Here is a 72089-nt window from a genome sequence, read left to right on the forward strand (position 1 = left end):
GCAGGTAAACAGGTGGGAGGAGCGCATCACAGCAAGAATGTGATGACCACATCAAGACCCCTGGAGCTGCTACATATGGACCTCTTCGGACCCGTCGCCTATCTAAGCATAGGAGGAAGTAAGTATGGTTTAGTTATTGTTGATGACTTTTCCCGCTTCACTTGGGTGTTCTTTTTGTAGGATAAGTCTGAAACCCAAGGGACCCTCAAGCACTTCCTCAGGAGAGCTCAAAATGAGTTTGAGCTCAAGGTGAAGAAGATAAGGAGCGACAACGGGTCCGAGTTCAAGAACCTTCAAGTGGAGGAGTTCCTTGAGGAGGAAGGGATCAAGCACGAGTTCTCCGCTCCCTACACACCACAACAAAATGGTGTGGTAGAGAGGAAGAACAGGACGCTAATCGATATGGCGAGGACGATGCTTGGAGAATTCAAGACCCCCGAGTGTTTTTGGTCGGAAGCCGTGAACACGGCTTGCCACGCCATCAACAGGGTCTACCTTCATCGCCTCCTCAAGAAGACTTCGTATGAGCTACTAACCGGTAACAAACCCAATGTATCTTACTTTCGTGTATTTGGGAGCAGGTGCTACATTCTAGTGAAGAAGGGTAGAAATTCTAAATTTGCTCCCAAAGCTGTAGAAGGGTTTTTGTTAGGTTATGACTCAAATACAAAGGCGTATAGAGTCTTCAACAAATCATCGGGTTTGGTTGAAGTCTCTAGCAACATTGTATTTGATGAGACTAATGGCTCTCCAAGAGAGCAAGTTGTTGATTGTGATGATGTAGATGAAGAAGATGTTCCGACGGCCGCTATACGAACCATGGCGATTGGAGAAGTGCGGCCACAGGAACAAGATGAACGAGATCAACCTTCTTCCTCAACAACGGTGCATCCCCCAACTCAAGACGATGAACAGGTTCATCAAAAGGAGGCGTGTGATCAAGGGGGAGCACAAGATGATCACGTGATGGAGGAAGAAGCGCAACCGGCACCTCCAACCCAAGTTCGAGCGGTGATTCAAAGGGATCATCCCGTCGACCAAATTTTGGGTGACATTAGCAAGGGAGTAACTACTCGATCTCGATTAGTTAATTTTTGTGAGCATTACTCCTTTGTCTCTTCTATTGAGCCTTTCAGGGTAGAGGAGGCCTTGCTAGATCCGGATTGGGTATTGGCCATGCAGGAGGAACTCAACAACTTCAAGCACAATGAAGTTTGGACACTGGTGCCTCGTCCCAAGCAAAATGTTGTGGGAACCAAGTGGGTGTTCCGCAACAAACAGGACGAGCACGGGGTGGTGACGAGGAACAAGGCTCGACTTGTGGCAAAAGGTTATGCCCAAGTCGCAGGTTTGGACTTTGAGGAGACGTTTGCTCCTGTGGCTAGGCTAGAATCAATTCGTATCTTGCTAGCATATGCCGCTCACCATTCTTTCAGGTTGTACCAAATGGATGTGAAGAGCGCTTTCCTCAATGGGCCAATCAAGGAGGAGGTGTACGTGGAGCAACCCCCTGGCTTCGAGGATGAACGGTACCCCGACCACGTGTGTAAGCTCTCTAAGGCGCTCTATGGACTTAAGCAAGCCCCAAGAGCATGGTATGAATGCCTTAGAGACTTCTTAATTGCTAATGCTTTCAAGGTTGGGAAAGCCGATCCAACTCTTTTTACTAAGACTTGCGACGGTGATCTTTTTGTGTGCCAAATTTATGTCGATGACATAATATTTGGTTCTACTAACCAAAAGTCTTGTGAAGAGTTTAGCAGGGTTATGATGCAGAAATTCGAGATGTCGATGATGGGCGAGTTGAACTACTTCCTTGGGTTTCAAGTGAAGCAACTCAAGGACGGCACCTTCATCTCCCAAACAAAGTACACGCAAGACTTGCTGAAGCGGTTTGGGATGAAGGACGCCAAGCCCGCAAAGACTCCGATGGGGACCGACGGACACACGGACCTCAACAAAGGAGGTAAGTCCGTTGATCAAAAAGCATACCGGTCAATGATAGGGTCTTTACTTTATTTATGTGCTAGTAGACCGGATATTATGCTTAGCGTATGCATGTGTGCTAGATTTCAATCCGATCCTAAGGAGTGTCACTTAGTGGCGGTGAAGCGAATTCTTAGATATTTGGTTGCTACGCCTTGCTTCGGGCTCTGGTATCCAAAGGGGTCTACCTTTGACTTGGTTGGATACTCAGATTCCGACTATGCTGGGTGTAAGGTCGATAGGAAGAGTACATCAGGGACGTGCCAATTCTTAGGAAGGTCCCTGGAGTCGTGGAACTCTAAGAAACAAACCTCCGTTGCCCTATCCACCGCTGAGGCCGAGTATGTTGCCGCAGGGCAGTGTTGCGCCCAACTACTTTGGATGAGGCAAACCCTTCGGGACTTTGGCTACAATCTGAGCAAAGTCCCACTCCTATGTGACAATGAGAGTGCTATCCGCATGGCAGAAAATCCTGTTGAACACAGCCGCACAAAGCACAACATCCGGCATCACTTTTTGAGAGACCACCAGCAAAAGGGAGATATCGAAGTGTTTCATGTTAGCACCGAGAACCAGCTAGCCGATATCTTTACCAAGCCTTTAGATGAGAAGACCTTTTGCAGGCTGCGTAGTGAGCTAAATGTCTTAGATTCGCGGAACTTGGATTGAATTGTAGCATACATGTATTTATGCTTTTGATCATGTTCCTTTTTTGCATTTTGTTGTTTAGTATGGTGCTCAAGTTGTACAAACACTCCCTGGACCTCACAAGTCCGTTGCAAAGTGATGCACAGTTTTAGGGGGAGATGTGTTACAACTTGACCCTTTGAGACTAACCATATGCTTGAGTTTGCTTGTTTTAGTCTCGAAGGAGAATTAAAAGGGAAAAGGTGGACTTGGACCATGCAAGACTTCCACTGCACTCCAATGAAAAGAGTAACTTTTCCAAGTTCATCTTTTAACTCTTCTTGCCTATTTGCTCTTAATTGAAGATTTTGGTGAGGCAATGGGGTTAAAGGGCCAAGATTGATCCCGTTTTGGTGCTTGATGCCAAAGGGGGATAAAATAAAGGCCAAAGTGATAAATGGATCAGCTACCACTTGAGAGATTTTGAAAATAGTAGAATAGAGTTTTTTGTTTTGTCAAAACTCTTTTATTTTCTCTCTTGTCAAAAGTTGGCTTCTTGTGGGGAGAAATGTTGATTATGGGAAAAAGGGGGAGTTTTTGGAATCCTGAATCAAATACTCCTGAAATGACTCTCTTTATGACTTAACATGTGTGTTTGACTTAGAGATAGAAATTTGAGTTTTGATTTGCAAAAACAAACCAAGTGGTGGCAAAGGATGATCCATATATGCCAAAATTGAATCAAAATAAATTTGAGTTTTATTTGAAGTGATATTGCACTTGTTCTAGTTGCTTTATGTTGTGTTGGCATAAATCACCAAAAAGGGGGAGATTGAAAGGGAAATGTGCCCTTGGGCCATTTCTAAGTATTTTGGTGATTGAGTGCCAACACAAGTGCTTAAATGTGAATCTATACCCATGGATGGACAAAGTGCAAATCAAGAGTAAAGGTATGTTTCTAAGCCTTACTACATTGTTTTGAAGACTAATGTATTGTGTCTAAGTGCTTGAAACAGGAGAAATCGAGTCAGAGAAAAGTTGGCTGTGTACAGCCAAAAGGCTGTTCGGTCTGGAGCACCGGACTGTCCGGTGGTGCACCGGACTGTCCGGTGGTGCACCGGACAGTGTCCGGTGCGCCAGACTGACTCGGGCGAACTGGCCACTCTCGGGAATTTACCGGCGACGTACGGCTATAATTCACCGGACTGTCCGGTGTGCACCGGACTGTCCGGTGAGCCAACGGTCGGCCGGGCCGACGGTCGGCCGCGCGATCTGCACGGGACACGTGGCCGAACCAACGGCTAGAAGGGGGCACCGGACTGTCCGGTGTGCACCGGACATGTCCGGTGCGCCAACGGCTCTCTGGCGGCCAACGGTCGGCTGCGCCGTTTAAGGAAAGAAATCGGGCACCGGACAGTGTCCGGTGTGCACCGGACTGTCCGGTGCACCAGTCGACAGAAGGCAAGATCAGCCTTCCAGATTTGCTCTCAACGGCTCCTAGCTGCCTTGGGGCTATAAAAGGGACCCCTAGGCGCATGGAGGAGTACACCAAGCATTCCTACAACATTCCTAAGCACCAAGACATCGATTCCGCGCATTTGGTTCATTGTGATAGCATCTAGAGCTCTTGTTGAGTTGTGAACTCATTGAGTGGTGTTGCGAGCTCTTGTTGCGACTTGTGTGCGTGCTGTTGCTCTGATTTTGAGTCTTGTGTGTGTTGCTAGTTCCTCCCTTACTCCGTATTTCTTTGTGAATCTCAAGTGTAAGGGCGAGAGGCTCCAAGTTGTGGAGATTCCTCGCAAACAGGATATTGAAAGGCAAAGCAAAACACCGTGGTATTCAAGTTGGTCTTTGGACCGCTTGAGAGGGGTTGATTGCAACCCTCGTCCGTTGGGACGCCACAACGTGGAGTAGGCAAGCGTTGGTCTTGGCCGAACCACGGGATAAACCACTGTGTCATCTCTGTGTTTGATCTCTTGTGGTATTGTGTTTTGTTGAGACTCCTCTCTAGTCACTTGGCGATTATTGTGCTAACACTTAACAAGTTTTTGTGGCTATAAGTTTAAGTTTCACAGGATCACCTATTCACCCCCCCCCCCTCTAGGTGCTCTCAAAAACAACAAAGAAAGTAAATGCATTGGGGCTTGCCTGAGATAAACACTATGTTAGTGTTTGTTAGACGATGACCACTTGGCGATCAGCCTTTTGTCTTGGCAGTTGTTCAGTCTTTCCATCTTCAGGTTGATCCACCAACATCACCTTGTGGAGGAGCTCACCCTTTACATCATCTTGGGGTCGACTTGGTTCTGGTCCTCCACATCACGTGATCAGCTAGCGTACCTAATGAGATGCATAATGCACATGTATGAACATAAGAAGGAATGGCAAGACTAAATAATGCTTCACGGAAGCGAACTAAACACTCAGTGACGATGCATCACAACTCCTATGAGCACACAGTGGATAACTATGACTCTACGATAATCATAATCTTCGAGATAATCGAACTTAACTCAAACATCAAGCAACAATAATTAAACACATATTTTAAGCTAGAGCATAATATCGATAGATCACAACACTTAGACTTGCTACCCTTGGACACTCAAAACTTGGAATAAGTATAGGATTCATTTAACTAACTTTCTAAATTACTTCTCCAGGTTAACTAGTACAATATTTTGAATTACTAACTTTGGACACCCCATAATCGGAACAAGGGTGACAACAAGTTAATTAACCTCTTAACCCAACAAGGTTTACGCAAGCATCAAGGAAGCAATATATCAAACACATGACACGAGACATTTTAACCAACTCTTTATTTATAACTACAAGAGCAGACAAACATAGATAAAGCTACTCCCAAACCATAAGTATTATGGCCGATGGATTACTAAATCTAGGCTCATGAATCTAGAACACTAACAACTCAGAATAAGAGTAGAAGTAATTTAACAAACTCTCTAAAACACTTTCCAAATTAACTTAGACAATGCCCATGCTGCCACTATTCTTTTAGCATCTCTATGTAGGGATGAATATAACAAAGTCAATGGCTTAGACAATGCCAAAAAGATACGGGACATCCTCAAAATATCTCATGAGGGAAATGATGCCACAATGATCACCAAGATGGAGTTGGTGGAAGGTGAGCTGGGGAGGTTTGCTATGAAGAGGGGTGAAGAGCCAACTAGCATGTACAACAGGCTCAAGACCCTGGTGAACAAGATCCGAAGCCTCAAGTCCGGACCCTCCGCGCCTCGCCATGTAGCCCTCGATGACACACCAACACCTATGGAGGAGGATAACACCGAGGAGGACGACCTACAAGGAGAGGATTTGGTCGACTATGGAGCCTCGCCTGAGCACCTAGGTATGGATGTAAATGTGATTACATTTTCAACCGATTACACTATTATCGGTGATGATGAACCTGTCGTTGCCCAATTTGATTTTGGTCCTAAAGAGGCCACCTCCACTAAGCCAAAAGAATCGATCAACCATTTAAAGCCGCTCTTTGTGCGTGGTCATATTGATGGAATACTGATAGCTAAGATGTTGGTAGATGGTGGGACGACCGTGAATTTAATGTCTTACTCATTGTACAGAAATTAGAGAAGCATGATGACGAACTAGTCAATACTAATATGACGCACAGTGGAATTGGTACCGATAATTCGATTAAAGTCAAGGGAGTCGCGTCCGTTGAATCAACCAACGGGACCAAGACCCTTGCTGCTGCTTTCTTCGTCGCGGATGTAGAAGGAAATTATAGTCTAATCTTAGGTAGAGATTGGATTCATGCAAATCAATATATACCTTCTACTTTACATCAAATGTTGTTGCAATGCGTAAGCGATGATGTAGAACAGGTACATGCTGATGCATTAGCTTGCATTGTCGTGGCCTCTTCACAATCTCCGTTGAAGAGCTCATGGGTAACCACCACGAAGCCGTCTAGGAGGTGGCAACCTTCAAGAGTAACAAGCCAACAAGCCTTGATTAATTATCTCTCTAGTGCCTCAAAGATCAACAACTTGATGCAATACACTAGATGGCGCTCAATCTCATTAGAATGCAATCCCAACCCATATGAGTGAGAGAGCGAGAGGAAAGGCTCCAATATGCTCACAAGTGTTCCAAATGGCCTCCTTAACCTTTTCAAACCGAGCAACACAAGTATATATAGCCACCTCTCCAAAACTAGCCGTTATGGGCCAAATGCCCCTTTTCTGCGCACTCACGGATGGTCTGCAATTCAAGCCCTGACCGTCCGCACAAAAACCCCAATGGCTATAAACGACTATAAAAATGTTAGAGCATTCAAAAAAGACTTGCAGACGGTCTGCCCCATGACCCTAGACGGTTCGCGATACCAAAATCGAGCCAAACCGAAGTTCTGCTGACTCTGCGCGTATGATCAAATTTGTACTGTGAACGGTTCGCACTTGGACCCCAGACGGTCCACAATACAAAATATTTGTACTGAGGACGGTCCGCACTTAGGCCCCGGACGGTCCGTAGTTCAAAAATGAAAACCAAAACAGAACTTCCCGAGTTCTGTCCAAATACTAGTCCTTCAACATCGGACAATGTGCCACCTGGGACCAGACGGTCCACAGTACAAAACTTCGCGAAACATAGAAACTCCAAGTTTCTGTCCATCACCTCAAGTTAGACCTACAGACGGTCCTCCGTGCTGGCCCGAACGGTCTGCGATACCTTAATTCAGCCCACATTCAAAAAACGCTTTTGAATAAGTTTTTCTTTTACAAACCAAAGCGTTGTTAGCCCTCATGCATATGCATCAACTATATGTTTTACGAGGCACTAAGAATCTCATCAAGAAGACATTATTGACCTCTCTTGGTAGTATGACTATCTAGCCTACTAATCTGGTCAATATTTTTCTCTAAACACCTTTTGACCGACAAAACCAAAAACCTATCTTTTGTCTTTGTCTTGAGTATTCAATTCCATCTCCTTAAATGATGAACAATGGTTATCCATAAGTATAGCCAACCATGCTACCTTTTTGCATTTGTCCATAGCATGAAGTCCCTCTATCATCATCATTAAGCTATGTCTCTTGTACTATATATGTTAAGTAATTAAGCAACGTCTTTTGGTATCACCCTTACATGTGGCCATACGTGTGATTTGACTTCTTGATCTCATATTTGCCGTGTATTTGATTTTATCGTTAAAATCAAGTGCTACAGAGTAGTATTATCAAGAACAATAATACCTTTGCGACAAACAAAAACTAAAAAGTATTTGATAATGGATCAAAGCCGAAGACGGCCGGGTTTATTTCAAGGGAGAGAGGATGACGAGCTCATAGCTCCTCCAAGGGAGAGAGGATCATAGCTCATAGCTCTTTGACGGATACTCCAGACTATGGCTAGATTAGGGAACCATCGTAATCGCCATATACGCGTGAGGTAAACTTGGTCATACACGTGAGTTTTAGATAAGAAACAGTCTGTCCGTCTGTTTAATTAGTACAATAGTCCAACTTTTTTCACCTAGATATGGTCGAATCAAAGCCTAAAAATAGGGTGGCTGGCCTAGTGCTTTGGGAATATGGGCCATAATTTCTAGGCCATCATGGGCATGATCTGAAATCAGGAGCCTAAAACACAGCACAACACAAAATTCTATGGACTAAGCTAGCACGGTTCAAAGAAAATGTTAGACTGGGCCTTAATTTTTAGCCTACCATGGCCCCGATAACACTAGTATAAAATGACTATGTCTACCTTGTGCATAAACTTCTACAGGCAGTTTTAATTATCACGCGCAAGTGAAAAAAAACTGGTGCCCCGATTCAAGAAATCGGACAATGGAAACACATTCTGTTACTGTTATATAATATAAAGATGCTATATTTTTAAGTAAAGTTTCTATAAAAATACAATTATAGTCGTGAATCTATAATACCACACGAGGCTTTTAATATGATAGAACATAGTGAGGAGCCTAATGAACAAAATCACGAGGAACCTCATAAGCAAATCCTAAGGAGCATAACAATGTAGTAACTTAAAAGAGTAATCGTAGTCTTCTCATGATAAATATATTATGTATCTTATGGTAACACTAAGAACCATTTAAGAGATCTACTACTATTAAGGGTACTAGATTTGCACAGTTATATATATCGTCACATTTTTGCTGAAAATTTTCTGGATTAAACTAAACATGGAATTGTCTGAATTCCTAAAAAAATGTAAACAAAAGCTGGTCGAGAGATCTCTAGATATCCGACGCTGAGATTTCATGAACGAAAAGAATGATCCTCTTCCTGAATCTTTACTCATTCTAAGTTGTGAATACAAAGGAAGGCCCCATGCTAATAAAAGAGAATCACTTAGCACGCTTGGCCCGGCTCATCCACTTCTTGATAGGAAAGACAGATAGCTTGGGCCTGGACTCTTTTTGGGGCAACTCTGATGTTTCTTTCTCCATAGAGTAGTTTTCCTTCTCCGAGTACGGTAGCAGTTCAAAAGCGCCACGGGAGAAACCTCTGGCAATCTGAATGTAATGCATTTAAAGATGTTAGTGAACCCTGCTAAGAACAAATACGAGGGACCAGCAGAAGATTGTACCTTCAACAAAATCCACACTTTAAGGGAGCTACTCAGGAGTCCTAGTTTTGTCTTCTTTCCGGACGTCAAATACGTGCACATCTCATGATCCACTCTAAGCAGAAACCTTGGCCATGATTTTGGTTTCTCAGGGTCTGATTTTCGTCGAGAGGCAGCCTGGTTGAATGAACAAGATTAACAGAAACATCCAATTCTGGCTCACTTATTATTAGTAACTATAACTTGAAGCGAGCCTAGCTCAACTAATTAGGACTGGAGGTGTGGTTATGCATCACATAATTCCTCCTAAATTTGGTATTAATTGTTACAGTGGACGTACTAACCAATTCAACCTAAAAGCTTAAGCTGATGGAGAGAAAAGCGCAAATGTGGAAATAAATGAGTGCATGCACAAATAAAGCCTCTGTCAGGATTCTAACTCGAGACCTCTGACTCCGATATCATGTTAAATTGGAACCAATTCAACCCAAAAGCTTAAGCTAACTTATTTTGAACTAAGTGTTACCTCAAAATAAGTTAGATTATATAATCCGGACATATTATAATCACAAACAAACAGGTCCTAAATTTGTAAGTGATACATTTGCTAACACAAAATAAAAGTAAAAATGTAATTAGCCTTTAGAACTTACAAGACGTCGACATATTTCACGTTCGATCTTTGAAAACGATGTGTCAAGAGCTTCCACACGACCAGTACCATGGCAGCATGTACATGGCTCACTGATCATGAAAGTAACGCTTGGTCGGACCTGCAAAAAACAATAATCCATATTATCGTGGGATGATCCAATATTAACAAAAATCAGAGTCCCCCAAAACATCTGAGTCCTTTAACTTGTTAGTACCATATACATTTAATGAATGCCTCATAGGGATGAAAACGGGACGGCTATTTTCCTATGTCCATCCGTCCCGAAAGGGTCAAAACCCTATATGAATAGTTTGCAGGGACGGAGCCCAGTAAAGGCAAAAGTAGGCACTGGCCCTCCTGCCCAAAACGAAATTCCCAAGTATTCTTCAGCCCATGCAAAAAAGCCCAACCACACTGTGCAGTAATGAGAAAAGGTGAGTGGAGGCAGTCCACGCCTCACCACCTATGGGCATGTACAACCCCATTTAGGGCTTGTTCGGTTAGCTCTCAATCCATGTGGATTGAGTGGAATTGGATGGGTTTGAATCTCAAACAAGTCAAACTTATTAATTTTTTTCAATCTCATTCAATCCATGTGTATTGGGAATAACCGAACAAGGCCTTAGGGGTGTTTGGTTTTTGTAGAATAGTGAACTGTTGTATTGCATAGAGAATGAGTACAATATATAGACTCAACCCTAACCCTAATGGGCCGGCAGCCCAACAGTGGTGCCGGTTCACACACACTCACACACACAATCTAACATCCCCCACAGCCGCAACGGGGGCACCACACACGATAAGACTGGAGTAGAGGCCGAAGGTAGGAGCCGACGGGTTGAAATCCCCCCCGCAGTCGCAACGTCGTGATGGTGCAAATGTTGCGGCTGGAGTAGAGACCGGTGTGTGCTCCAAGAAGACGATAGCCCCTAGATGCCAAGGTAGCCGAAGTCGAGGTGGTCGCGGTCGAGAGACAGGCAGCAGAAGCCTGATCTTCGGGAGGGGTCGACGTTCGAGCGTCAACGATCGGCAGGGCGACACAGCAAAAGGGCACCAGCAGGCCGACCTTCCTGCTTCTTTGATCGTCCGGGCGTCAAGGAGACCCGCCAGGGATGCCGACAGCAGCCCACGCGTCTGCGCCGGTCATGGTGTCCGCGCCCGCGACATAATAGAAGGGGAAACGGCAGATCCGGCCGGGAAGGCCACGGCAGCGACGGATCCAGCCGGGAAGACGTGATACAGCCAAAGGGACGGCGGGTCGAGCCGGAAAGGTCGCAGCAACGTGGATCCGGCCGGGAAGGCCGCGACAGCGACGGATCCAACGAAGACGATGAAGGGGGGTGGGCAGCATGTAGAATAGTGAACTATTGTATTGCATAGAGAATGGGTACAATATATAGACTCAACCCTAACCCTAATGGGCCGGTAGCCCAACAGTGGTGCCGGTCCACACACACACACAGTCTAACAGTTTTAGTAATCACTTCATCCAAAATGAGGTGGTGTATCATGAGTCCATTCACCAAATTTGGTGGGATGAGCTCATTTCTCATATTAGTACTAACTAACTAAATAACTATGAGAAATGAGGTGGTAATAGATCAACTCATTCCATTTCACAAACCAAACAAAAAAAGTGAGGAGTGAGAAGATGGACTAGCTAATTCCTTAAACCAAACACTCTATTAATATGAGATCTCTTAAAGTCTCTAAAAGGTTAACTGAAAAAAGAAACAAGAGTCTGTCTCTACATGATTCTGCATACATAATGTCTTTTAAATGCATTTATAATTTATGGACTCATAGTTGTATAATGCAGTCTCTTAGTTATCTCGTGCCCAACAGGAGAGTGCGCAACGCACCAAGGAGGACACCAACCTGGTCGCCAAAGCCACCACAGAGGATGTTGCGATACACATGTCCGTGTCCTAGCTGCAACCGAAGCCCTGGATAAGGTACAAGCAGCTGCCACTGCCCTGGAGTGTGCGGTCACTACCGCTCTGAAGCTAGCGCAGCACCTCATCACCTTCTCTGATGCCGAGGTCACTAAGGCCTCCGTCATCGCCAACCTCCACGAGCAGGCTATCGGCGTAGAACATCTGATAGCTCGTTTCGGTCACCCTGGAGGCCTGGACCCCCTATCCACCAACTACCCCAATGGCACGATCTCGTCCTCCTCACCCTCAAGTGCTACGCCATTGATAGCCACGTCCTCTCCTACATTGTCTACGCCTCCACCTCTATATGGCAGCGCATAGACATCGTTGTACTGTCTTGGCTCTTCGACACCATCATCGTCTAGCTACAAGACATGGTTTGCATCCGTGGTGGCACAGCCCGAGATGCCTAGCTCGCCATCGAGGACCACTTTCTGGGCAATCACAAGATTATCGTCCTTCACCTCGATGTCGTTTTCTGCACCTTCATCCAAGGCAATCTCTCAATTAGCGACCACTACCGCAAGATGAGTGACATGGCCGATGTCCTATGGGACCTTGGTGAAGTCGTGACCGACCGTACGCTCGTCCTCAACCTCCTTCGCGGTCTCAACAATTAGTTCGAGCATATGAAGACCATCAGGCACACCATGATGTTCCTGGCGTTTTAGTCCATCCACAACGACCTTCTACTTGAAGAGCTCACCATGGTTGAGGAGGCCTCTACCTCGGCTTCTACTACCTTCCTTGCCACCTCGATGCCAGCGCAGCAGCAGCAGCCCGAGGCCACCTATGCCCTCACTGCGCTAGTGCCTCGCTACCCCTTGAGCTCTAGTTCTCAGTCCCAACTGCTCTTTTGTTCTCCCCTAGGCACTCAAGACTGCCCACGACGTATCAGGTGGTCGTCTCCTCCTCGCCCTCCGAAATCCCCACGAGTCCACCATGCCAACATAGGCCAGAATACCACAACAATGATAGATGAATTGGATCACCAAATGGAAGGAGAACAAGAAGATGCAGTCGCAAGTGAGTTAGATGATTTGGATCCACAAAGACAAGAAGACTAGGAAGAAGCAACAGGAATAGCATAAGAAGATGCAGAAGTAAGAGCAGGAAGAAGAAAACTTTTTTCTCGTATTTCCTTTCAGGATTAGCTCATCAGCAGGATATCAAAGATGCAGAGTAGAGTTGAGGCTAATTGTTAGGACGGATCAATGTATTATACTGGTAGCATATAGAAACTTAAAGGTCGAATGGCTTCACAATAATCATCCATTGTTTGAATAAACATACTTCCTTTCAGGATTAGCAAGAGTATGAGGTGAGTTAGATGTTCTACCAAGTTGCACCCCCCCCCCAATCCCCACCACACACACACACACATTTTTCTTCATCCTCCGCCACTGATGGTTCGTATCAGAATTTAAACATTTAGCATCTGTACCGTATCTGAATCCGAATACTCAAAATCGGATTTCTAATATGTATAGGAGATAGATATCAATATCCGATGTATGAGACAGATATTAATATCTAACATATGCGACATGATCTGTATCGAGTTCTATGCATGAGACTTGGTTGTTCCAAAGCTTTCCTTAAACTTGGTTGCGATTTAAGCCTTCTTGACATCTCACCCAAAGAGAATTTTGCAGGGCTTAGTTATCCCAACAATGGCCACTATTTCGCTGAGCAAAATTAATGCACATATCGCATCTGATACAAAATGAAATCCATGAACATGGCATTGTGTAACTTATGAAGTTGGTGAACATACCCTTTTTCTAGTTATTTCCATCAAACCTAGCTTTGATAGTTCTGAAACACCAACTGTTGATCGATCCTTTTCTACTGCTTTCTTCATTTCTTCATATACTAGTTTTTTGTTTGCTGGAAGAAAATGTGGCATCAGTGACACTGAGAAAGGAGAAGCAATAAAGAAAGTTTGCATCATTATCACTTTCTATTAGTGGTGCAAACTAAGACATGTTGCCTTTTGGAGTTCACGATTTATTAAAAAAAAGCACCAGTCTTAATTGTTAGGACGGAAATATACCGGGAGGGCGGTCTTTCCCTCCCCGGTCGAGTTTTTTTTAATATCCCAATTAAATATGCACAGCATTCATGCCAGATTGTCCCATAATTGCTGCAAAGAAAAATTATGAAAGGTACCAGATATTCCAATAGGGAAGATACTGAATGAAAAGTGATCATAATTCACTCAAAGCTCAATCAAATATTATAGGAAAGTAACACCTAAACAATTTTAACCCATAAGTAGTTCATTCCCTTCATAAAGACCATAGCTACTACTACAGCACCTAGGGTGCTACAGTGTCACCCCTTTTTGAAACTAAGTGAAGAGTTACGTCAATGTGGTCAATTTTTGTACCCTTACATGACCATTATATATGCTCTCTCATATGAAATCTTCATGTTTTTTTCTTGAATACAAGGAGAGCTACGTATCATTGGCTTAAGAAAAAAGAGAACAAAAAACTCTTATACAATGAACGACTGAACGAAGCAAGGTTTAAACAAATAAAGAATACTATAGTGTGTACGGCCGAAGCCCATGAAAACCACAAACACACATGTCAATAAAAATTCACATGAAGCATAAAACTTCACCTTCCATCCTAAAATAAATCAATTCCTAGAATCATCCTAGGACAGGGTAACGGCATCTATGACACAAATAAGTACATTATAAAAATATATTTCATTATGTATCTAGTAACAATATTTTGTTCTTTTCTATAAATTTGTCAAAATACAATAGTGACTTAGGACAACTATAGAAGTTGATTTAATTTGGGACAGAGGTAAGTAAATTGTAGCAAAGAGGCCTATAGTGTATAGGTACCAGAATCCTTTATACTTCTATGAGATATTATTAGGAGATTAGCACAAAAGGCACACATGGAAAAAATTGAACATTCAGTTTTGTGACATTGGTTATCTTATCAGATAGTATCTGAAATCATACTCACAATCATCTGACATATCGATAAAATCCACAATGATAATGCCACCAATATCCCTCAAGCGCAACTCACGGGCAATCTGCACTCAGAATTTTTTCATGGTTATTCATTTTTTTAATAAATTTCAAAATTACAGTATATTTCCTGCTTCAACTATAGTGTCACCCTGTGCAAAAGATGTAATGAATCCCTTACAAATATGACATAAGGGATTACAAATGTTCTACCATACAACTCTTATATTGCCCGGTACAATCTAGATCGATAACGAGCACTATTTGGCACCTCTGTCTGTCACCTATGTAGTTCCTTCGCTGTCTAGTGTTTAGTTTAGCTCCTATGTAAACCCCAGTAATCAGGTTTTTTAATGCATCAATGAATACAAAAGCTTGTTCATCCTCAATCACTAGTCATGACAGGCAAGGATAACTGACGGTGGTGATACTTCTACATCTACAAACCAACCTTAGATTTTCCATGCCTATATATGTACATGTACTCCATGGCTCCATCCATAATCAATCTACAGTTTTACCGTGCAAATCCATTGCTTTCACTCTGGATGCCAGCTTAATTTAAAGTACTTTAGTAAACATAAAGTTGCATAGACAAGGGAAAACACATCCTTTATGTGATTGAAATGTTACAAAACTGCAGGGAACAGATGAACTTCCTATGAGATAAATGAACTTAAAGAAAAAGTGACAAAAAATGAAAACCAAGTGTCAAAATGGTTAAGGTGAATCATCCTTCAAAAGGCAAAGCGAAACAAGCTACTTCCCACTAAATTTCAAGAAAAATCACGTACTTGCTTTGCAGCTTCAAGATTAACTTCTAAAATAGCCTTCTCCTGTGAAGTTCCCTGACCAAACATACTGTGACCACCATTCACATCAACTGATACCAGAGCTTCAGTCTGTTCTATGACCAGAGAACCCCCATTGTTTAGTGGTACCCTGCCACCAGGGAAAAAATATTACACAAACTAGACTATCTTACAATAACATAGAGATCAAGACAGTTATACAAACTTAAATTAAAAGTGAATTTGAACTTTAAGCAGCTTTGCGGTATCAGTACAATCAGATATCTTGTTTCAGAGCAACAAAACAGAACTCTGTTCCGTAGTGGCAAACATCTGGCTCACACTGATTTTACAAAGATGATATCGGATTTGCATGGTCTCGCAAACTAGACATGAATGTCGAATTTGCAAGGTGCACTTTTAGTGAATGTCATTGCGGAATTCCTTGAACTATGGGACATTTTGTCTAATGTGGAACTACAGCCAGGTATTGACGATTCTATTATCATATTTGGTAACTCAAGTGGACAGTACACGGCAAAGTCAGCTGATAGAGGTTCTTTCAGGGATAGGCTACCAAGGCGGGGTCTTGATCATCCCTCTCGTTGCCTTCATTATGACAAAGACACTGCCGCTGGGACTATAAATCGTCTTTTGGTGGACTGTGTTTTTGCACGAGATTTTTTGTTTGGTGTGCTGCAGAAAGTTGGCCTACAAAACCTCTCATCCCAGCTTGGAGAAACATCCTTTGAGGGCTGAAGGGACAGGGCCAGCAAGGCTGTTGACGGATTGTCAAGAAAAGGCCTAAACCCCATCATCATTTTAAGAGCTTGGACGATGGACACTGACCAAAGAAATTGTTGTGTTCCATGGAGTTTCACCAAATCTAAATAGAGTTTTATCCCTTGCCTGCCATGAGTTGAGGTTGTGAGGGACCGCAGGTGCCAGGGGTATGTCTTACCTAACGCTGGCATAACAAAAGTTAGGATAAAGAATAACACAACAGTCATGATCAATAAGTTGGCTAGCAGACATGAGCTGTATGGTCGGATCAGGAACAAAAGGAACATCTAGAACATGAAAAGAGTCAGAAAGAAGGGTACCCTAACCAACAACAGAAAGGGGAGATCCACCAGTGGTATGGACAACGAGAGAACAAGATGGACTCATAAATATGTGCAATGAAGAATCATATGAAAGGAAGCACCAGGGTCTACAATCCATGGACAAGTACCTGAAATGGAAATGGAAGGTGGTCCCTTAGTGGACGATAGAGAACCAACATCAAAACCTTTAGATGCAGAGGACTGAGTCACAGAACTAGCAGCTCCTGTAGGTGTAGAGGCTGCAAGGCGACGAAGCGACATGAGCAATTGGGCCTCCATAGTCGTAACCAAATTCCCCTGAGATCCTCCAGTATCAGCACCACCAATACCCTATGAAGAACGGCGAGCCTAAGTCGTCTTCTTCTTAATATAATGATGTTTTGGACCCCTCTTCTTAATATAATGATGTGCAGCTCTCCTGCGCGTTCGAGAAAAAAAGTCTTCTTCATGAAACGATAGACTTCCACATGGTCGCCATGATCACATTAAGCACAATGAAGACCGCCACACACCCCCATGCCCAGAAGGAGGCAGAACTGAAGACAACATCATCAGTGGAGTAGCAGACGATCGAGAAGACACGAACGAGCAGCCAAGACTAACAAAGACTACAACAGGCCAATAGCATGCAGACGAGTCTCCTCATTACAGATCAAAGAGACGCAGGGATGACGAGAAAGCAGCTAAGCACAAAGGGGCTCAAACTCTTCACAAAACAGGGTCAAAAAGTTGTAGGTACGTCGAAGCTCAAGTTCAGCCATCTAATCCTGGCAAGATTGACAAATGTTCGGTGCCAATTGGGGACCAAGAGTATCAAGCGACGTTAAATAGCAGACATCTGAGCGAAGAACTCATCAAATGTAGAATTTAGCTCGTAAGAGCTGCTCCTGACAAATAGCAGCAAGATAGGTAGACTCACCAGTAGGGTCATAATGATCACGCATAAAAGCCCAAATCTGATGTGCTAACTCAAACTCAAGAATATCACCACCAAGCTGCTCCTAAGAAGGTGTGAAGGAAGATTCTGCCAGCTTTCAGGGACAATGATCACCAACCAGCGCAGCCTTTTGTCACAAGTGCCTCCGTGACTGAGGGTCGGAATTCTATCGCTGACTCTCCGCGGGGTCGGACTCGCCACTGTCACTCTCGTAAGAGATATGCCCCTCCTTTGGACATGGACGTCCTGATCCCCATCGTCCGGTGCTAACCAACCAGGCTTCAACCTCCACGAAAATTGTTGTTCATATGGTTTCACCTTGTATCACGGACTGGAGCCATGACATGTCGTCAACTGAGGAGGAACTTCAGAAGGCTGTGGTGATCTCGGTGATCAGCGATCGTTCCTCTGTCCCGGGTGAGGAGGTGGCAGCCCTGCTCTCACCTTGGCTAGAGGTGGAAGAAGGATCGGTGAGTCTTTGTCGCCTGCCTGTGTCCAGTTTTCTACTGTTCCTTCCTTCTGGGAGGCTGATGCTGATCCAGCTCTTGGAAGAGAAAAGGTCGTTTTTGAAGGCGACATCTTTTTCGGTGATTTGCAAACAATGGTCAAGGTTTACAAATTCCTCAGGAGGGACCTTCCATGCTCGGTGAATTTTCATTTGGATGGCATTCCAGTTCATGTCTGGGAGACGGCCATGGTGGAGCGGCTGCTTAATCCCTTTGCTTCAGTTATCATTGTCCAGTCGGAAAATTGTGTCTTTAATGACCTCACCTCTTTTCGTTGTTCTACCTAGTGTGTTAATCCCTCTTTGATTTCGGATTCGAGGGAGTTATGGATTACAGAGCCTCTGTAGTCTCCAGAGAATGAAGAATTAGAACACTAGTTTATCAAGTCAGGATTCGTTGATCTTTTCATTTGTCATCTGCAGCCCCAGATCATGGGCCTCCACCGTCATTGGGTGGCTTGGCGAGGGAGATAGGGCTCGCTAAATTTGTAGATCGCGTTCACCTCCAGACAAAGGTCGCAGCTAGAGTAGCCAATTCCGGCGTTCAGTCAAGGAGAGGTTGGGCCCACAGCTTAATGATGGAAAGAGAAAGGTTGAAGGCCGGCGCTCCAATCCTGGCAGCACGCACTGTGCGGGCGTCGAGGCATCTCCTTTGGGTGTTTCGGCACCAGTGCAAATGGCTGCGACAGCACCAATTGATGAAGGCTCCAGCTGGTAGGGCTACACTTGTCAAATCTGTCCTCTCAGCTATTCCAATTTATCATCTTATTGCTCTTCAATGCCCCAAGTGGGTCATCAAAGCCATTGACAAGATAAGGAGGGGTTTCCTTTGGAAAGGCCACAAAGATGTCAAAGAGGGCACTGTTTTGTGGGTTGGCAGAACTCAGAAGGTCTGTTTGCCGTTCAGTTTGGGTGGTTTAGGTATTTCAAACCTTGAAGTTATGGGCTGGTCCTTCAATCTGAGATGGTTGTGGCTGAAGAAAACGCAAATAGAGCGGTTGTGGGCTGTCTTGGATGTCCAAGTTCATCCCAATGTCACTGCCCTTTTTGCTGCATCGGTTCAGTCAGTGGTGGCCAACGGAACCGACACCAGATTTTGGACAGATTGCTGGTTACATGGCAGGAGAATTGCAGATTGGGCTCCTACTCTGTTTGTTGTTGTTAACAAGAAGGTTGTGAGATCAAGAACTGTCCAGGAAGCAATTAATGGAAGCAGTTGGGTTCTTGACATTAGGGGAAATTTTTCCCCTATCGCTTTCTCAGAATTCTTCTTGATTTGGGACCTTGTTACCAGAATTTCCAGATCAACACATTTGGACGCCTTCCTCATCAGGCTCTTATTCATCCAAGTTGGCTTACGATTGTTTTATGATGGGCACTGCGGGTTTTGCGCCGACTAATCATATTTAGAGAAGTTGGGCCCCACCAAGATGTAAGTTCTTCCTTTCGCTTGCAGCTCGAGATAGGTGCTGGACTGCAGATCGTTTGGCGAGGGGTATGGATCATCCGGTTCAATGCCCATTTGAAATCAAGAGGATGATACGGTGCATCATCTTCTGATTTCTTGTGCCTTCTCCAGGGAAGTGTGTGGTTTAGGATTTTCTCCCTGGTTAATCTACAGCAGTTCTCCCCCACAAGTTCTGATTTAATTTTCCAAGATTGGTGGGCTAATTTTTTTTTTCTCGAAAGCGCAGGGGAACTGCGCCTTAAAATATATTAAGAAGAGGAAAAAAGGTCTATAGTAGACCAGGGTTACAACATTTAACTCCTTACGGAGGCCAGTACCGCACATAAGTGAAAGAGTCTAAGAATGCCAGACTCAAAAAACTACTAAAATAGAAACAGAAGGGTTCAGCCATTTGTCAAAGAAGCTGCCACGAATGAGAGACCCTTGGCCCCAGCTAATTCCCAAAGTCTTCTCTCGTCATCAGCCTGCCGAAGGATAGAGGGGAGACTGGGGGTCTGTCCATCAAACACGCATCTATTGCGGTGATTCCAGATCGTCCAGGCCCCCAAAGAGATCAGCGAACTCAGACCTTTCTTGACCATTCCCTGAACTGATTCAGAAGCTATCTCCCACCATTCCAGGAAGGAAGTCAGACCCGGCTGGGGAGCTAAGTTATCCAACCCGAACTTTCTGAGCAGATTATACCAGAAAATCCTTGCAAACACACATGAGACCAGCAGGTGGTTAATAGTTTCAGGTTCTTGATCACACAGTGGACAGCTGCTAGGATGATTGAGCCCCCTTTTTGCTAATCTGTCAGCAGTCCAGCACCTGTTATGGGCCACCAGCCAGAGGAAGAAACGACATTTTGATGGAGCCCAAGTTTTCCAAACCCGCTTATAGTGTCCAAATGTACAGGATCCCAGGAAGAGACCCTTGTAAGCTGCCTTCGCTGAATATTTTCCATCTGGGGCTATACTAAAGATGTGTCTATCTTCAATGAGAGGGTGCAACTCAAAACCAGAGAGACAATCCCAGAGCTTAAAGTAATCTGCCAGAACTCCAACAGTAAGACCGCCTCTAATATCATAAATCCATCTGTTGTTTAACAAGGCCTCATGAACCGTTCTACTTTTTGCTACCCTCATTGGGATTATGGAAAATAGGCTAGGGGCAATGATCGAGATGCTTTTACCCTGCAACCAGTTATCAGACCAGAAGAGGGTACTATGTCCATTACCTACCATCGAGACAAGGACTTTACTGAAGAACGCTCTGGCTTTACTTGGAACCTGAATAGGAAGCCCTGTCCAAGGTCTTCTGGAGTCGGTTTTTTGTAGCCACAACCATCGCATCCGGAGGGCCCATCCAAGTTCCGGTAGACTAGAGATACCCAGTCCACCAAGCTGAAGTGGGCGACACACCTTGCCCCAAGCCACCAAACAGTGTCCCCCTTTAGCTTCTTTTCTTCCTCTCCAAAGAAAGCCCTTTCTTATTTTATCTATAGCATCAACCGCCCAGTGGGGTATATCAATTGCCATTGCCAGATACACAGTCATACCTGTGAGTACATGTTGCACTAGTATTCTCCTGCCTGCTCTGGTCATCAAATCAGCTTTCCAATTAGGAAGTTGGTCAGCAAACTTATCAACATACGGCTGGAAATGTTGCTTGGACAGCTTATGCAAGGATAGAGGAAGTCCCAAGTATTTGCAAGGAAAAGCTGCGATCTCACACGGTAGCAGACTTTGGACTTCCAAGAGAGTTTCTTCTGAACACTGTATGGGGTAGACATTGGATTTTTGCACATTATTTTTCAGACCAGAGGCACTGCCAAATAGCTGCAAGATATCAAGAGTGATGGAGATTTCATCCACCGTAGGGTGTAAGAAGAGGGCTACATCATCTGCGTAAATGGAGACTCTGTGTAGCTGTCTTCTTGCTGCTAGCTGCTGCAATAAACCTGCCTCTTCTGCCTTTATAAATAGGTGTCCAAGGACATCCATGACCAATATGAATAGCATCGGTGAAAGGGGGTCCCCTTGTCTAAGCCCTCTTCTATGCTGAATTTGCTGTCCAGGAAACCCGTTGAGCATGACTTGGGTGGTGGATGAAGCAAGGAGACCACAAACCATGTCCCTCCAGATCTGTCCAAACCCAAACTGCTGCATGACTTCAATTAAAAAAGGTCAGGAGACAGAGTCAAAGGCCTTGGTGATGTCAAGTTTGAGGAGTAGCCGGGATAATCTTTGTTGATGAAACAGTCTAGATGTCTGTTGTACTAACATGAAGTTGTCTTGGATGAATCGCCCCTTAATAAATGCACTTTGATTTGGGGAAACCAATTCATTCAGTCTTGGTGCTAGTCGGTTTGCGAGGATTTTTGTAATCAGTTTTGCAATGCTGTGGACAAGGCTAATTGGCCTGAAGTCCTTTACTTGCTCAGCCCCATCTTTTTTAGGCACCATGGTGATGTAGGCAGTGTTAAGTTTCCAGAAATTGCTAAATCTTCTGCTCCAGACAGCAGATACCACTGCCATAATATCACTTTTCACAATGTTCCAGCACACTTTGTAGAAAAGACCAGTGAATCCATCCGGCCCAGGAGCCTTGTCGGAGGGTAACCCTTTGATGGTTTGGATTGGTGGGCTAATCTGGAGGGCAAGGTCCCTCCTGTGCTGCGCAAAGGGATTAACTCCCTTGTGGTGCTGGTGGCATGGTGGCTTTGGAAGCAGCGAAAACATCAAAGACAACACTCTTTTGTGTATTTTTATTTCTAAGGTCTGCGCGCCGCCTGACCTTAGTTTAGGGGCTGTTGGTTGTGTCCTTTAGGCTGACTTCTAGATGGATTCTTTTGTGTATTTTTGTTTCTAAAAAAAGGTGGTTGTTCTTGTATTTTGGTCTATTTTTAGACCATTTTTCTTCTATCTTCTTAATATAATTGATGTGCAGTTCTCCTGGGCGCTTTAGAAAAAAACTAATGAAAAAATCCACCAACAGGAACTATGAAATAATATAGAAACAATGAAGTAGCACCTTTTACAAAGGATGTTGTCTATCTCCTTCTCGATGTTGTATTCATCAAATATAGGTTTTCTTTTCTCATAAAGCTCAACTCGGCTGTAGAGCTCAGGTGCGACTTCTTCAAGATAGCTTGTAACCTAAACACAAACAGGAAAATTCTATGCTTCACAAGCTTAAAAAAAATAAATCTGCATAAGGATGAAGGATGAATAGTGCAAAGAAACCAACAGGATAAATGCTCTGTATAGTCAAGCAAACGATGTAAGCCAAGATATTCTACAATTTGTAACACCTTTATACTAACTGCTATGTTTCAAAAATGTCGCCTAGGCATCCGGGCAAAGACCCTGCTCGCCTTGAGGTCTAGTTACATGCCTTATTACCCAATACCCAGGGTTGGAGGTACATGTATGTTGTGGGTGCGCCCACACCTATACAAAAAATAAATAACAGTATTTAAAGGCCAAACCCTCACTGAACAAATTCTTGCACCCACAAAGCAAGGTCACCCCGCTCGCATTTGCTCTAGCTCAGCTCGTGCTAGGCATCACCTAGGTGGTAAGGCATGTTAGACAGACTGATTTGCACCCCTGCTAAAGAGAGATACGATGCTGCAAGTGCTTGGAGGACTGCGGCTCCAACAGGCCTTCGTCCGAGGCCCGCTGAACTTTTTTTCTCGAACGCGCAGGAGAACTGTGCCCCATTATATATTAAGCAGATATAGAAAAGCTCTATAGAAGACCCAAAAACAAAAAACCAAAAATCTCCTTACGGAGGCCAGAAACAAGCATACATAAAGAGATCCATCAGGAAACCAAAACAGACTACTCGATCCCTCCTAAAGTTCTACCAAGGGTGCAGCCAAATGAGCGGGTCAAGGTATCATAATCTAGACCCTGCAGTCTGGAGGGTCTAGGTATCACGTGCCGCCACATGGTCCCGGACCTGCTCCCCGCCCAGGCGGAGGTGCGGTATCGACGTGTGGCTAGACACGCCTGACGTAAGCCGCCGGGAAGAGCTCAATGTAAGGCCTTGACATGGGGCCCACCGATATAGAGAGCGGATGGGACGCTTACTTACCCATGTCATTGGCAAGCGGCGCACTTCCCCCGCATTAAATACACGCGGCACACACAGTCTACAGCGCATGGCGTTCACTATTCCCCGCACGTTCCCAAGGCGGGGGCATTGACTCAGTACGCTGCTTGGGCGCACTTCATAATAACCTCCACTGTTCCTTGTGCCTTACCGAGGAACGATAAGACAAGTACAGAAGACCGGACGACTGCCTGTTGCACCCCTACGCACGGCAGTGTATCAGACTACGCCGCAACCTACATCGAGGCTTGTGTTCTGATTAGAGGGTGCGACATCAGGATAAGAACGCCAAGAGATCACGTGGTAGCAAAGGGAGATACGCACCCGAGAAGATCCAGCATCGCCAGTTCTATCCAAACACCTCAATATTGTAATAGCTCATGGGCCCACCTGTCAGGGCCCAGCTCCTTTGTAGCATGCCCCCCTTGGACTATAAAAGGGAGGGAACTTGCATCATAGCGGAGGGGGACACATGCAGACTCCCATTCCTCATGCAATACAACTCACAGTGGATGTAGTGTATTACGCTCTAGCGGCCCGAACCACTCTAACCCTTGTGTTCTCGAGTTCATCCAATCGGTCAGGCAAATCCCTAAGCCCCCTCCACATATTAGGATCAAGGCGGGTGCACTCCGTCACCCGGTCGGAGGTTTTCCCCTCCGACAAAGAGTATTCTCAAGCGATGAGATATTTGTTGAATCTGCAACAAAGAGGTGGCATGGAGGAGTGTATCAAGAAGTTCGAAGAGGCGCGATATGCCATTGGGGTCCATAATATCGAATTGGATTAAACTTTCTTTGTGGCACAATTCATCAAAGGATTGAGACCTAGCAAGGGGTTGCCGCACCCTCTAACTAACACGCCCTCGTAGTCAAAGTAGCAACTCTGCAAATGTTGAAATTGGACCTAAACTTAGTGAAGACAGAACTAGAAAGCCCTTTCGCGAAGATGTCTACGAATTGCGACGTTGTGGGAACATGCAGAATCTTGGTGTCACCTAGAGCAACACGCTCATGGACGAAGTGTAGATCAATCTCAATGTGCTTGGTGCGCTGGTATTGAACGAGGTTGGTGGACATGTAGACCGTGTTGATGTTGTCACAGTAGGCAAGTGTTGCACAGCACAGAGGCGTCTAGATCTTAAGAAAGTAGCTAGCACAGCCAGGTAGCTTCGACTACAGCATTGGACACAACACAGTACTTTGCTTCAACATTGGAACGAGACACAACAGCGCTTGAAGGACCACGAGACAAAGGTTGTCACCGAGGAATCAGTTTAGATGAAACGGTATGGCATTTTAATATTAAATTGCTGAACAAAATTAATCTCAGATATAGGCCCGTTCCAGTGCAAAAAAACATCAAATAGACCTGTTTCTAGAGTTATACTGTTTAGGATTCCTAAAACCCAATCAGGCATGCATGTCAAGAGAAATTATGCAAATAAATATTTCTTCATGAGTTTAGACAACCTAAGTGTTTGCTGTTATGAAGTTACTTACCTCATGATATGTTCGAGGAGAATCCACAACCAGCCTCTTGACCTAAATGAAGAAAAGTTAAAAGAAGAAAAAAGATATTGGTTAAATTAAATATCAAACTAATGTGAGTAGATTGTAACATGAAGTAATTCACCTTTTCATTAAAATCGTCTTGAACAACAGATAAAGTTTGACCCTTCGCTCTGTGCAACATTACAGGAACAGCACCTTCCACACCCTCATCAGCAGCCAAGGCAGCAGATTGAGCATGCTCAGTTATTCCTTTCCATGTAGATAGCAAGCCATCAAGGTCCTTCTGCAGTTCCTCCCAGGAATGACCAGCTGCGACTGTGCGAGCCGTCAAAGTAAATCCAGGAGGTCGCAGTAATTTTGTGATGCCCTTTAACCTGGTGCGTTCTATTCCAGTAATCTTTTTGGATACCCCAACTTTGTTGCCACGGGAAACCAATATCTGAAAACTCAGAAGGTATACCGCTGAAGTTAATCCAAAATTTCTTGCAAATAGTGTGGATTATTTTAATTTGAGGAGCATGATGAAATGTAAAAAAAGAACAACACTTGATCTATCGATAGTTACTTGAAGAAAATTATGTACATTATAATATTATTTTAGCATGTCATTCATAGTGATGTGCATGGTTCTAAAAACCTAATTAAACTTGTGTTTACTCTCGATTGAACTTGGAATGGACCCCTAGCACCTCGATTAGGGCCTGGGCGTCAAATAAGAATCTGGACATGTCTAGGTGGTGCGCGTAAGCGTGAGGTAGTGCTTAAGTGGCACAGAAGCGTAAAAAGTAAAAACGGTAGCCTGGCTGCCTTGTTGGGCTATGTGTGTCCATTTAGGCTGACGAATAGGAAAAAACGGCAGAACAGCCAGGGAAAAGGGAAAATGGAAACGGGACATGTGGATATTAGCAAGATATTGCAGAATATTCATGATGAAGCTATTATGTGGGGTATGGCTGGGGCAGGGGTCTGTAAGTCTAGTGACCTATCCCCACACCTTCCTTATCTTTTCCCTTACCTCTTTCCTTTTGTTTTTGTTTTCTTTTGCCTTTGGCTGCCTTTAGACGGCTTGTATTGGGTCTAATTTAGACCCTTCTTTTTTCTTTCTTAATATAATGATACGCAGTTCTCCTGCGTGTTCGAGAAAAAAAAACCGCAAGTCCCTTCACCACTTCTTTCAGTTCTTTGCAAGTTTGTAAGAACTAGAATCAAAATTGCTGCACATATTACAGTTTCTTCTGAAATTGAAGTAATCTGATCCATATGTGTTGCCAGAAAATATATATAAACTAAAACAAATAAAACGGCACAAAGCCACAAACGCTAATAAATCGCGTTTAATCTACGTATAATCCATCTAAGCGCTAGGAAGTGGCCAAGCGTCGTCTTTTGGGACCTTGGTGATGTATAATTAATTAATGTATAAACAATAAATCAATGAATCACATATCTGTTTTGTTGGAAATAGTGGATTTTAAAAAAACGAAGAAGTTCCTCATCATCATTCAAGACACGTGCTCGAAAGTTAAAAAACTCAGCCGGGGAGGGAAAGACCTCCCTCCCGGTATTATATTAAGAAGAGACCGAAACATGGTCCCGGCCGAGAAAACCTCCGAACCCTAGCCCCCCATCACTAACGGGCCGATTAACTACCCACTCTATAACGGCCGAGCCGGAGGGTGGCGCGCAGTATATTGATCCCCGAGAGCGGGCGGGGCACAACGAGGGGATTTTTTTAACCAAGCCCAAAATTCGCACCCGAGGGGGATCGAACCCAGGACCTGAAGATGCTACTCGAAAGCCTTAACCAAAAGTTAAGACACCTAACAAAGCATTGTGGTTTTCTAGAGGCCTTTAACTGCTTATTATTAGTTTAGTTGTTTTGTAATTTTTCTATTGCCCAAGTTGTAGGGATAATGGTCCCTATTACCCATAGTCACAACAAGGCATACATGGTTTGAAATGTTGCTTTAGTCATAACCATCATGCAAAACCTGCTCTGAACTCTCTATGATAGATCAGGCAGAGCTCTTGTTATTTCCTTAAAAAGGAAGATTCTGCTGCAATACTAATCAATTAGCACAAGCACTATGTTATTTGACATCATGTCAAGATCACAATAAAAAAAGTGTATACGGTACGGCCCATGTGAGAATCAGCTACATTAGTCAATATATAAATCATTATTATTAGAGATATGTATAGGCATGCATAGCTCTGTACTCAGCTTACTATTAGACCAAGCCATATAGCCAATATAATGAAGGTCACCACCCATGCACACACATACAATGGGTCTGTGGTGTTTCCCTAATTCTCTTTGTGGTATCACGAGTCCAGGCCTAACCCTGGCTCCTCCCCTCCACTTCCCCACCACACTCCCTAGCCACCGCTCCTTTCATGCACCGCCAGCTCCCCTCCCTTCTCTGTTTGCCGGCCACAAACCCTAGGGCATCAGCAGCCTCTCCCTCCCTCCATGCTACATCTCTGGTCGAAGCCACCGCTGCTCCTCCTAGTCACCCTTGTTGTTGTTTTGATGGCACCACCACACTCCAGCGACTCCCCCATAGTCGGCCTCCTCAGGGCAGGTCCTCTAGCCAACACCAGCCTTCGCTCCACTCCATGTGTCCCAACCATCCCAGGCATGGGATCATACAGGGCTGATTGCTGCCCTCAATTAATCTCTACTACCAAAACCCTGGGCCATGGGTGATGAAATCTAGCACCTTCAGCCATATGACATCTGATCACGGTATACTCCTCTCTTGCCATCTCTCTCATCCTTTCATCACAGTCGGCAACGGTGCCACACTTCCTATCACCTGCCATGGACAGTTCATCCTCCACACTCTTTCCATTTTCCGCCTAAATAATGTTTTATTTGTCCCCACCATAATCCATAATCTTTCTTACATTGTCCACACTCCTCTTTCCACTTTCCACTTTACGCCTAAATAATCTTCCATCACAATAGGCACTAATGGCATCTGTGTCAGCAAGATTAGACAACTCATTACATTGCCACGAGAAACGCCGAGAGTCTGTCGGCAATTCTTGAGGTCCCATGGGTTGTCGAGGCGCACGTACGTGCCTTGAAAGTTCCGGACAAAGATGCCTACGAGGTCGGCCCAGCTCTGGACACAGCCGGGCCTCAAATTCTCCAACCACGCTCGAGCCAAGTCGGCTAGGTACAAGGGGAGATTGCAGATAATGAAGTAGTCGTGACCCCCCCCCCCCGACTTGACATGCCAACCGGTAGTCCTCAAGCCATAGGCTGGGGTTCGATTCTCCTGAATATTTCACGATGTTTGCGCTACTGGTACTTGATTGCTCGTAGTAGGGGTTACAAGCGAGCGAAAGAGAGAAGGATCCCAAGTCTTTGTGTGTTGTTCATCTGAGGGCTGCCCCCTTTCGTGAGGCCGACCCCCTATAGATCAAGGGGGGAGGGCGTCTTGCTATCAAGCGTAGTAAATGAGGCGTGTGCGGAGCTGACGGTGAGAGCAGTCTGAAATCCACGCATAATCCACTCGAGTGGGTTCCGATCGATCTGTCTGACCCCTCCTACCTGCCTCTGCCTCGCCCGACCCCTTGGCTCGATGCAGGGGGTCATCTTGTGAACGTGATGGGGTCTTAATTGACCTATAACGGGCGCACTCGTTGCTATTCGTTCGCTGACTCGTGGCCCATGGGGATCCGAACCCCGGCAATACTACTATTTCAGTTTTGTCACTACCATTCCTTCTTAGCCGACTTCTTATCGTGATTTTATTATTCATCCTTAATGGCAGCATGTGATGGCTGAGGAGATTGCTGCTCTTGAGCACACTAGCACGTGGAAACTTGTTCCCTGTCCACCACGTGTTAATCATATCACCACTAAGTGGGTCTATAGATCGAGGCCCGCTCTGATGGTTCTCTTCATCGGGCTTCTATTAGTGATCACCGGACTGTTGAGACTCCCATGGAGCTCAATCTTCATCTTAGTGCCAATGATGGTGAGTCTCTTGATGGCCTACTCGTTATTGCCATATTGTAGGGAGTCTTGTTTACCCGTCACTCATCCTGATACTTCATATGTTGTGCATATCCTGAGCCAATTTGTTTCGATTCCCACCCAGGTCCACTATAGTCACTTGTGTCGTGTCCTACGCTTGTTCTTTCCGCGCTCTAGCTCGTTGTAACTGCAAGCTTATTGTGATGCTGCTTGGGCTAGTCATTCCCACGTCGATCTCTTTCTTTCTATTGTGTTTTTCTTGGTGGTTTTTCTCATTGCTTGGAAGACTAAGAAGCCTGTAGCAATTTCTCGTTCGAGTACAAAGACTGAATTGCGTGCTATGGCTCTTGTGACTACAAAGGTTACGATGGTTGCTTGAGGATTATGGTGTTCTTGTTTCTATGTTGACTCCTCTTTTATCGGACAGCAGAAGTGCTATTAGTATTGCTCGTGATACGATGAAACATGAGCTCACTAAGCATATTGGAATTGATGTTTCTTAAACACTTCAGGACTTCAGGTCCATGATGTTGTTATCTCGCTTCAATATGTGCCCTTAGAGCTTCAGCTAGCTGATTTTTTCAGAAGGCGCAGACTCAAGCTCAACATAGATTTTTCCTCTCCAAACTTAGTGTTCTCGATCCACCTTGAGTCTGAGGGAGGTGTTAGATATATAGGGGACTTATTTGTTGTTTCGCCCTTTATAAGGGTTTTTCTATATATTTGTACTCCTGTATCTGTATATATATTTGGGGCAGCGAACCCATAATGTACAGGTGCTATTCATAATACTCGTCTTACTTAAACACCAAGCCATACGGCCTATATAATGGTCGACCCCCCCCCCCCCCCAAACGCACACATAGATAATGGGGGTGTGGTATTTCCCTAATTCTCTACAATTATTCTCAGAAATATTTCTTTGTACCACATGCATATTTTAATGGTGTATTATAAAAGGTTGCAAAGTGCACTAACATTAGTTATGGAAGAGCACCAAGGCTAGTCCCATGATCATACATACCCAAAATCGGCTTCGCAGGCATGGAAATGGACTAAGTGTTGGACCTTTCGTACCCAATCCTTCTTTGACAACTTGAACCATTACTTTTGTGCCCTTGCGAACTTGAGACCATCTGCTTCCATTTGTGTCATCATTAGATTCTCTTAAAGCATGCTGAATTGAAGATAAAGTCTTGAGATCATTGGAAATTTCTGATTGATATCCTTGCAGTATGCCCTCACTATATTCATCTTCCATGTGGTCATTTTCTTCATCTTTGTCTACGTCATAAACAGAAATGCTGTCAACTTCATCATCATCGACATTGTTATCTGTAACATTCTCAACTGGAAATGATGAACCATCATGAGCTTCTTCATCTGCAAATTCGTCGTCACTCATATCATCATCGTTTTCATAAGCTGGAAGGTTCTCTTCATTACAATAATCACCAACATGATCTGTTCCTCGGTTCTTAAAAACTTGAGGATACACAAAAGGATCTCGGTTTTGCTTTATGCTCATAAGTGAAGGCCTTGAAATTCCAATATCTACAAATGCTCCTCCCATATGAGGAACGAGCTTTGTTACTACACCTAGATAAATACTATCACACTGTACATTGTTCTTGATGGGTTCCAGCAAGAGTTCAACTAGTTTTCCATCTTCTAATACTGCAATTCTCTGCATAGTGCAGACAGAGGAATTCATAAGTATAACTCTTGATGACGGTTCACCACCAGTCGGTTTACTCTCATCCAAAGGCGTTAAAGGTTTTTCTATTTTCCTTAATTTTCTGATAATGTCCCTTGCTTCTACTTTTCCATCAGCAAGAACTATAGTTTCATTTAGTTCCAATATAGATTGAAATAACCATGGCTCTTCAACAGGCTGATACTGTTCATGCATGTTTTTACTAACTCCACTCAAAGTGTGCTTATAATTTACAAGCTTCTTTTGCCCTTTCTTATCTTTGACTTTTGCAACTGGTTTCTTTGCAGACACAATTGATTCAAGAATCCATGGCTCCTCTACGACTTGAGGCCTTCCATATTGGCTTATATAACTGGCATTTGGTATTTCAGTTACACAGTTGTGCATGATGGTAGATTGATTATCCGACAACAGTTTTGCATGTAATGGTGTGCCATTCCCAAGCTTCAATATAATATGATCACCTGCAAATCCACTGGAAAGATTTAAGTGTTCAGAACAGCTAAAGAAGAGTTAATATCCTGATACTCGTTATTGCCATATTCTAGAAGATGTGGTAATGCAACATTACCTACAGATAAGCCTTGATTCCGTGTATCCCTGACAGAGTGATCTTTCACAATGTTCTGGTTATTTCCACCATCAAAAAGTTCACCTTCAAGAGAATCAGCTTCCATCAGCCATGATCCCCATGTAGGAGTAGGAAGACCTGGTAGACTGGTTTTCATCCATAGGTCTTTCACAATAATAACCTGCTTTTTCTGGCCATCTGAAGGTATTGATAAGGAGTATACTGGACCTGGCCTCCATATAATATCAGAAGAGGAACTCATTTCTTCTCGAACAAAATAACTATATTTGAAATGCACTCCATATGGTACCTGAAAAGAATAAAGAATGTGATGCTCCAAAACTAAAAGAAAGTATAAGAGCTCCAAAAACAGTTAAATCAACATGGCATTCATCAAACTAAAAAAAATTGTAGAATTTACATCATCTGTCCTTGATAAATGAATTTTCCTTATTGAACTATTTTGTTTCGACAAGTAGTGAGTGAATTGTTTCCATGAGTAGCTAGTGAACATGTCATTAGTTAAAAGAAGAAGAATACAGTAACATGGTTTGTCTTATGAGCTAACCAGCACCGTTTGAATATTAAAAAATTGAGGATCAAATTGCCTCGGACACTAGAGTCAAACTCAGTGAAGAACTCCCATCGACCGATCATGTGTGGGTGCGTTTGTGTCGAGGAACCATCCTTCAATCATGACTTTGTCGGAGCCGTCGCCGAGGAAAGCACGTGCTTTCGACTCATCGAATGGAGGAAAGTCGTTGCGGCTGATGCTGCTGGAGATGGCTCAACGCTCGCGTGTGATAGGAGCAAAGCCTCCTCCTCTGCCTGTGCAACGTGGGCCTGGCCACGTCGTGGTTGTCGACAATCCCTGGTCCAATGGCCAAGCTTGCTACAGTTGTGGTAGGTATCGTCTCGTGGCGGCTTCTGGTTGCCGGCGTCGCCGCCCTAGATGTCTCCGTGGGCACTGCCCACAGCATGTCCTCCCATTCCGGCCTGGGCGCCTCCGCGCGCCTTGCGCGGCTTGCCGCGTTTACGACGGCCGTCAAGGAAGAGGACTCCCCCTTCTTCTTGTCACCCTGACAGGCCTCCCACTGCTCTCGAGTGAGATGTAGCTTCCCGCTAATGGATATAGGCCCCGAAGGAGGTTGTCGTTCATCACCGTCGACAACTTTGAGGCGACCTATCGCCTCTTCGATCAACATCATGGAGAGGTCCAGCAAAGACTTGATCGAGCGAACAATCTGCTTGTACTTCTCGGGGATGCAACGGAAGAGCTTCTCGATGGCACTCTCCTCATCATAGGTGTCGTCGCCAAACTGCACCATCTTCTGCAGCAGTGTTGAGGTGGAGAGCGAAATCATCAACATCCTCACCTGTCTTGAAGGACATGCTTTCCCACTCCTTGCGAAGTGCCTGCAGTGTGGTCTTGCGGGCACGGTTGATGTCGATGTGAGCCCCAGCTAGGGGTGGATATCGAGCTGGCTCGGCTCGACTCGACTCGACTCGAGCTGGCTCGTTAAGATAACGAGCTGGCTCGGCTCGACTCGTTATGTTAACGAGCTAAAGATCCAACTCGGCTCGACTCGTTTGCCAACTCAAGCTGGCTCGTTTAGATCGCGAGCCAGCTCGATAATATCATGTCTAGTGTCTACGAACGGATATAAAAACATGTAGCAAAAGAAAAGGAGATCTATTTAGAAAAAAAGAATAAAGTTTGCAACTTAAGATTCCACATTCAACAAAGAACAAGATTAACTATAGTAGAGTACAAGATTAACTATTTTGGATCGAAGATTATTGTAATTTGACTAATTACTCCAACTCGTTTGGCTCGCGAGCCAGCTCAAGCTGGCTCGTTATCGTAACGAGTTGAAATACAAGCTCAACTCGTTACAAATTATAAACGAGTCGAGTCGAGCCATTATTGAGTCGAGTCGAGCGAGTTAACGAGCTACGAGTTTTTCGTCCAGCCCTAGCCCCAGCGATGGCGTCCCAGGCCTCCTTGGAAGTCCGCTTCTGGGAAAGCGAGAACTGCATTACAAGCAGGACTGCAGCAATGAGGGTATCCAGCACGCGTCGATCCTCGTAGTAGTCGACGTCGCCATACCGAACTGCTTCCCACATGTGGCAAACCTGTAGCCGTACCCTCATCATCGCGACCCACTCGACGTAGTTGGTCTTGGTAGGGTAGGCCACCCACCGTCGGGGCCAATGTCCCTGAGAACGGCCTAGACCCCATGGTGACCATGATACTGATCCGAGGAGGGAGAGCCGTGCCACCTGTAAAGGCCACGATCTTCATCAACCAGCCGCCGATGCATCCGCACTCGTCTAGGCTGCCGCCGCGCGCACCCCCGCCCGAAGCGTCGTCAACGCGTCTGCACTTGTCTGGGCTGCCACCACACGCCCCATGGGGATGCGCGACTGCCCACTGTCCCGCCTGCTCGCGCGCTGCCTCCCTCGCCAACCTGAGCTCGTTATCGGTGTTGCCGGCGACAGAAGCAAAGCTGCAGGCGCTATTGCCGCACAGAGCCTCGAGCTCTGCTACCGCCGCACGTGCAGCATCCTCCACCATTGTTGCTTCTACTTCCACCCTCGTTGCTGCCAGTTCCGCCGTTGCCAGCCTTGCTGCCCTCGGCGCTGTCGCTGCTGCTTGCTCGTGTTCCTCTCCCATGGCGACCTCGGCCTCCTGCCGACGTCGCGCACTCAAAGCGACCGAGCACTAGGACTATCCTTCGGACATGGTGCGCTAGTGAGGGGTTGTTGCATGGCAAAGAGGTTGTCTCAGACGAAAGGCTGCTCGTCTGAGCAGGAGAGCAGGGATGAGTAGGAACAGTCGGTGCTCTTGCTGTCGACTGAGTACAGGGAGAGACGCGGGAAGGAGATGAGCAAGAGATGTTTAGACTGCAGGATAACTTAGATTTGATACCAATTGTTGTAAGTAACGAGACTCTTACTATCATCGAGAGGATGAGACTACGAGTTGAGGCAATTTTTTCTTGTTTATTCCTCACACACTACACAATGTCATACTCGTCTAAGGGTTGGGGTTACATATTTATAGCCCAAGGGACTGCCGAGCATATGCTAAGATGCTCCTAAAGATGTTGTCCTATACATGCAAATATGTTGTCTTCTACTGCAGTCAACACAAAACTGCAGCAAGAATCGAGATGTTGTCATCTACTGCAGCATACAAAACTGCAGCAAGGACTAAGATGTCCTCTCTAAAGGGATGTCCTCTACTGCAGTCAACACAAAACTGTAGCAAGGACTGAGATGATGTCCTCTACTGTCCTCCACAAAGATTGTAGTCCTCCACAAGAGGCCAAAAGACTTAGTCAGGGAGGGGGAGGTGACCGGCGGCGTGGCTCCAGGAAAGGTAGAGGCGAGCGACGGCGACGCGGCTCTAGGAGCAGTAGAGGCGGACAGCAACGCAGTGCCGGAGGTGGAGGAGGAGAGCGTCGGGGACGTGGTGCCAGCCAAAAAGGCCGACCACCGGCGAGGGGAGAAGTCGTCGGCCATGGGAGGGTGATGGCGGCACTCAAGTGAGAGGGAGGGAGGGAGAGGGAGAACAGAATTTTTGGTTGGATACCATGTTAGGAGAGAGAAAACCCTAACTCTAACCCTAGTTGGGTAACTGGACCAAGGCCCATTATAGTGATAAGACACAATAACACAACACGCTAACATCATCTACTAGTGGCTAAAGGTGGCCATAGTTATCTGTTTAGAGGACTTCGGCTAAAAGATAGGATTTGCAGAGTAAGGATAGGAGTTTGGTTATTGAGTTTGTTAGGTGATAGCCATCCATCAGGTTGAACATTTGCTGGTGGCTTCTGTCTTCTCTAGGGAATGTTGGTTCCTCTTGCTCAGGCAATTCGGACTGCAAGTTTTGGCACCGCAACCATCTAATACAAATTTCATGGAGTGTCTATTTTGGACCTTGTTTCTTTCTCCTTTTAATATAATGATACGCAGCTCTCCCGCGTGTTCGAGAAAAAAGAGTTTGTTAGGTGATAGCCAGCCATTAGGTAGGGGCCGCTAAGAAAAGAAAGGTAAGCGGAAGTAGAGTTTTTTATGATAGAGCCTCTTAGGGAGGGCGATCGGGCTCTACTGCTGCCATTGTTCTAGGATTTTTAGCCAGATTAATAAAGCCAAGTTCTCAACCTTATCTAGGGGTGATAATGGATCACGATTCAAATGCTTCTTCACAAAATGGTAAGGCCCTAAATAAATTTTAGTTCAAAATGAATAGAAATAGGGCACAAAATGTGTTTCTTGTTATATGTCTGGGCTCTAGCCCTTTTTTCTTCTCCTATTAATATAAGGATACGCAACTCTCCTATGTATTCGAGAAAAAAAGATATGGCATTCCTCTGCCAATATGTGGCCCATGGTCTCGTTATAACAACATGCTTTACAAATTAAACTACCTAAAAGATCGTCAGTAAAATGTCACATCAACTAAAGATGAAAACATTTCTAAAATAATTGACTTCAAATGCTTCTCGAATATTGAAATACGATTTATCATCCACACAATGTTATGATTAATTAATAAATGGTATTCCCAAAAAATGATACTCCCTCTGACCACAAATGTTGGTCGTTCGCACTTTTCGAGGAGTCAGTCATTTTTAACTTTGACCACATTTCTATAAGAAAATATTAATATTTATAATACATAATTAGTATCATTAGATATCGAATCTATTTTTATAGTAAAAATATTTGAAGATACAAATGTTGCTAACATATTCTATAAATCTAGTCAAATTTAAGTAAGTTTGACCGCCACGAATACCATAGCGACAAACATTTGTGGATGGAGTACTGTTAAAAGAAGATTTACCTTTATTTCAGCTGTCCATATATTATTGCTTTCAACAGAAGGAGCCAACTGAACAGCCATGTTGGATTCCCAACAGCCCAGGGTAAGCGGGTCTCCTGTTATGAATATTAAGCACCCATCTTGTAAATCTGCTTTCAGGTTCCATAATATTGTACAGAATCCTTTACAGGTTATGGCTGAATCATCTGTTAGAAAATGAACATGAAACACTGTAAACGTCCAACCATTAACTTGTATACTTTTTTTCTGGAACCCGCAAGATAATTATGTGTTATATTAATAAGAAAGGAGAGGAAGTACACAAGGGGATACACCCCCTGACCCACCAATTAATTTGTATACTGATAGTGCAAAAAAATTACTTGTACATTTCATTGAACTTAATAAATCAACATATATATTTTTTCCTTTTTCTCGAATGATAGTGTGTCATTTCATTGAGAAGTGAATAAAAACAATGGAGGAGAGGCAGAGCCTGCTCCCCAGAAAACAAATACAGAACTCTTAGTGCCACACTAGGAAAAGAATATAGACCCCAGTCACAACATTACCCATGATCATGGCCGCCTCGACTCCCGCCCTGGCCGCTTCGTCTTCCACCCCCTCCTTCGCCGGCGCCGCCCCTTGCCCTCCCCAAAGCCTCTCGTCGACACCCACCCCGGGCTCGGCGACCACCTTCCCGGCCGCCGCTCCATTCCCGGCGGCCTCCTCCTCTTCTCCCTGCGCGCCTGGCCCTATTTCTTCATCGTCCGCTGCTGCTGAGCCGTCTCTCCCAGCCGGGCGTTCCAAGGCACAATGTTGGGCGGGCTCCGGCCCAACCTCGCCGGCGAGAAGGCTCCGTATCGACGTCCCCATCGGAGCTGGTGGGACGTCCGCCACAAAGACCTATTGTGCGGTTGTGCTGTCCCAGCCGGCGGCACGTGCTCGGCCGACGGTCTCCACCAACGACTCATCGGGGTGGTCCATCCCGATCATGAGGTTGGAGAACTGCCCCGGTAGCCGTCGCCAACCTGGGGCCACGCCGGCACCTGACGCTGAGGGCTGGATTAAGGTGGAGACCAGGTGGTCTCGTCGTCGTCGTCGTTTGGCTGAACGTCCCCGCCCTCCCCTTCCCCGTCGACCGGTCCCGCAGGATCTCCGAGGGAGGTGCTTCAAGTGCTTGGCGGCGTCCCATCGTGCGGCTGAGTGCCGTCGTCCGTCCTGCTGCTTGTGCTGCCGACGGTCGGGCCACCGTGCTGCTAGATGCCCTGGCGCCGTTCAAAAGCACGACGCGACCAAAGCTTCGTCCGGCGGGCGCTCTATGTGGGAGCGTTCTGGCCTGCAACCAGTCGCCGATTGAAGGCTTGACGTGACCAATGCCTCGTCCGGCGGGCGCTCTGTGTGGGAGCGCTTAGGCATGCAACCAGTGGGGGTCTCAAAACCGTTCTCTAAGCAGAGGCTGGTTTGGAGGAGGGTCTCCGCTCCCATGGATCAAGGTCAGCAAGCTACTGCTGGGGACGGGCCTGGACAGTCGTTGAATCATGCCAAGAAGGGTCGACACCGTACCAGGGGGAGAAGGCCCCAATCTGGGAGCGCTGCTAACATGCCACCAGTGGATGATGACTGCTCCGCTCGGCTACCATCCCATCAGTCGGCCGTGGTGAAGACTGCAGGTTCGGCGGCACGGCCGGTTTGCGTCCTTGAGCGTGCAAGGGATTTAACTCTGGTGGAGAACAATCTTCGGCGTTGTGCTCTGTTCGTCGTGGTCACTGGTTCGCGGCCGCCGGTGACAGCTGAGCTTTTGGCGGCAGAAGTTGCAGCGGAGTATGATTTAGATCATGCAAGTTTTTCAGTCCACCGTTCAACGCCTGAAGATTTCGTTATTATCATGCAAAATGAGCAAGCGGCGTTGGATGTCTTCAACAACGGAGTTGTTCTCAACTCCCCTTCTGGTTCTTTCAAGTTCATCAAGTGGTCAAAGCTTGCACACGCTGAAGCGGTTTCCTTGCCTTCCTTCGTGTCAATCAGCTTCGAGGGAGTCCCGTTGCACGCATGGAGTCTGGAAACTGCAAGAAGTTTGTTGCGAGCGCACTGCACGGCACTGGAGCTTCATCCTGACACTGCTGCTCGCCTGGACCTCTCTTCCTTCAGGGTTCTTGGTTGGTGCCGACATCCAGAGCTCATTACGGCTGCTGTTGATCTCCTGATTCCGGAGCCGGTTCAGGGTATTGAAGTGGAGACCACTGTGAAGCATCTTCTAGCTTATCAGGTGACGGCCTCGGTGTCTCTGATCTCTCCGCCGGCGGGCGATGTTTCCCCTCCCCCGTCGCCGCCGGCGTCTGATGATGATCAGGACACTAGGTCTCGTCGACGTCGCCTGCAACAAGCTTCTCCGGCAGGGCAGGGAGGCCCTGATGGAGCGTCGGCCGTTCGGCGCCCCATGCATGAGAGGCTAGGGCCGCTGCCAATCTGTCCCCGCCACGTGGCTGTTTCACAAGAAGAGTTGGGTGATGACCAATAGGAGGATCCCAAGGAGGCATCTTTAAATGGTACTTCTAATATAGAGGAGCATATTCCTGCTTTCAAGGAGTTAAATATTGGGGCTCTGTTTGAGGCGTCAGAAGATAATGAGAAGAGTAACGACAGGAGTAATGATCAGGCATGCATGGTGGAGGCTGTGGCGTCTCATGTTTCATTGGGTGCAGATTCTAACCCCGACCCACTTTCCCTGGTGGCTGGACTGTTTTTCAGCTCGGGGGTAGTCGCAGAGGCGTTGGGGATGTCCGGAGGTAGCCCATCTCACTCCTCCCTGCCAGTACCATCTTCCCCCTCTTCACCCTTGAGGGCTCCGGCGGAAGGAGCAGGCAATACAGTTGCCACCCCCGAGATCTCCGTCTCGGGCCACAGTCGACACGGGAGGGCAGAAGTCAGCCTTGGTGGATGCGCGAAGTTCGAGTGGCCTCGCTTTGCATGCTGGTTCAAGGCCACGGAGAGGCCCCATCATTACTTACTTTCGGCAAAGGAGGAAGAAGGACAGTCAACCCAGACAGCTGCTAGACACGTCCCCGCCTCCCCCCCTTCGGGTGCAAAAGAGTTCATCAATAAGCTGACCAGACCAGCAGGTGGGATTCTGAGGGCGCCAGTCAGAAGGCCGCGACAAGGCAAAGCTACAACCACTGAGGTGGTACCCCGACGCAGCAGAAGGGTCGCTGGAGTAGGAGTGGAGCGACTGCCTCCTCCTCCACCGGCCAAGCAGGGCAAGAAGCGTATTTTGAAGGAGCTTGGTATTGTGAATGCTGGAGAAACTGAAACTATCAGGCCAGAAGATCTTGATGAGTATGCCAGAGTTTTCAGAAAAGGGCTTTCAGAGGTGCAGATCACGGCCATGGCAGCGCTATTCGGCTGGTCTAGGCCTAAGGAGCTGTTGCAGGGCGGACCAATCTGCTGATTTATTGGGACCCTCGCCGGTAGTCGTTCTTTTTTCATCCCCTATGGATCCTTCAAAAATTCTAATTTGGAATGTGCGAGGCCTTAATGGGTCTGCTAGACAGGATGTTGTACGCACTTTGGTGGATTCTGCTCGAGTTGATGTGGTTTGTCTTCAAAAAACTAAAACGGTGGATGTTTCTCGGTTCCTTTTATTGCGGATGCTAGGACCAGCTTTTGACAATTTTGTATTCCTACCTTCTGTTGGTGCTAGTGGTGGCATCTTGGTGGCTTGGAAAAATAGCATTGGTGTTTGTGCTGGCAGTAGGGTGGATGAACATAGCGCCTCTGTGAACTTTCATTCTAGCACCAGATCACCATGGTGGCTTACATGTGTGTATGGTCCGCAAGGGAACCATGAGAAGATTCAGTTTTTGCAATCTCTTAGAGAAATTAGAGCTCTCTGTACTGGGCCGTGGCTTGTGCTCGGGGATTTCAATCTGATTTTAAGGGAGGAGGAGAAGAATAACAATAACTTAGACCGTGCCATGATGGGCAGGTTCAGGAAATGGGCAAATGACTTGGCTCTTAATGAAATTCCGTTGATTGGCCGAAAATATACATGGTCGAATGGACACTCTAATCCTACCCTGGTCAAATTGGATAGGGTTTTCTGCACAACAGATTGGGAGGAACAATTCCCAGATTCTCTTCTCCAGAGCTCAGCCACGGATGACTTCGACCATTGCCCTTTGCTGCTTGGATTTCATGATTTCAGCAGAGGAAAAGGGAGGTTTCATTTCCAAGCATTTTGGCCTAGGATGGAGGGATTTCATGATGTGGTAGCTCAATCTTGGGCGTCTGTTCCAGCAGGGCCTTGCCCACTCATCACTTTGGCCAAGAAATTAAAGACAACGGCTAGGAGTCTGCAGAGCTGGAATGACAAAAAAGTTGGGAGGATTAAGCTGCAGCTTGAGATGGCTAGGGAGCTCCTACATCAATTAGAGGTGGCGCAGGACAATCGTTCCTTATCTCCTGGTGAATTGTGGCTCCGGAACATGCTCAAGAAGCACTCCCTTGCCCTGTCCTCTATCTCTCGTACCATGGCAAGGTTGAAATCGCGAATTGGGTGGCTCAAAGAAGGTGATGCCAATACCTCTCTTTTTCATGCACAAACAAGGTTCAGGAAGAAAAAGAATTTCATTGCAGCAATACACTCAGAGGATGGGCAAATCTAGACTGCCCATGAAGGAAAGGCAGCAGCCTTTTTAAATTTTTATCAAGGGCTACTTGGAACTGCAGAAGTAAGGGATGTTACCGTTGATCTGGAAGCTCTAGGGATGCCATCTTATGACCTTGATGCCCTTGATGCGCCTGTCTCGGAGGAGGAAGTCTGGGATACAATTAAGGCCCTTCCTTCGGACAAATCCCCGGGTCCCGACGGGTTCACTGGTAGATTTTACAAAAGTTGTTGGTCGGTAATCATGGCTGATTTCATGGCGGCAGTTCACTGCATTTGGGCTAGAAATTTCAGAAACTTGGGTCCGCTGAATTCAGCTTTTTTTACACTTCTGCCCAAGGTGGAGGGGGCCACTAGTGTGAGAGATTTCCGCCCAATCAGTCTGGTTCATAGTTTCGCGAAGTTGGTGACTAAATTGTTGGCTAACAGGTTAGCAGGCCAGCTGCAAAATATGGTTTCCCCCAATCAAACCGCTTTTATTAAGAAACGGTTTATTCTTGACAACTTTATGCTAGTCCAGCAGACGACCAGATTCTTACATTGTCAGAAGCAGGCTCGTATCCTTCTCAAGCTAGACATTTCAAAGGCTTTTGACTCGGTATCGTGGGCCTTCCTTCTCGAGGTCTTGAAAAAACTTGGTTTTGGACAGATCTGGTGTGATATAATAAGCGGGCTGTTAGCTACCTCTTCTACCAAGATTTTACTGAATGGTCTGCCCGGGGAATGTATTGGGCATCAACGCGGGCTGAGGCAGGGTGATCCTCTATCACCTATGTTGTTTATTCTTGTAATGGATGTCTTGAATCTGCTCGTGCAGCGAGCCTCTGAGGAAGGGTTTCTTCAACCTCTCTCTTCAAGGAATATGCAGCACCGTATCTCGCTGTACGCGGATGACGCAGTGTTATTTCTAAGTCCTACTGCCCCGGACATCAGTGTGCCTATGGATATTCTTCATCTATTTGGCTCAGCTTCAGGTCTAAGGACTAATATCCAGAAGAGTAGTGTGTTCCCAATCTGTTGTGGGGAAGAAGAGGTGAATTGTTTACAGGACTTGTTGCCATGTAATATTTCAGATTTTCCATGTAAGTACCTCGGTTTGCCTTTGTTTCCCAAGAAACTCTCAAGGGACCAGGTTCAGGCCATTGTTGATAGAGTGGCTAGCCTTCTGCCAGGATGGAAAGCTGAACTTATGACCAGGGCTGGTAGAGCTATTCATGTGTAGTTCGTCATGACGGCAAAGATGATTTATGCAGCTTTGGCACTTGACCTTCCTGTATTGGCCATCAAAGCAATCGATAAACTGAGGAAGAGCTTCCTCTGGAGGGGCAGGAAAGAGTTCTGTGGTGGTCATTGCCTCTTGGCTTGGCCTAAGGTTACCCGTCCCAAGGAGCTGGGTGGTCTTGGGATTAGTGAGTTAAAGAGCCTTTGTTGGGCTCTGAGAGCTCGTTGGCCATGGCTGCAGAAAACAGATCCCAGTAGGCCTTGGACCGACTTCCCCACTCATGTTTGTAAGGTGGTACAAAATCTGATTGCTGCAGCAGTTATTACTAAGCTCGGTGATGGAGCCAATACCCTTTTTTGGAAGGACAGATGGTTGGATGGGAGATGTATTAAGGACATAGCTCCTGCAATGTTTGATATGGTGCCCTTGCGTCTTGCCAATAAACGGTTGGTCAAAGATGCTCTCCCTAATTTCCATTGGATCTCCGATGTAAATGGAGCAATTTCAGTCAGAGTCATTGCTGAATTCCTGGAACTTTGTGAAGTGCTTGATGCAGTTGTGCTTCAGCCTGGAATAAGGGATCGACATATATGGAAATTCAGTGCTTCAGAGGATTATACAACTAGCTCTGCTTATAAAGCTCTCTTCCTTGGTTCAGTTGAGTTCGAACCAGCAGAGCGTGTGTGGAAATCTTGGGCTCCTGGGAAGTGCAAGTTCTTTATCTGGCTTGTGGAACATAATAGGTGCTGGACTGCTGACAGGCTCAGAAAAAGAGGACTAGACCGACCAGAGCAGTGCCCCTTGTGCGACCAAGAGGCTGAAACCATAAATCATTTGTTGGTCAAATGTGTTTTTGTCAAGCAGTTCTGGTTTGATTTCCTTAGTTCAGTGGGGCTGCAGGAGTTGTGTCCAGCTCACGAGGATTCCTTTGAGTCGTGGTGGAAGTCTAGCAGCTCTCGGGCATCTGATCTTATAAGAAAGGGCTTCAATTCTTTAGTAATCCTAGGTGCTTGGACCATTTGGAAGCATAGGAATAGATGTGTCTTTGATGGATGTAATCCTAGCTTGGTCACAGCCCTTAGGGTGGCTAGGGAAGAGGCGGTGCTTTGGTCCTTGACTGGAGCCAAGGCCCTGTCTTTCCTCCAAGTCGATGAGTTGCTGGCTTAAAACAGCGTTGTGGGTCGTGTTTCTCCATGTTAGTCGGTGATCCTTAGTTAGTCTCTAGTGTTGGGGTGTGTGTGTTGTAATGGGGTTCTCTCCCCCTTTCTTATTCTTCTATTAATACAAAGATGCGCAGCTCTCCTGCGTATTCCAGAAGAAAAAATATAGACCCCAGCCCAAAAAACGCCAAAGTAGCCATCGGTAGCAAACTACCAAGAGGTTGTTGCAGAGCCTTAGCTCCAGCCCAACACCACAACATACATTCTTCAGAAACTATAGCTAAAACTCTTGGGACACAAGGACTAGCACCGTGTAAGACACAGGCATCCTATGTTTCCACACCTCCCAAACAACCAGAATGATGAATTCAGTCCTTTTCTTTGCTCTTTTGGAACAACCTTGATTATTTTGTACTATTAAGTTGCATGCACCAACTAGTTCAACCCAAAAGCTTAGGAATAGGTGGGCAATGCACTTATATTATATTCCAACATGCACCACCAGCTAGAAAAACGAGAATCTTCATGCTGAGGTGCAAGGGGACGTTAGACCAACACATGAAAGGTAGTTGTCCAAACCTGCCTTGTGAAAACACAAGCAACACGATTATGCTTTATTGTTTCGTCATCTTGATCGCATAGTAGACAATAGGTGGATGAGAAAGTGCTCTTTTTGCAAGGCAGACATATATTTTTTCTCAAAACGTAGGAATTATGTATCTTTATATTAAGACGAACAAAAAGGGAGGATCTTTTAAGATACCACTCTCGAACGCGCAAGAGATGTGTGCATCATTATATTAAGAAGACGAATAAAAGGTCCAGAAAATGACCAAGAACGAAAGGCACTTTACGGTGGCCAAAAACAAAAATACAAGAAAGGATCCATAAATATAGGATATTGGATAGAGAGGGCCGCTGGAGGGCGATTTTGTTGCATAAATTTTAATTTTGACTCTAAGAGATTGGATAGGATAACTCTTGGAGATGCTCTTAGATTACACATATGCCCTCGTTTACATAATACATGAACCCTGACAAAAAAACTAAACAAGATCCACCGTTGGGGCATATACATATAGGTAGAGGATTACTCTAGCTGTTGCCAAGCCCCACAACTTCATTGCCTCACTAGCCAGCAGCAAAGCACCAGCCAAATTTGACAGGGGCCCATAAGTCAAAGTAATCTCACAAAAAAATAAATTTGCAACATTTCAACTTGATTTGATTTATTAGAGCAACTCCCGCAGGCCCCCTACTTGAGCACCCATATCGTGTGCCTAGCAAGAGCCGTACTTTGCCCCAAAATTTGGGTGGTCACCCAAATCCTCCCTAGGGACCCCATTCCTAGGTGGTAGGTGCTTTAGCCCAGGCCCCCAAATCCTCCCTAGGGACCCCATTCCCCGGCGCAAGGGGCTACTGGCGCGACAGCCATATCGGAGGCAAGAGCCCCTCCCTATGGCTGGTCCCGGCGAGAAAGGTCACGAAAGTTGATCCCCCGTGCAACATGAGGGTCCGCACCCTATAGGCCGGATCTTTACTCGTGCTTTGAGCCCTCCCAGCCCCTACATGAGGATCCGCCCTCCATAGGTCAGTCCATCTCGTGTGCACACGACCAGGGAACCAGCGAGTGACCTTTTTTTAACCTCAGCCTAAAATTCGCTTCCACTGGGATTTTTTTTATAATACTAGCAACACTAGTTCATGTTGAGAGCAACTATGTGTTGGCTTGGCATTTTGATTCTCGAGGTTTGCATGTTATTAAGTCTTCTTACAAAGTATTTTTGCGGTGATTCTCAACAAAATAGAAGCACGGTGGTAACGCTAGTTCCAGTTCAGGTGCAGAATCTTAAGACTAGTGGAATAGGATATGACAGATTAAGTTTCAAGGTAAATACAAACGCTTTAGCCCTTGTTCGATTTGATGAGGATTGGAGAGAGTTTACAGGCATTAAATCCACTACAAGTTAAAATCCCCCTCGTCCCCTCCAATCCCCTTGTGGAGGGGATTAAGTGAACAAGCCCTTGTATGTGGAAGTTCATAACAATCTGTCTTTGTGTGCCAACTTCACAAGAAGAGGTACAGAGCTCGGTTGGACCAGGACTAAGGACATCTTAGTTTCAAATGCAAATTTGTGGAGAGAATGTGGAAGACCTTGAGATGGAGGCGTAACAATTGATCTAACATTCATGCAGTGTGTGCCTGAGGTTATTCTAAAGAGTCTTGCACTATATACAGATATGCAGATCAATCTAGCGATTGAGCCTTGGCACTGGTGATTAGAACGAAACAGACTTAGAGGGCCAGAGAAAAGGAGAACAAGTTTTAAATGAATGCCCAGACATTGGAATTCATGAATTTAATCAGAGAAAAGGGAAGATGAAGGAGTGCGAGATCAACGAACAGAAAAAAGGGAAAGGGGACGGGTGCAGCATCCCCTTTTGAAAGGGGATCGATGGCTGATTTTTCTCAATTGTGGAAAATTTTAGGAAAAGGTCTGTTTGCTTGGGATTATAATCTGCCCAGATTATATAATCCAACTTATTAGATTATATAATCCAACTTATAAGTTGGATTATATAATCTGGGCAGATTATAATCCCAAACAAACACCTCCTAAGGTGTTAGCTCATGTGGCATCCAAATGTATCCGGGGCCTGGTTACCAGTGATTTAGCTGATCACACGAGTTAATGGAATGGATGGTTCCATATTAAAAGAAATAAATGAAAATTTCCTCAGTTGTTGTGGGGGAAAACCCATAAGAAGTATCTCCAGCATTCTAAGACATCAAATGAATATCTATTGTTGCTAAGCACAAATGGACCTTGACGAATATCTATTGTGTTAAGCATTCTAAGACACCATCTTGACGAGTATCTATTGTTGATTACTCTAAAAAATATCTATCGTTGCTTAGCACAAACTAAAAATAGAAATTACCACTACGAGACATTGGTGACTTTGGGGAAAGTGTCAGGTTCCTTTCCACTTGAAGATTGCTTCTAAGACCATCCATGAATTGCGCCGAAGATAAGGAGTGCCTACGAAGATTAATTAAGAGGCTGTCACCATATAAACAACAATAAGACCAAATTTCTCTAAGGCTCCATCTGTTTCATTGGAATTAGATTTCATTCTAATAATCATAATTTAGACACAAAAAAATTAAGTTAATATAATTGTATATGTAATACATTTGTATATTATCATAAATCGTATGAGAGATATAGTTATATAGTACATTTATGTTATAGAGAAGAAAGTAGAACAGTGTGCTATAAGTTATACATTAGAAAAGTATTATATAAATCTATAGAATCAATTTTCATCTCTCATCTTATGAATTTGAAATAGCCTTATATATAAACTTTGGAAAGTTTTGTCACATTCTAAAAAAATAGCCTACTTCATTAGCTAGATTCCAATTCCTCAAAATGAAGGGGCCTCAGCAAACAAAGTTCAGACTGTTTGTGCCGGTGACCCATAGCAAAGAGGGCACATCTACAAGTTGTTCCTGAATGCCTTACAGGCAAAGGAAAACTCAGGAATTCCACTAGTTTGATCAGCAGCTCAAATCTTAAGGTAGAGAAAACAAAGTTTGCATTATTGGAACTTGTGGGGAAAGGAAGAAAATAATAGAGCACTTCATAGCAAGAAATGTACGATACCTTCCTCGAAGACCGGACAGAGCCGAGCTGACCGCGCCCACGCCGCGACGCGACGCATGAGCGGCCGTGGTGGAGGCCTCTGTAGCGGCGGAGCAAGCGGTAGCGCACCGGAGGGGCCACATGCTAACGAGAGTAGGTGCTAGGCCCAGCACGCAGGCGGCCATGGGAGCGCATAGTAGGGCTTCTCCCCTTCGGCACGGGCTGGAGGCTCCACCGCTTCTGCGTCTCCGTTCTCTTGTTTCGGGACTGGTGAATGGCTGGGATGGCGTTCGGGTTTACCCGAAATTTCGGGTCGGACACGAGCGGCACGCAGGTCGGTAGGCGAGGCTGCGAGAGGCGACGAGCTGGACTGCTGGAGCTGGCAGGCGAGGGTCGGTGGCCGTGTGGCGGTGGTCCGATGGCGATGGACGTGGACCAGTGGTCGGGCTCGGGTTCACACGGGACTGAAGGAGACGATGAGTGGAGCTGTGGACTTGTGGAGGTGGCCCCTGGCGGCGTGGCCCGTGCCGGTGGGCTTCTGGGCGGTGCCGCGGTTGCCGCCTCCGCCTGGCCGGTGGTGGTGTGACGGGCTGGCGGCGGCCGGCTGCCGTTGGAGTGGATTTTGTGAATGGTGGATGAGCCGGAGAGGGGTATATTGGCTACCGATATGGATGTTCGGATATAGAAGGCTTTACAAAAAACGGTAGAAACCGCAGGTTTACCGGCCGGACCGAAACCGCCGTCCTGTTAACTACCGGGTTTTTTTCAAAATTACTTTAAATTTAAATTTTTTGAACAAATTATAAAAATAAAGAAAAATTATGATAAAAAACTATATTTTCTAATAAGTAATCTGATATACATGATATTTAAATTTAATTTAATTTAGCTTGTTAAAAAGGAAAATGTATGGACCTACTAGTAAACCCATTAATCCGTCGTTTCTCGTTAAACGGTGACGGTAAACCGCCGAGCAGTGGTACCACGATTTGTTACTGAGAAACCATGTTAAATTATATTATTTAGTAATTTTAGTGTCTAGATTTGGTTTTTGGGTTTATGGTTTCAGATTTTTTTTTTACGTGATGGTGTCTTGTTAATATCTAGTTATGTATTAGTATTGTTAATGTGTAGTTACTAGGTATATGTTCGTGCGTTGCTACGGAATTAATGTGATAAAATACATTAATATATAAAAACCCTAATTGTTATTCTACATTTTTATTGGCATCACTAAAATATATGTTTGCACAAGCAATGACTGTGTATTGCAACAACGTAATGACAGAGACGACGCTTTCTGAATGTTCTGCAGATGCAACGATCGTTCCCGGATCACGCGGTCGTGGCAAAAATATCTCACAATTTACTGTCGAGCATAGGCTTTCAAGACCATAGTCATCTTTTATGAAATGTGCCAACATCAGATCAATAAAACCAAAAGGTACGTGCTTGCCTTCAACATTCTGTTATCCCACACAAATAGTTATTTATAAAATGCTAAAAACTACCTTTGAGACCGTAGTAACCCATAGCAAATTATTCCTTTCAGACAAGCTATTCCGAGCACTGCTCCTAGCAACATCACGAGCTTTGATAAGAATCTGAACAAGAGATTGTATTAAGGTTAAAACAACTCAACCTAAAAATGAATAATGCTATGAATGACATAAACAAAAGCTATATATACATAATAATGGAAGCAAAACATAAGCAATCAGTACATGAGGTTCACTCTATTTTGAAACAATTCTATGCATCATGTCGCGTCTCCATCATGTAGCGACCTAGCTCAGCTTCCAAATGCTTATCATGTGCCTTTTTAATAAGTTCCTTCACAACATTCTTAGCTCCGAAAATTGTATCATTAATCTTTTCCATGGTGGACATATCTGCAATAGTATCTTGTAGACAATTCTAAAAATGCATATGTAATATGTGAATGGAATATTCTAAAAATGCAATCTGAAGAACATATATGCAATCTGAACGTCTGCACTCCTCTTGATTTCAAGCTCTATACATGGACATGTTATACAGTGGTAATTTCAGGACGTTGGTTACTAAAGTAAAGAACAATTATGTGCAAGGGTATGTTCTCACGAGTACTTACATTATTCAGAAGAAACAATGTGCTTTAAAAAAACTAATTCTCTCTACATACTCACTAAGTATGTTCATATTGTGATGTTGTACATACACAATTAGAGATTACCTGGCTGCATCAAATGGTGAATAGACTGAAGGAGCAAAATTATATGTAGAAGTAACCAATTATATGTAGAAGTAACCACTAATCAGAACACCCACTTATATGTTCCTTACCTGGGTCTCTTACCTAGTGACGAGGGAGAGCGCGTCCAAATCCGGTTCCTTGCGAACTACCAGCGCCACCGTCAGCCTCACTCCTCGGCCACCTCGTCGGAAGCCAAGGGGTGTAACATAGTAAATTGGGTTTGCGTGCTTGTTTTCGCAGAGCAGGAAGATAAGACCAAGCGATTGATGTACCTTGTTATACTCCTCGCCGACAAAGGGCCTGAAGAAGATCTGGGCATCTGGTGTATGGCAGCAGCGACTAAATCTGCCATAGATGTAGGGCGTGTTTGGTGTGGCGCCTAAGCCGCCACACCGCGCCACACTTTTAAGCCACAGGTGTGGCGGCCCGGCCGCCACACCTGTGGCTTAAAAGTGTGGCGCGGTGTGGCGGCTTAGGCACCACACCAAACACGCCCGTAGTACCACAAAGAATATCAACTGTGGGAATATAATGAATGCATGCTCACCTGCACAGCTCTGTCTAGCCTCTTGATTGGCCTGGAACACAGATCACCGCATGAATTTTAGCAAAGAGATCAAAGTAGCAGAAAAAACAGAACAAACTTTATTTCTTACCAGTCAATAGCATGGAATAAATCTAGAAAATACAATAAACATTTCACGTTGGATTGGGTGGTTTTTCACAAAAGCGGTTCTCACATAAGCAAACTGAGAAGCCAAGCATTTGGCTGCCAGAAGCCGATTATGACGGCCAGGAGCCAAAACAAACAGGCCCTATGTAGAAGATCAAGCAGGAAAGAGGTCAACATAAACACATCCTACCCAGAATATCTCAAGCTATACATTCTAGCAATACATAAATTACTAACAAAGAGAATAAATATTTCATTTAGAACAATGCACCTTCATTAGATGCAAATATGTCATAATTTTTATAACCTCGCACAAGATTTGCTTCCATGCACCCCAAAAAATTAAAATATATATACACTCGATATGGTACCAGAGTTTTCATAATGGAATAAGACACCAACAATTACTCGTCGCATACAGGATTCAATAGCAATGAACGCCAAAAATGAGGATGTACACAGATTGATGGATGGCACAACACTTCAATGTGTACAATGCCACAGAAGCATACATGTAGACATATAAAAGAAAACAAATGAAGTAAGATTTATACATATAGGAACCTACCAAAGGAATTTTATCGACAAGTAAATGGACCATATGCAGTACCACGAACATTTACTAACAAAGGCACCACGCAAATGTAATACCTCAAAGCTAGCATCATATATCCTCTAACTAACAATGCTACACTGTTAGTAATAATAAATCAATTAAGTGAAATCATACCCATATAGCCATCTTCATTAATCAGAACTCATGAATACATTTGACATGATTTTGCAGGCCATTTTTCAAGTTAGGAGTTGTCAGCTAAAGAGTTGAATTACATTGACACTTGTAAGGTACTAAGGTATAAGAGCTGTCGGCGTTTCGACCCCGGGGGGTCCCTGGACCGACGAGTAAATTTGTCGCTGCGTGTCCTAGCCCAGATGGGTTGGCGCGAGATGGAACACAAGGGGGGGAAACACGGCTCGTGTTATCCTGCGCTAGGGGGGATGCGCTCGTAGTAGGGGTTACAAGCGTTCGCGAGAGAGAGAGAGAGTGAGCCTGTTCGTCAGCTCGTTCTCCCGCGCGACCCTCTCGCATGAAGGCCCTGGACCTTCCTTTTATAGATGCAAGGAGAGGGTCCAGGTGTACAATGGGGGTATAGCTATGCGCTAACGTGTCCGACAGAGAGGTGCCTGAGCCCTGTGTACATGCCAACGTGGCTGTCGGAGAGGTGCTAGAGCCCTGTGTACGCAGTAATGTGGCCGTCGGAGGAGCGCTTGAGCCCTGTAGAAGCACAGCTGTCGGTGCTGCTGGGATCTTGCTGACGTCTCCTTGTTTCCGTAGGGGGCTGAGAACCGCCGTCGTCATGGACGCACGCGGGGAACCATCATTACTTGTTACCGGGGCGAGCCAGATGGGACGCCGGTCTTGTTCCCCCATAGCCTGAGCTAGCAAGGGGTAGGGTAATGATGTATCCCCCATGGCGCGGTCGGTCCGAGCCCTAGGTCGGGCGAGGCGGAGACTCCTCCTGAGGCCGAGGCCGGGGTCGGGCGAGGACACGATTACTCTCGAGGCCGAGGTTGAGGCCGAGCCCTGGGGTCGGGCGAGGCGGAGACCTCCTTCCGAGGCCGAGGTTGAGGCCGAGCCCTGGGGTCGGGCGAGGCGGAGACCTCCTTCCGAGGCCGAGGCCTAAGGTCGGGCGAGGCAGAGCTTCCTGTTGCGCCTGAGGATGAACTTGGCAATTGTCAGTATCACCCTGGTGGGTGGCACAGCAGTCGGAGCGGAGCGAGCGCCGCTGTTTTTGAAAGTCGACTAGAGGGGGGTGAATAGGGCGAAACTGAAATTCTCAAAAATGATCACAACTACAAGCCGGGTTAGCGTTAGAAATATAATCGAGTCCGCGAGAGAGGGTGCAAAACAAATCGCAAGCAAATAAAGAGTGTGACACGCGGATTTGTTTTACCGAGGTTCGGTTCTTGCAAACCTACTCCCCGTTGAGGTGGTCACAAAGACCGGGTCTCTTTCAACCCTTTCCCTCTCTCAAACGGTCCCTCGGACCGAGTGAGCTTTTCTTCTCAATCACTTGGAACACAAAGTTCCCACAAGGATCACCACAAGATTGGTGTCTCTTACCTCAATTACAAGTGAGTTTGATCGTAATGAAGAATCAAAGAAAGAAGAAAGCAATCCAAGTGCAAGAGCTCGAAAGAACACAAGCAAATCTCTCTCTCTCTAATCACTAGGGCGTTGTGTGGAGTTTGGAGAGGATTTGATCACTTGGGTGTGTCTAGAATGAATGCTAGAGCTCTTGTAAGTAGTTGAAGTGGGAAAACTTGGATGGCTTGAATGTTGGTTGGTTGGGGGTATTTATAGCCCCAACCACCAAACTAGCTGTTTGGTGGTGGCTGACTGTCGTATGGCGCACCGGACAGTCCGGTGCACACCGGACATGTCCGGTGCGCCAGCCACGTCACCAGGTCGTTGGGATTCGACCGTTGGAGCTTCTGACTTCTGGGCCCGTCTGGCTGTCCGGTGTACACCGGACAAGTACTGTAGATTGTTTGGTGCACCGTCTCGCGCGTGCCTGACTTCTGCGCGCTTATGGCGCGCATTAAATGCGCCTGCAGGTGACCGTTGGCGCGAAGTAGCCGTTGCTATGCTGGTTCACCGGACACCGGACATGTCCGGTGAATTATAGCGGAGCAAATTCCCGAAGCTGGCGAGTTCTAGAGCCTCTCATCCTTGGGGCACCGGACATTGTCCGGTGTACACCGGACAGTCCGGTGATTTATAGCGGAGCGCCTCTGGATTTTCCCGAAGGTGACGAGTTTGACTTGGAGTCCCCTGGTGCACCGGACACTGTCCGGTGGCACACCGGACAGTCCGGTGCGCCAGACCAGAGGTGCCTTCGGTTATCCCTTGCTCTCTTTGTTGAACCCCATACTTGGTCTTTTTATTGGCTAAGTGTGAACCTTTGGCACCTGTATAACTTGTACACTAGAGCAAACTAGTTAGTTCAATTATTTGTGTTGGGCAATTCAATCCACCAAAATCATTTAGGAAATAGGTGTAAGCCTAATTCCCTTTCAATCTCCCCCTTTTTGGTGATTGATGCCAACACAAACCAAAGCAAATATAGAAGTGCATAATTGAACTAGTTTACATAATGTAAGTGCAAAGGTTGCTTGGAATTGAGCCAATATTAATACTTATTAGATATGCATGGATTGTTTCTTTAATTTTTGACATTTTGGACCACGCTTGCACCACATGTTTTGTTTTTGCAAATTCTTTTGTAAATTCTTTTCAAAGTCCTTTTGCAAATAGTCAAAGATAAATGAATAAGATTTTGCAAAGCATCTTCAAGATTTGAAATTTTCTCCCCTTGTTTCAAATGCTTTTCCTTTGACTAAACAAAACTCCCCCTAAATAAAATTCTCCTCTTAGTGTTCAAGAGGGTTTTGATATATCAATTTTGAAATGCTACTTTCTCCCCCTTTTGAACACAATAAGATACCAATTTTAATTTTATCAATTGAGAATCATACCAATTGAAAAACTCGTTTTAAAATTAGGTGGTGGTGCGGTCCTTTTGCTTTGGGCTAATACTTTCTCCCCCTTTGGCATGAATCGCCAAAAACGGAGTCATTAGAGCCCTTAGAATTACTTTCTCCCCCTTTGGTCATAAATAAATGAGTGGAGATTATACCAAAGACGGAGTGATCTCTCCTCCAAAGATGGAGAGTTGCTCGGAGTGATGGCGAAGGATGAGTTACGGAGTGGAAGCCTTTGTCTTCGCCGAAGACTCCAATTCCCTTTCAATACACCTATGACTTGGTTTGAAATAGACTTGAAAACACATTAGTCATAGCATATGAAAGAGACATGATCAAAGGTATATGAATGAGCTATGTGTGCAAATCAACAAAAGAAGTTCCTAGAATCAAGAATATTTAGCTCATGCCTAAGTTTGTTAAAAGTTTGTTCATCAAGTGGCTTGGTAAATATATTGGCTAATTGATCTTTAGTATTAATGTAAGAAATCTCGATATCTCCCTTTTGTTGGTGATCTCTTAAAAAGTGATACCGAATGGCTATGTGCTTAGTGCGGCTATGCTCAACGGGATTATCCGCCATGCGGATTGCACTCTCATTATCACATAGAATAGGGACTTTGGTTAATTTGTAGCCATAGTCCCTAAGGGTTTGCCTCATCCAAAGTAGTTGCGCGCAACAATGTCCTGCGGCAATGTACTCGGCTTCGGCGGTAGAAAGAGCGATGGAATTTTGCTTCTTTGAAGCCCAAGACATCAAGGATCTTCCCAAGAACTGGCAAGTCCCCGATGTGCTCTTTCTATTGATTTTACACCCCGCCTAATCGGCATTGGAATAACCAATCAAATCAAATGTGGATCCCCTAGGATACCAAAGCCCAAACTTAGGAGTATAAACTAAATATCTCAAGATTCGTTTTACGGCCGTAAGGTGAGCTTCCTTAGGGTCGGCTTGGAATCTTGCACACATGCATACTGTTGGGGGCCTTCGTCCTCCGAAGGTCCTCAAAAACATGATTTGACAATGCTTTCCAAGTGAATTATATGAACAGGTATTTTCGGATTCAGAATTATGGATATGGAGCACGACCAGGACGAAGGCTGAGCCAGGCGAAGGTCGAAGGCAGCCGAAGCTGTACGCAGGGAAGCTTCGGCGCGATAGCACAAGGGGGAACCGACTTAAAGATAAAAAGACTTCGGGGTCCTCAATAGATTTCCATAAACCGTTAACAAATGTAATGGACATGGATGTAATTTTACGTGGGCTGCGTCCCGCGTCTATAAATAGATGAACAGTACTCCCGTACTGTTCACGCGGACTTGTCATTTTGCTTTTGGCGTCACGCTTGTACTCTCCACCTTCTCTCAGGACCGAAGGTACATTTGTAATTTGGGATCATTTCTGTTTTTCCATGTTAATAAAATAGAAATGATTCTTTGGTGATGCTTATATCATATTTCATGCTTTATGTGAGTCCTTCGTCATTACTTGTCATGTTTACGAAGGTATGTCTCTCATGACCTTCGTCCGAGACTCATTATTTCCCGAGGGGATATAATGCTTCGAAGGACGAAGGACCCTAACATTTAACACTTTTTATGTTGCCTTGTTCTTAACTCTTAGAATTTGAGAACAAGTCTCCAACATTGGCGCCCACCTCCGGTGAACTCACTTCCACTTCAAGTCTTCGTGAACACCTTCGGAAGCTATAGACCTTCGCTATGGCGCCGAAGAAAGCTTCAGCGGCTGGGGCTGCAGCATTACAACCGCTGGACCACAACCAGGAGACCGTCTCTCTTCGGGAGGCCAGAAGCCAGAAGAGAAAAGCTGTTAGCCCGACGCTTGAGGAAGAAGAGCTGGACCAAGAAATCAGAGAGATGGAGATGCTACATCAACAAGTGCAGAGGAAGAAGGAGAAGATGGCCCGCCTAGCTGAGTTGCAAAGGCAAATTGACGAAGCTTCTGAGGAAGTTCGCCATCTCACTCACGATGAGCAGAACAGAAGGCCTCAGCAGAAAGACCTTCATCAGGAGGGCTTCGTCAACGAAGACGACTGGTATGATAATTTCCATCAGGGAAATTTTGTTTTTGATGATGCTTCTCCTCTGTCTGCTGAGCTGCAGGCTACTCCTTGGCCTCCATCTTATAAGCCACCCCAGCTCCCCATGTTTGACGGCCACTCCGACCCGAAGCAATTCTTGATGAGCTACGAAGCAACAGTGTCTTCGTACGGGGGCAACGCTGCAGTCATGGCGAAGTCTTTCGTCATGGCCGTCAGGAATGTTGCTCAGACCTGGTATTCCTCCCTTCGGCCAGGAACGATCACTTCATGGCAGAAGCTGAAGGATATGTTACTGACCAGCTTTCAAGGATTTCAAACGAAGCCGGTTACAGCTCAAGCCCTCTTCCAGTGTATTCAGGATCACGAAGAATACCTTCAGGCTTATGTCCGAAGGTTCTTACGATTGAGGGCGCAGGCACCAACGGTGCCCAATGAAATCGTTGTCGAAGCCATGATCAAGGGGCTTCGTCCTGGACCTGCAGCTCAATACTTTGCTCGGAAGCCTCCTCAGACCTTGGAGAAATTGCTCCAAAAGATGGATGAGTACATTCGTGCCGACAATGACTTTCGCCAAAGAAGGGAGGAGGCCTTCAGATTTTCTGAGATGACCAGGGGCTTCGGAGGAAGATACTACCCGAGGCATGTCCGTTCCATTCATAGCGCTCAGAATGATGATAAGGGGAGTCAGCAAAACAGGCCGCAGTGCTCCTCACAGGCTTCGGGGCAACAACAAACTTCCTTTCGGCCACCAGCTCCAAGAGGCAGAGGCGCCAGGGGCTTCGGCGGAAGATTCGGAGATCAGCCAAGGAGACTGTTTTGCCTATTCTGTGGAGAGGGCAAGGGCCACACCACTAGGACGTGCCATGTTACAATCCAGAAGCAAAAGGAACTAGCCGAAGCTGCATCTCAACAAGCTCAGTCGAAGCAGGTTTTGCATACTGCTTCGTTTCATCCGCCTTATGTCCCACAATACATAGACAACCACCCTGCGGCTTCTGTAGCTTCGGCAAGTCAACCTCAAGCTTCCTGGCAGCAGCCTCCGCCTCCACCTCCATTGCAGCAAGGTCAACAGCCAGAAGGGAGTCAATACGCTCCACAGCAGAGGGACTTCAGAGAACAGTCCGAAGCTCGCACAGTCAACAGCACTGTGCCAGAGTCGAAGCACATTTATTGACATATCCTACCTTTGATAGCAGTCTTTTCTATTCAGTTTTATTTTCTGTGAAGCAAAAAACATTGATAGTTTCCATATAATAATTTCGTTGTTTCCACGAGAAAAATTTATTTGATCCACAGGCCTAAGTTGCCGAAGCTTAAAACTTCTTCCGTTACCAAGAAACACCTTCGGACTAAAAATCCTTCGGAGTAACAAAAAGTCGTTCTAAGGAACGCAGAGTAAGTTTATAAAGTCACAAAAAGTCGTTCCAAAGGGAGCGCAGCGTAAGTTTTCTGCTCAGAAGTCGTTCCTAAAGGAATGCAGAGCCTACAGCGAAAAGTCAACGCTGATACCGTCTAAGTAAAAGACGAAGAAGCTCCTAAGGGAGGCTTACAGCGAAAAGTCAACGCTGATGCCGTCTAAGTAAAAGACGAAGAAGCTCCAAAGACGTTCCTAAGGGAATGCAGAGCTTATGAATATATTTTATGTGTATCTTCGGAACAAATGTCACATGCATAACATAACATCATCACATCATTTTGCATAGCATAAGCATCATACATCATATCGCATTTGGCAAGAGAAGGGGACACTCTAAACCTTCGAAGGGATGCTTTGAAAAAGTAACATTGAAATTGTATAGCTTCGGAATACAGTTTCGGGGAATATTTTCACGAAACATGGGCGAGCTTCATCAGATCAATATCAAAGCTGCATAGCTTCGGAAAATAGCTTCGGAAAATGTTTTCACGAGGCATCGATGTCATTCATCAGAATAATTTGGACGAAGGCTATCTTCTTCACGACGCATGAAAAGAAGGGAAGGTGTTTTTTCGCCGAAGGCTCAAAAGTGGTATGTATTTAAAGTTTCATGCATCGTAAAGAATTCAATAATGAAAAGAGACTTGTATATTACATTCAAATCTACAAAGTGTTACATAGATTACACTTTAAATGTTTTTTCCAAATAAGCACCTATTCTTCCCTCAATATTGCTTCGGCGGCTTTATTCAGAAGTTGGTCAACGACCTTGTCCATGATAGTTTCGGCCATCTGATTAATTTCTTCATCCCCTTTTGTGTGGGGAGATCGTCCAACAGCTTCTGAGCGTAGAGAACACTTCTTCAGTACTTTTACAAATCGCGAGCAAAGTTTAAAATGAAAATTACAGCGCAACAAGAACGACTAGTTGGTACCTAATTGTCTTTCGGGCTCCCTACTCTTTTCAGCAGTCTCTGCCACTTTCCTAGCTTCATGGATGCCTTTTTCGCTCCTTTCGATAATTTCTTGTGCCATTCCCCGACCGCCGTCGTTCCAGATATCAGTAAAAAATTTGCCAGCAACCACACTTGCTTCGGCCGAGGGGTCCTTGATATCTTCGGAGCATAAGGTAGCTTCGGACTGAGCTAAAAGCTTTACGTGCCCGCAACCCTTCTTCTCTAATACAGAAGTAATTCCTCTAGCGCCTGAAAAAGCGCATATGTCGCCGCGGCTGTTTAGAATTTCTTCGAAGGCCTCTGCTTCGTGGCTAATCCATTCCAGCGGATCTTCGGGATTGCCTCGAGAAAAATTCTCCTCGCTGGAAATGGCGCCGACGCTAGCAAAGCTGTTTTTAATTTTATTCACGCATTCTATAGATTTAACATAGCATTTCCTCTGCGATGTGCGAAGCTCCTTAACTCTTGATTCCAATTTATTGACCATAAGATCACTAAGTTCACGATTCGTTTCCTCAAGCGCGCGCTCCTCTTTAGCTCTAGCCAGTTGTTTCCGAAGATCTTCAATCTCGCGTTTTTGAGCTTCGGATTGGGCCTTTGAAGCGGCTTCGTCTTTTTTCACCTTATCCACCAATGTAAGCAGAATTTTATCTTTTTCCAAAGCTTCATTTCTCAGCTTGATAACTTCGGAGCGTAAATTATTAAACGCAATTTCATAACTTTCATCTTCGGCGCTCTTCTGCGCTCTTAGCGCGTTGCTTAGGATCAGGCCCTATACGAAAAAGAATTCAAATAAGGAAAAAGGAATGATGTGCGTAAAAATAATAAGGGGGTTTTTTCAAGCGTTTAATTCCGGTACCTTCAAGCTGTTGTACGCAAGGCTGTCTGCGAGATCCTCTTTCGTCATGGCACTTAACCCAGCTTCAAGCTTCGGAAAGCCTATGCTTCTCGCCATCTCTCGACAGACAGATAGTTCCTTATTATCCGGTAGGCAGTATAAGAAGTCATCTTCATTTGTCCCATTGAATATTACTGCCCCCTTCGGATATTTCAGCTCCTTTGCATAATGGTTGGCCTCATAAGCTTCTTCCTCAGATAGCTTTTTCCCCGAAGCATGTCGTATGATGTAATCATGCATGCCGGCAGGTGCTTCGGGGATGACGGTGCCCGTTTCTTCAACTAATATTGGTTCCGGAATTTTTACTGCTTCGGCTTCAAAAGGTTGTTCTTTGAAGGGCTCTGAAGGCCCAGCTTCAGCTTCAGCTTGTTGAGCCGAAGCTTCAGTAGAACCTTCAGCAACATCAACACTCTTTTTTGAAATTGTACTTGAAGACTTAATCGTCTCCAAGACGTCTAGTACATTTACCATTCTTTTCCTTTTTGGGGTCACTAATGGCCCCTTTTGGTGTTTTGCTGTCCCAACGATTGCTGTAGGACTCAAAACTTCTAATGTTTTGGAGCCCTCAGTTGCTTCTCTTACTTCCTCAATTTTTTCTGTGAGCGGCGCTTCGGTTTTCTCTTTTGTTTCTGACAACAAAATGTTTGATTGTTCTAATTCAATCTTTGGTGGCACTTCGGCCGTTTCTGCGATCTCTGGCAACAAGGCTGACTTGATTAGTTTTTCAGCTTCGGTGGCTGAAGAAGTTTTCCCGGTAAACTCCGGCACCGAAGCTGGTTCAATATGGCGTGGTCGATGTGTGAAGACCTTCAACCTTTTTCCTTTTGGTTCTGGCTCGCTAGGAGCGGTTTCAGCTTCTTCCTTTTCAGAGATTATATTTTTCCTTTTTTGCCTTCGGATGGGATAACAATAATCAGGGTAGAAGAACCCGATTGCATCAAACACTCGGTTCAGTCTCTTCTTCTTTCGGCCTCCGAAGGCTGCTGATAGTGCAGTATTTTCAGCCTTCGAGTATGCCCCAAGTAATTCATCACTTAATGTTTCAATGCTTTTCAGCCAGTCATCATCAGGTTCAATAAATTTATCTGCATATTTGAATGTGTATTTTAATCTGACTAGTCCGCCTTCGTCGGACTCTTTGATGGTTTCTTTCGGCATTTCCCACTTTTCTGCAAGTGGCCATACCCTGAAGGCAATGTGCTCCTGGACCAAGTCCCTTGTCCCAATGAAGGAGCAGACTGCGCCGAAGGCTCTTTGGCATTCTTCGGCTGCCTCATCCATTTCAACCTTCGGCCTTCGAAGTCCGAAGCGTTGCCAAATTGGGTACATAATGATACTTTTGACATTATTTTGCGCTGTTAGATCATTTTTCACATAAAACCATTCAGACATCCAGGCTCCGGGCCACCTCTTCCGAAAGGTTGGCACAGGGTAGCTTGACCCGGAGCGGGCGCCGAAGCTGTAGCACCCAAAGTTGTTGTGGTATTGCTCCTTTCCCCAGGGCTTTGTCTCATACAATAACTCGTGTATGTTGCAGAAGCTTTTAGCGTTTGGCTCCAAACCTTGGCTTCTCACAGCCCAGACAAAAATCCCCATTCTTATAATAGCTTCGGGAGTGAGTTGATGAGGGTAGATTTGGAATGTTTTCAGTACCTCAACAACAAAATTGCTCAGGGGGAATCGAAGCCCAGCCTTGAGGAAGCTTCGGAAAATCACAACTTCATCCTCTTCAGGGGTGGGAGAAGTCTTTTCCCCGGCATCAGCTCTCACAATAGATATGTCTCGGAAGTATCGCCCCCTCATATTATCAATGTGACTCTGCTTGATGGTTGTTTTCCCAAAAACTGAGTGACTTGGTCGCCACGGTCGATCTTCGGCCTCTTCCCCATCACTTTCTACATCATAGCTGTCGCTATCATCAGTATCTTCGGACAAACCTTCGAGAATCTCCTTCGTGATTTTCTCTGTATTAGTCTCTGCCATCGCTATCAGGAACCCCAGATTCTTCTCCTCCTCGAGACTCAGCTTCGTCTCAGCAGGGATCTTCTTGTCTTCAGACATCTTCGGAAACACTAAAAATTTGTTCCCGAGGCCGAAGCTTCGAAGTCAAAAAGACCAGCAAATCTCAATGAACAAGAGCTAAAAATTTTTAGTGGGCCGAAGCAAAAGGCAAGCGTGTGTACCAAATGAATTCACGATGTGTTCTTATTTATACGCCTAGGGCGTTGAAAGTTAAAAGGCCCCGCTTGTCAGTGAATGTTGCTATTCTAGCAAGGGGAAGGTGTTTTTTCGGACCTTCGGCTCAAGGCCTTCGTCCATATCGCAATCTGAATTTATTATTTACAAATTAATATTGCGAGGGGCTACTGTTGGGGGCCTTCGTCCTCCGAAGGTCCTCAAAAACATGATTTGACAATGCTTTCCAAGTGAATTATATGAACAGGTATTTTCGGATTCAGAATTATGGATATGGAGCACGACCAGGACGAAGGCTGAGCCAGGCGAAGGTCGAAGGCAGCCGAAGCTGTACGCAGGGAAGCTTCGGCGCGATAGCACAAGGGGGAACCGACTTAAAGATAAAAAGACTTCGGGGTCCTCAATAGATTTCCATAAACCGTTAACAAATGTAATGGACATGGATGTAATTTTACGTGGGCTGCGTCCCGCGTCTATAAATAGATGAACAGTACTCCCGTACTGTTCACGCGGACTTGTCATTTTGCTTTTGGCGTCACGCTTGTACTCTCCACCTTCTCTCAGGACCGAAGGTACATTTGTAATTTGGGATCATTTCTGTTTTTCCATGTTAATAAAATAGAAATGATTCTTTGGTGATGCTTATATCATATTTCATGCTTTATGTGAGTCCTTCGTCATTACTTGTCATGTTTACGAAGGTATGTCTCTCATGACCTTCGTCCGAGACTCATTATTTCCCGAGGGGATATAATGCTTCGAAGGACGAAGGACCCTAACATTTAACACTTTTTATGTTGCCTTGTTCTTAACTCTTAGAATTTGAGAACAAGTCTCCAACACATACGGAAAGCATTATATCCGGTCGAGATGCACATAAATATAGCAAAGAGCCAATCATCGACCGGTATACCTTTTGATCGACGGATTTACCTCCCTTGTCGAGGTCGAGATGCCCATTGGTTCCCATGGGTGTCTTGATGGGTTTGGCATCCTTCATTCCAAACTTGCTCAGAATATCTTGAGTATACTTTGTTTGGCTTAGGAAGGTGCCCTCTTGGAGTTGCTTTACTTGAAATCCTAAGAAATACTTCAACTCCCCTATCATAGACATCTCGAATTTTTGTGTCATGATCCTACTAAATTCTTCACATGTAGACTCGTTAGTAGACCCAAATATAATATCATCAACATAAATTTGGCATACAAACAAGTCATTTTCAAGAGTTTTAGTGAATAGAGTAGGATCAGCCTTTCCGACTTTGAAGCCATTAGTGATAAGGAAATCTCTTAGGCATTCATACCATGCTCTTGGGGCTTGCTTGAGCCCATAAAGCGCCTTAGAGAGCTTATAGACATGGTTAGGGTACTTACTATCTTCAAAGCCGGGAGGTTGCTCAATATAGACCTCTTCCTTGATTGGTCCATTGAGGAAGGCACTCTTCACGTCCATTTGGTAAAGCTTGAAGCCATGGTAAGTAGCATAGGCTAATAATATTCGAATTGACTCAAGCCTAGCTACGGGTGTATAGGTTTCACCAAAATCCAAACCTTCGACTTGGGAGTATCCCTTGGCCACAAGTCAAGCTTTGTTCCTTGTCACCACACCATGCTCATCTTGTTTGTTGCGGAAGACCCATTTGGTTCCTACAACATTTTGATTAGGACGTGGAACTAAATGCCATACCTCATTCCTAGTGAAGTTGTTGAGCTCCTCTTGCATCGCCACCACCCAATCCGAATCTTGAAGTGCTTCCTCTATCCTGTGTGGCTCAATAGAGGAAACAAAAGAGTAATGCTCACAAAAATGTGCAACACGAGATCTAGTGGTTACCCCCTTATGAATGTCGCCGAGGATGGTGTCGACGGGGTGATCTCGTTGGATTGCTTGGTGGACTCTTGGGTGTGGCGGCCTTTGTTCTTCATCCTCCTTGTCTTGATCATTTGCATCTCCCCCTTGATCATTGTCGTCATCTTGAGGTGGCTCATTTGCTTGATCTTCTCCTTCATCAACTTGAGCCTCATCCTCATTTTGAGTTGGTGGAGATGCTTGCGTGGAGGAGGATGGTTGATCTTGTGCATTTGGAGGCTCTTCGGATTCCTTAGGACACACATCCCCAATGGACATGTTCCTTAGCGCGATGCACGGAGCCTCTTCATCACCTATCTCATCAAGATCAACTTGCTCTACTTGAGAGCCGTTAGTCTCATCAAACACAACGTCACAAGAAACTTCAACTTGTCCAGTGGACTTGTTAAAGACTCTATATGCCCTTGTGTTTGAATCATATCCTAGTAAAAAGCCTTCTACGGTCTTAGGAGCAAATTTAGATTTTCTACCTCTTTTAACAAGAATAAAGCATTTGCTACCAAAGACTCTAAAATATGAAATGTTGGGCTTTTACCGGTTAGGAGTTCATAAGATGTCTTCTTGAGGATTCGGTGTAGATATAATCGGTTGATGGCGTAGCAAGCGGTGTTGACCGCCTTGGCCCAAAACCGATCCAAAGTCTTGTACTCATCAAGCATGGTTCTTGCCATGTCCAATAGAGTTCTATTCTTCCTCTCCACTACACCATTTTGTTGAGGGTTGTAGGGAGAAGAGAACTCATGCTTGATGCCCTCCTCCTCAAGGAAGCCTTCAATTTGAGAGTTCTTGAACTCCGTCCCGTTGTCGCTTCTAATTTTCTTGATCCTTAAGCCGAACTCGTTTTGAGCTCGTCTCAAGAATCCCTTTAAGGTTTTTTGGGTATGAGATTTTCCTGCAAAAAGAACACCCAAGTGAAGCGAGAATAATCATCCACAATAACTAGACAGTACTTACTCCCGCCGATGCTTATGTAAGCAATCGGGCCGAATAGATCCATGTGTAGGAGCTCCAGTGGCCTGTCGGTCGTCATTATGTTCTTGTGTGGATGGTGAGCACCAACTTGCTTTCCTGCTTGGCATGCGCTACAAACCCTGTCTTTCTCAAAATGAACATTTGTTAATCCTAAAATGTGCTCTCCCTTTAGAAGCTTGTGAAGATTCTTTATCCCAACATGGGCTAGTCGGCGGTGCCAGAGCCAACCCATGTTAGTCTTAGCAATTAAGCAGGTGTCGAGTTCAGCTCTATCAAAATCTACCAAGTATAGCTGACCCTCTAACACTCCCTTAAATGCTATTGAATCATCACTTCTTCTAAAGACAGTGACGCCTATATCAGTGAATAAACAGTTGTAGCCCATTTTGCATAATTGAGAAACGGAAAGCAAATTGTAATCTAAAGAATCTACAAGAAAAACATTTGAAATAGAATGGTCAGGAGATATAGCTATTTTACCCAATCCTTTGACCAAACCTTGGTTTCCATCCCCGAATGTGATAGCTCGTTGGGGATCTTGGTTTTTCTCATAGGAGGAGAACATTTTCTTCTCCCCTGTCATGTGGTTTGTGCACCCGCTGTCGATAATCCAACTTGAGCCCCCGGATGCATAAACCCACAAAACATGTTTAGTTCTTGACTTTAGGTACCCAAATGGTTTTGGGTCCTTTGGCATTAGAAACAAGAACTTTGGGTACCCAAACACAAGTCTTTGACCCCTTGTGCTTGCCCCCAACATATTTGGCAACTACCTTGCCGGATTTGTTAGTCAAAACATAAGATGCATCAAAAGTTTTAAAAGAGATGTCATGGTCATTTGATGCACTAGGAGTTTTCTTCTTAGGCAACTTAACATGGGATTGTTGCCTAGAACTAGATGTCTCACCCTTATACATGAAAGCATGGTTAGGGCCAAAGTGAGACTTCCTAGAATGAATTCTCCTAATCTTGCTCTCAGGATAACCGGCAGGGTACAAAATGTATCCCTCGTTATCTTGAGGCATGGGAGCCTTGCCCTTAACAAAGTTGGATAATTTCTTAGGAGGGGCATTAATTTTGACATTGCCTCCCTGTTGGAAGCCAATGCCATCCTTAATGCCAGGGCGTCTCCCTCTATAGAGCATGCTTCTAGCAAATTTAAATTTTTCATTTTCTAAGTCATGCTCGGCAATCTTAGCATCTAGTTTTTCTATATGATCATTTTGTTGTTTAATTAAAGCCATGTGATCATGAATAACATTAACATCGACATCTCTACATCTAGTACAAATAGAAGTGTGCTCAACGGTAGATGTAGAGGGTTTGCAAGATTTTAATTCTATAACCTTAGCATGCAATATATCATTCTTAGTTCTAAGGTCGGAAATAGTAGCATTGCAAACATCAAAATCTTTAGCCTTAGCAATTAATTTTTCATTTTCATTCCTAAGGCTAACAAGAGATAAGTTCAATTCTTCAATATTAGTAAGCAAATCATCATTATCATTCCTAAGATTGGGAATTGAAACATTACAAGCAATAGAATCAACCTTAGCTAACAAATTAGAATTCTCATTTCTAAGGTTGTCTATAGTCTCATGTCAAGTGCTTAGCTCACTAGATAATTTTTCACATTTTTCAACTTCTAGAGCATAAGCATTTTTAACCTTAACATGCTTCTTATTTTCTTTAATAAGGAAGTCCTCTTGAGCGTCCAAGAGATCATCCTTTTCATGAATGGCACTAATCAATTCATTAAGTTTCTCTTTTTGTTGCATGTTGAGGTTGGCAAAAAGAGTGTGCAAGTTATCTTCCTCATCACTAGCATTTTCATCACTAGAGGATTCATATCTAGTGGAGGATTTAGATTTAACCTTCTTCTTTTTGCCGTCTTTTGCCATGAGGTACTTGTGGCCGACGTTGGGGAAGAGAAGTCCCTTGGTGACGGCGATGTTGGCGGCGTCCTCGTCGTCGGAGGAGTCGCTAGAGCTTTCGTCGGAGTCCCATTCCCGACAAACATGGGCATCACCGCCCTTCTTCTTGTAGTACTTCTTCTTTTCCTTTCTTCTCCCCTTCTTGTCATCGCCCCTGTCACTGTCACTAGAAATAGGACATTTTGCTATAAAGTGACCGGGCTTACCACACTTGTAGCAAACCTTCTTGGAGCGGGGCTTGTAATCCTTCCCCCTCCTTTGCTTGAGGATTTGGCGAAAGCTTTTGATGACAAGCGCCATTTCCTCGTTGTCGAGCTTGGAGGCATCGATTGGTTGTCTACTTGGTGTAGACTCCTCCTTCTTCTCTTCCATCGCTTTGAATGCGACCGGTTGAGCCTCGGACGTAGAAGAACCGTCAAGCTCGTTGATCTTCCGTGAGCCCTTGATCATAAATTCAAAGCTCACAAAATTCCCGATTACTTCTTCGGGAGTCATTAGTGTATATCTTGGATTACCACGAATTAATTGTACTTGAGTAGGGTTAAGGAAAATAAGAGATCTTAGAATAACCTTAACCACCTTGTGGTCATCCCACTTTTTGCTCCCGAGGTTGCGCACTTGGTTTACCAAGGTTTGAGCCGGTTGTACATATCTTGTGGCTCCTCTCCTTGGCAAAGACGGAAGCGACCGAGCTCCCCCTCGATCGTTTCCCGCTTGGTAATCTTGGTGAGTTCATCACCCTCGTGCGCCATCTTGAGCACGTCCCAAACTTCCTTTTAGTCCTTGCACCTTGTTGTACTCCTCCCTACTTAGAGAGGCGATGAGTATTGTTGTGGCTTGGGAGTTGAAGTGCTCGATTTGGGCCACCTCGTCCTCATCATAATCCTCATCCCCTATGGATGGTACCTGTGCTCCAAACTCAACAACATTCCATATACTTTTGTGGAGTGAGGTTAGATGAAATTTCATTAAATCACTCCACCTAGCATAATCTTCACCGTCAAAGGTTGGTGGTTTGCCTAATGGAACGGAAAGTAATGGAGTATGTCTAGAAGTACGAGGATAGTGTAAGGGGATCTTACTAAACTTCTTGCGCTCATGGCGCTTAGAAGTTATGGAGGGCGCGTCGGAGCCGGAGGTAGATGGCGATGAGGTGTCGGTCTCGTAGTAGACCACCTTCCTCATCTTCTTTATCTTGTCGCCACTCCAATGTGACTTGTGGGAAGAAGTCTTCTCCTTCTTCTTTTCCTTCCTCCTCTCCTTGTTGCGGGACTCTCCCGATAGGGCTTTCTCGTTGCTTGTAGTGGGCTTTTCGCCGGTCTCCATCTCCTTCTTGGCATGATCTCCCGACATCACTTCGAGCGGTTAGGCTCTAATGAAGCACCGGGCTCTGATACCAATTGAAAGTCGCCTAGAGGGGGGGGTGAATAGGGCGAAACTGAAATTCTCAAAAATGATCACAACTACAAGCCGGGTTAGCGTTAGAAATATAATCGAGTCCACGAGAGAGGGTGCAAAACAAATCGCAAGCAAATAAAGAGTGTGACACGCGGATTTGTTTTACCGAGGTTCGGTTCTCGCAAACCTACTCCTCGCTGAGGTGGTCACAAAGACCGGGTCTGTTTCAACCCTTTCCCTCTCTCAAATGGTCCCTCGGACCGAGTGAGCTTTTCTTCTCAATCACTTGGAACACAAAGTTCCCACAAGGATCACCACAAGATTGGTGTCTCTTGCCTCAATTACAAGTGAGTTTGATCGTAATGAAGAATCAAAGAAAGAAGAAAGCAATCCAAGCGCAAGAGCTCGAAAGAACACAAGCAAATCTCTCTCTCTAATCACTAGGGCGTTGTGTGGAGTTTGGAGAGGATTTGATCACTTGGGTGTGTCTAGAATGAATGCTAGAGATCTTGTAAGTAGTTGAAGTGGGAAAACTTGGATGACTTGAATGTTGGGTGGTTGGGGGTATTTATAGCCCCAACCACCAAACTAGCCGTTTGGTGGTGGCTGACTGTCGTATGGCGCACCAGACAGTCCGGTGCACACCGGACATGTCCGGTGCGCTAGCCATGTCACCAGGCCGTTGGGATTCGACCGTTGGAGCTTTTGACTTCTGGGCCCGCCTGGCTGTCCGGTGTACACCGGACAAGTACTGTAGATTGTCCGGTGCACCGTCTCGCGCGTGCCTGACTTCTGCGCGCTTCTGGCGCGCATTAAATGCGCCTACAGGTGACCGTTGGCGCGAAGTAGCTGTTGCTCTGCTGGTTCATCGGACAGTCCGGTGTACACCGGACATGTCCGGTGAATTATAGCGGAGCAAATTCCCGAAGCTGGCGAGTTCCAGAGCCTCTCATCCTTGGGGCACCGGACACTGTCCGGTGTACACCGGACAGTCCGGTGAATTATAGCGGAGCGCCTCTAGATTTTCCCGAAGGTGACGAGTTTGACTTGGAGTCCCCTGGTGCACCGGACACTGTCCGGTGGCACACCGGACAGTCCGGTGCGCCAGACCAGAGGTGCCTTCGGTTATCCCTTGCTCTCTTTGTTGAACCCCATACTTGGTCTTTTTATTGGCTAAGTGTGAACCTTTGGCACCTGTATAACTTGTACACTAGAGCAAACTAGTTAGTTCAATTATTTGTGTTGGGCAATTCAATCCACCAAAATCATTTAGGAAATAGGTGTAAGCCTAATTCCCTTTTAGTTTTCCTATCAGGCCGGTCAGTGAAAGGGCGAAGTGACTGCGGTCACTTCGACCTTGACGACTGAGGCACGCGTGTCAGGATAAGGTGTCATGGCGATCCTCGCATTGAATGCGCATGCGATACGGTCGGTTGGAGAGGCGATTTGGCCAAGGTTGCTTCTTGACGAAGCCTGCCCGAGCTGGGCCTCGGGCGTGCCGAGGGTGTGCCCACTGCCTGAGGAGGCCCTCGGGCGAGACGTAACTTCGTCCGGGACTTCAGTTCCTGCCCGAGGCTAGGCTCGGGCGAGGCGAGATCGCTTCCCTTGGGTAGACGAAGCCTTGACCTGAATCGTGCCCATCAGTCTCTGCAGCTTGTGCTGATGGTGGTTACCAGCCGTGTATAGGAGTGTTGGGGGTACCCCTAATTACGGTACCCGATAGTAGCCCCCGAGCCTCGAAGGGAGTGTTGGTACTCGCTTGGAGGCTTTGCCGCACTTTTTTGCGAGGGGACCGACCTTTCTCGGTTACACTTTGTTCCGGTGGGTGCGCGCGAGCGCACCCGCCGGGTGTAGCCCCTGAGGCCTCGGAGGAGTGGTTTGACTCCTCTGAGGTCTTAATGCCTTTCGTGATGCCTTGGTCGGCCTGGTTGTTCCCTCATGTGACCTGATTGTAGCCCGGGTGCATGGTCAGGTTCCGAGTTTTTAGGCTGGTTTGTTGACGCTGTCAACGGTTTGGCCGTAGCCGGGTTGCGAGAGCTGCCCCCGAGCCTCTGCACGGAGCGAGAGGACGATCAAGGACTGTCTCGACTTTTATTATACGCCCCTTCGTCGCCTTTCCACAAGGAGGAAGGGGGGAAAGCGCCATGTTGCCCTCGGAGGGCGCCGAACATGGTGTCTCCAGTGAGTTGCTAACGGGTGATCCGAGTGAACGCCCGTGCCCCGTTCGATAAGGGTCGGCTAGTGGCCCAGAGGCGCGCTCCAAAAGTACCTGCAGGTGATTTGCCGGACCCGGACCCGTTCGATAGGGTCCGAGGGCTCGATGCCTCCCTCTGATGGGATTCCGTTACAAAATCGCTCCTGCTGGTCTCGGAAATGTCCTAGGGTACCTCGGGAGCATAGACCGAGCGTCGGCCATGTAACGGACGTACCCAGAGTCATCCCTCGCTCTGCGTGCTCTGGGGCGGCTGTCGAACCCTTCCGAGGAGCCAGCCTTCGAACCCCTGATCAGTAGTGGGCGCGAAGCCCGAGTGCTCTGAGGCAGCTGTCGAACCCTTCCGAGGGGCCAGCCTTCGAACCCCTGATCAGTAATGAGCCTGAAGCCCGAGTGCTCTGGGGCGGCTGTCGAACCCTTCCGAGGGGCCAGCCTTTGAACCCCTGATCAGTAGGAGGGCTCGGGGCCCGCTTCCTTCACGGAGAAGGATCCCTTTCGAAATATCCCATTTCACGGTCCCTATAGCAAGAGAGAGAAAGGGGAAGAGGAAAAGGATATGAATTTAAATGGCGTAGCGCACCTTTTTTGACGTGGTCATCATGGCGGAGGTGAAACGACGCCCGCTTCGCCTGCCAAAGGTGTCGCTTGCCTTGTCGCGGAGTTAATGCGACGGGACGGGCGATTCGCGGGGCGGTCGTTGCGCGTGCGCGAGTCGTTCGAGGAACGGGCGTTTCGCCTTCGAGTTTGAATTTCGCGGCAGGTTCGGGCGAAGTTTCGAATGGATCTTGCCTGGGCCTTTATATACCCGGAAGAGGGGCCAGCGGTGGTTTTTTACTCTGCCATTTGCGCTTGCCTTCTGCTTTGGTTTCCGCAACCTAAGAGAATAGCCAGAGAAAAGAAAACCGCGCACCTTGTCCCCTCCGCCTCCACCCCCTTCGTTCAGCGATGGCTGACAAGGTGACCGTCGTTCCGCCGCGCGATCCGTGGCCTTTCTCCACCATCACGGTGGATGATCTGGAGGCCCTCGTCGCCGATGGTTTGCTCCGTCCCCTCTCCGGTGACCCGCAGCCGGAGTGGATGGCCCCTGCGAGCGAGGCCGACCCGACTCCACCGTCGAGGTATGTGGTCAGTTTCGTCTCCTTCCACGAGCGGGGGTTCGGAGTGCCAGCGAGTCGTTTCATGCGGGCGCTCCTGCACTACTACGGGGTGGAGCTGCACAACTTCAACCTCAACTCCATCGCACAAGCGGTCATCTTCGCGGCGGTTTGCGAGGGTTTTTTGGGGATTGACCCCCACTGGGATCTGTGGACCCATCTCTTCTCCGCGGAGCTCTTTGCCTCGACGACGGAGGCGAAGAAGGTCCGTATGGCGGTGTGGGCCGGTGGCTGTACCCTCCAGCTGAGGCTGGGGCGCGCGTAGCTGTACATCCCTGCCATCCTTGTGTCTTCGAACAAGGGGTGGCAGCGCCGGTGGTTTTACCTCCGGAACAACGACGGAAGGCTCCCGCCGTTTTCTCAATGAGTGGTGACCATCGACGGCAGCAACTGGCGTTGGGGGGCTACGCGCGAGAAACAGGAGAAGCTCCAGCCTCTTCTGGAGGCCTTGCAGAGGTTACGAGATGGGGGGCTCACCGCCGCGGGGGTGGTTGACGCCATCCATCGCCAGAGGGTGCTTCCTTTGGCAGAGCGGCGGTTGCCGCTTTCGGAGATGAAGCCGGGGATTGATTTGGAGGGTTCGCAGATGTCCTCGGCTTCCCTCTCCGTCGACGACCTCCGCAGGCGGGTAGCAGGAACGGTAGGGAGGCTGGATGCCGGCGCCCTTACCCAGCCCGTGATGCGTCCCGAGCGTGGGTACGTGTCCCTGGTGAGTGTCCGCTCCTTCTCCTATCTTGCGCCGAGTTGCCTTTGATTCTTACCATCGGGATTTCCGTTCGTCTCTAGGGGTTGGGGTTTTACAAGCCCTCCCTGCCACCGGTCCCGGAGGACGCGGTGGACCGAGCCGCACAGAGGGTCACCGCGGAGAAGAAAAAGGAGAAGAAGGACGCGGAAAAGGCCTGGGCCCGCGAGCGGATGCGGGCTCGGGAAGCCTTGGAGAGGTGCCGTCGGAGGCAGGAGAGGGACGGGCTCCCGAGGGAGCCATCGCCGGAGACGCCTGACGACGATGATGACGACGACGAGGACGACAACATGGCGGCCTGTCTTGGCCTCAGCCCGGATCTGAGGCTGGGCCAGGGGTCGTTGAGCCAGCCTCCAGGTGGGCTGGCACCATCAGTATCTGGGGCCGGGACATCAAGGTCCTGGTCCGAGGAGCGGGGACAGGCCGAGGGGGTACTTGACCCCTTGGCCGAGGTAGTTGAGGTGACTCCAGGGAGTCAGACCGATCCGCCTGCCCCCAAGAGCAATCGCTCGTGCCGGCTGCACAGAAAGTTGGTCCTCCGGCCATCGTGACGACGCCTGGGCGGGCCGCCCCTTTGGCTCCTCGGGCACCCGAGGCGGAGGCGACGCCAGAGTCGGCAGCGGGGCTACCCTCGGCAGCGCCTGCGAGGCCCGAGGCCCGAGGGGCCTCTCCACAGGCACGATTGGCCTTGGTCCGGAGTGGGTAAGTGTCTGAGGATACCTCTGTTTTGGTTTTTTCCTCCGTGTGTCTTGATGTTGTCTTCTCTCCTTCTTTTAGCAAGCGGAGA

The 72089-nt window shown here is 46.1% G+C and overlaps 1 protein-coding gene across 2 annotated transcripts; it reads right to left on the reverse strand.

The window, feature by feature from the left end:
• Positions 1–8641: 8641 nt before the first annotated feature.
• LOC103643177 (ribonuclease E/G-like protein, chloroplastic) lies at positions 8642–47718 on the reverse strand. Of its 2 annotated transcripts, XM_020546661.3 has the most exons (14): positions 47057–47718; positions 46329–46429; positions 36359–36543; positions 31501–31810; positions 30237–31393; positions 25343–25660; positions 25210–25251; positions 22622–22746; positions 15594–15741; positions 14792–14864; positions 13576–13688; positions 9860–9979; positions 9228–9383; positions 8642–9153 (listed from the first exon to the last, which is right to left on the reverse strand). In XM_020546661.3, exons 1-14 carry the CDS (start codon positions 47218–47220, stop codon positions 8986–8988), a joined length of 3180 nt encoding a protein of 1059 aa, XP_020402250.1. In that variant the 5' UTR covers positions 47221–47718; the 3' UTR covers positions 8642–8985. The 2 variants fall into 2 exon arrangements, 1 of the variants encoding a protein (XP_020402250.1); XR_002266341.2 differs by lacking the exon at positions 14792–14864 and having other exon boundaries at positions 8662–9153; positions 47057–47687.
• Positions 47719–72089: the final 24371 nt, after the last annotated feature.

Source organism: Zea mays, chromosome 1 (assembly GCF_902167145.1).
Source record: "Zea mays cultivar B73 chromosome 1, Zm-B73-REFERENCE-NAM-5.0, whole genome shotgun sequence".
NCBI classification, from domain to species: domain Eukaryota; kingdom Viridiplantae; phylum Streptophyta; class Magnoliopsida; order Poales; family Poaceae; genus Zea; species Zea mays.

What these genes read in the sequence shown, in the direction of transcription:
- LOC103643177 (XM_020546661.3), bottom strand. Translation starts at nt 47,220, where the DNA reads ATGGCCGCCTGCGTGCTGGGCCTAGCACCTACTCTCGTTAGCATGTGG. An exon ending in AAGACGATTTTAATGAAAAG is followed by an intron (nt 25,252 to 25,342) that starts GTGAATTACTTC and finishes TTCTTCATTTAG; the next exon opens with GTCAAGAGGCTGGTTGTGGA. An exon ending in AAGTGTGGATTTTGTTGAAG is followed by an intron (nt 9,154 to 9,227) that starts GTACAATCTTCT and finishes CATTACATTCAG; the next exon opens with ATTGCCAGAGGTTTCTCCCG.